The 72,089-nt window shown below is 41.7% G+C and overlaps 1 protein-coding gene across 1 annotated transcript; it reads left to right on the plus strand.

Annotated features, from left to right (window-relative positions):
• The first annotated feature begins 8,919 nt into the window (after positions 1 to 8,919).
• Positions 8,920 to 51,816, plus strand: Ndnf (neuron derived neurotrophic factor). Its single transcript, XM_021653054.2, has 4 exons — positions 8,920 to 9,484; positions 36,297 to 36,485; positions 41,965 to 42,089; positions 42,827 to 51,816. Exons 2-4 carry the CDS (start codon positions 36,298 to 36,300, stop codon positions 44,218 to 44,220), a joined length of 1,707 nt encoding a protein of 568 aa, XP_021508729.1. The 5' UTR covers positions 8,920 to 9,484; position 36,297; the 3' UTR covers positions 44,221 to 51,816.
• The last annotated feature ends 20,273 nt before the right edge of the window (positions 51,817 to 72,089 follow it).

Genomic DNA, 72,089 nt, shown 5'->3' on the forward strand with positions numbered 1-72,089 from the left:
TTACTTGTATTTGAAATTGGTTAATAAAAGGTATAAACATGAAATTGCAAGAAAAACTAGTTTGGTTTTCTGGCCTTTCTTTCTTTCTTTCTTTCTTTCTTTCTTTCTTTCTTTCTTTCTTTCTTTCTTTTGTTGTTTGCTTGTTTTACTTGTTTTGGCCCTCCTATCTAAACCATGTTTCATAGACAAGCTAGTTAAAGATGTTCAGGAATCACACTGGGACAATGACAGAATTTCAGTGATTTCGAATAAGAGAACCGAATCAAGTAGCTTAATGAATCAGTGTGGGATATTTTGAGTCGCTGTGACTTAATCTTTTAGACTTGTGGTCTGAGAGGTTGTGGCTAGCATAGATAAACAGCACATACTGGCAGAAACAGCACCTGTGGTTGATTCGTTCTTATCAGATGCCAACAGGGGTTCTTGACATATTTTGTGGTGAAGTCTTTTCTTTTCATGCCCATTAACATGAGAAGAGTGAGAAGGGAAAAATGAATCCAAAAATAGTTGATAGAGTGGCTCAGGCGCCTTCCCAGGACTGGGAATTGGTTGAGAACACCATATTTAGAGTCATGCTGACTGAGCCTGAGATCCTGCCTCAGCCATGAATGGCCTAAAGCCTCAGCCTCATCATTTGAGAAGTACAAATAAACATACTTTTCTCACAGTGTATCAGTGGGGGGCAGAGATGTGAGATCAAATTTGTAAAAGAAAGAACTCTCGGTGCATTTCGTCAAACCCAAAGTTATCATCTCGGTGCTCACTGTGCCAGATCCAAGCGGTTCTCTTCCTTTACAAATGGTTTCTAATCAAGAAGAGGCAGATGTTCTGTTTATGTTAGGAAAATTAAAGCCAGGGAATAAGAACTGGAAAGTTTTAAGTACTAATTATTTACCAGGTGTGTCACATTGTCAAAATAGTTTAATTCTGTTAATAATGCTGTGAGGGAAATGCTGTTGTCCCACTTTACAGATGGGTGAGGACGGTGTCCGGAAGATTCCATTTCCAAGTTCACACAGCTCCCACAGCTATCTGAATGGTGGTGTAGGAAATGGTACCCAAGACTTCTGGCTTTGAAGCCTGTGTTTTTTTCCACTCCATTTGAATCCATTCAGACATGCGACATTTTAAAATAAGCAGGCTTTGTGTCTGTGTGGCCTTAAGGCAGAATGACATAACTAACAAGTAACTCAGAGGGACGTGGCCCAAACTTCTCACGTGAAAGACATTTCTTCTTCGTTAGCTTCATCCAAACAAAATGGGTAAAATAAGGCCACTCTCATGTGAATTCAGTTATAGGAACAGTATTTGTCAAACAATCTGAGTCCTACTTGTCTGTAGGAGAGCACCTCCACCCACTTCTCTCAGATCTCTTTATTCTCTAGGCTGATATTGCATTTTTCCTCCCCCTTTTTTATTTGTGTGTAAATATCCTCACTGGCCTCACAGAATGCCTGCTAGCTTAGGCTCTAATGGTCTGCCTTTGTGTGAGTAATGCAGAGCTAGACCAGAGCAGAGTGCTGGGGCATCACAGGCTTAGATTCTGCCATCACGCACTCTAGAACAGAGAGGGCTCTTGGAAAATATGACTCACATTAACTAACACTTGGATGTTCCTACCACGTAATTGATAGAGCATAATACAGCAATTAATAAAAATGTCCGCAGGAAATGAGATGAATGGAAGAGTATATTCTTTGAAGTGAAACAAATAGGAATGTTATGTGTGATAAAAAATGAAAAAAAAAAGAAAGTCACCAGTGTCCTTCTGAAGTGTAGAAAATGGTATTTGTTTTTTTTTTTCCTCTTTATATTTAGGATTTATGCCTTGCCAAGAGGATGAAGTCCAACTTTCTAACATGGTGTTTCCAGTGTGCCCTGCCTTGATAACAATTTCTTCTTCTGTGAGTTCCATTGACAAAATCCATTGCAGTACAACGAGTGTGTTAACTGCCTCTCAAATGTGCCATAATACCTCCTCTCTCTGGATCTTTCCTGATTATCACTTCCATGATAATATCCGGTGTTCTTATTCCTATGTTGGACTTATCGTTCGCTCTTAGAGGCTGTGACCAGCAGGACTGTCTGCTATGCTGGGTGTTCTCTGAATACAGGGGCGACATATTGAATCCTATGTTCCAGACTCTGTACGAAATACATGCCTAATAAATATTTATTAAACGTCTGAAGGAATGAAATAATATATTTCTACGATCACTTTACAAATTTCTGGGCAAAACGCTGTTTTTAGATTTATTTCTACCAAGTACCTTGCTCAGTACCTAAAAAAAAAAAAATAAGAACTAACAATTCTGTATGGAATATCAAATTACCCCTGGAAATCAGTGAAGATTTTATTTGAAGCTTTAAATTTCTTTTTTAATCAAATGATTCTTTCTATAAGATAGGTCTGATTTAAATTAAATGATACTGAACATATCACAATGTTCAAAAAACATTCTAATCAAATTAAGACTCAATGGAATTTACTATTATCCACATATTTAATATTAAGTGTTTTCCATAGCATCAGTCATTTTTTCCAGAGTAGTAAGAGTTTCTGAATGTGTCAAAGTCTCTGCTGTATCGTGTTCTAATCCTTGTACCCATGACCACAGAGGCATCTCTTTGTTTCTATTTAAAACTTTTTGGTGAGACATTTGTTTAGTGGCACTGCAGATCAAGCCCTTGCCTCCAACACGCTCGGCAAGCGCTTCCTCGCTGAGCTTCTCTTGTATCCCACTCCGTCCAGGGTGCCATCTTCCCAGGCTTTCCCTAGGCTTGCACAGCATCTCACTATTCCCTAGACCGTGCGCAATTTGCATTTTCCCCACGAGACTACAGGCTCCTCAAGGAAAGGGACTCATTTATTCTTTCACTCCCAGCTCAGTATGTGTGTACATTAAGTGCTAGGTCTGTTTAGTTGACTGAACATCCTCAAAAAACATGAATGTTGGCTAGAATTTATTTCGTCTTTACTTGGTCATATGTGACAGATTAGTGAAACCATCATTAAGTCAGACAGAACTTTAGAGAAGGAGGTACAGCCCCTGTAATGGAGAGACAGTGAATGGTCAGGGAGACACAAAAATTGAATGCACAAAGGTGTGCCATCAGCCAGCAAGACCACGAGTAAGATTTATTTTATCCGAGCTTCAGGACTTGGAGGATGGTTTGAATCTTTTTCCCACTGCTCGCCAGAGGAGAATGTCAACTGTTACATTGTGAAGAGTTAAGCTTGCATAGTAAAGGACATTGATTTGGTGGATAGGTAACAAATGGTTTATATACTTATAATTGCGATGCTGATGCCCAAGCCTTAAAGATCTTTCAATCCATTTTTGTGACTGGGAACTTTTTCTTTTGATACCTTTTTTCACTTTAGAGGTGAAAAAGGTATGATAAAGGTATGAAAAAGGAATGCCAGAGGTCCCCAAGGAGCTTTAGTTTCATGAGTTATTTTTACCAATATTCTATATTTTGTGAATCAGGACAGAAATTTTAAAATATTTATTTCAAAAAAATTTATAATAAATTTAAAACACACAAATAAAAGCATTCCCTGAAAAACAATGAAAATAATTAAACCAAAACAGGTATTATTTTCTATCTTTAAAAATCTCTTTAATGTTAGATTAATAGAAGTAGTTGGCGTTTTACATCACTTGTGTACGTAATCTGTGTAATGTTTACTTTTATTTGAAATAAATGAGAAAATTCTAATTTTGCACACACATATAGTTAGAAAATAAAATGTATATTTTAATAACCTCTTCAATAATTCTGGGCCTACAACACAAGCTTGAACTAAGAGTCTTCCCAAATAAAATTACTGTCCTCTCTAAATTTTCCAATATTTTTCAGTTCATTGTATATGAATTTAAAGTTTTGTAGTAAATTTTGGCAAACATAAGCAAATACCTATGAAGCAGTTTAATATGTAATACTGTTCCATGAAACACATTATAGATTGTTTTATATTTATATTCTTGTTTGTTTGTCTGTTTGTGTGTTTTTGAGAGAAGGTTTCTCTGTGTAGTCTTGGCTGGACTCGCTCTGTAGACCAGGCTGTCCTCTAACTCACAGAGATCTGCCTGCCTCTGCCTCCCAGAGTACTGGTATTACAGGATGTGCCACTATGTCCAGCTCTATTTTTATATTCTAAAAACATTAACGTTCAGAGAATGTTTTGCTCTATAGCAAAAGTTGTCAAGACTAGAATTAAAGTGGTTGTCTGGCTAAATAAGGCATATTCCGTCTAATCCAGCCTATTGCCCAAGTCTCAAACAAAGAACACATAATTATGAAAATAAAATACAATGCCACTGGTTTCACTGATGACACTTTTTTATTTTGAGAAAACAAGAATATTGATAAATGTAAATCCTGGATTTCAGAAATGATGTTTGTATGAATTTCCATTAAAAACATCTTCACAGAGTACTTCAAGGAGTTTCTCACATGTCCCAGGCCTATGTTTAAGAGACAGAATCAATAAGTCACTTTAATGTCTTTTAGAGTTTCTTCCTACTGGCCATTTAGAATAATTACCAAGCTATGGGCTTATGTGAGCACTCTGTCCATCCTAGGAAAAGTAGTCAGGCAGAAATGTCTGTCTCCCTGGTACTGAAGAAGGAACAGACTCTCAGAATTATTAGACTGTTCTGTGTTACATCATCATGCATCCCCTGCCCACCTTTTCCTCAGTCTCATGTAATCCAGACCAGGTAATTCACATTAAAAAGTCAGGACTATAACAAAAGACCCAGAATAAACTCAGACAGTTAAAGCCACCTACGTCAATAGCACACATTGGAGAAAAGACAACTTTCAGTTATAGTGCTGGAAAACTATATTCCACATGGAAAACAATGAGACTAGATCCACATCTCTCACCCTGAACAAAATTCAATTCAAAATAGATCATGCTGTGGCATAGTTTTGTAAAAGCCATAAAAGGCTAGAAGGTGCTGAGGGTACAGCACCTGAAACTACCTGAAACTTTAAAACTAATTTGAAGAATTTCTGAAAAGAACTCAAATAGCAGAAAATAATAACCAAGAATTAACAAACAGGATTAAATGAAATCAAGAAAATCTTCAACACAATAAAAACTTCTGAGCAAAGGAAACAGCCTACAGAATGGAAAACAACTTTCTAAGTTTCACATCAGACAGAGGACTAATACGGAATATATATATATTTGAACGATGATCAACATCCTCAAACATCAGCAAAATGCAAATTACGACAGCTTTGTGTTTCCACCTCACCCTAGTCAGAATGTCTATGATCAAAACCAAAACCCAAACCCGAACCCAAACCAAAACCAAAACCAATGACAGTAAGTGATGTTAAGTTTAGGAAACAACTCGATTCTCTTGGTGAGAATGTAAACTTGCAGAGGCACTATGGAAGTCTGTATAGAGCTGAAAAACAAACCTGAAAATAGTTGGGGCTGGATAAATGGTTTAGTGGTTAAGAGCTATTCTGCAGGACCTGGGTTCAGTTCTCCGCACCCACACAGTGGCTAACAGTCACATATAACTACAGTTCCAGGAGATCTGATGCCTTCTCCTGGTCTCTGCTTATTGATACACTAATCACAAGAGCCAAGTACAAACGGCCTAGATGTCCATCAACCGATTTAAGAATAAAATGTGGTTTATATGCACAATGGAATTTTATGCAGCTATAAGAAAAATAAAATCATGACATTTACAGGAAAATGGAAACAACTGGATATCATTATGCTAAGCAAAATAAGCAGACCAGGAAATACTGTTTTCTCTCATATGTAGAACCCAGATTTGACATTATTCATATGTATTCAGTTATGTATGTGTTTATACACACATATATTATATATATAGTTTATAGGTCACAAAACTAAAAAAGAAACCATGAGATAGCAGGGAGAGCTCTTAGTGGGAAATAGAGAGGATGACTGATAAGTTGTAATAACTAAGAATGGGGGAGTAATGGGGAAAACAGAAGGAAGAAGGAAAGCAGTGAGAAGACCCAGGAGAGCAAAGTGGAATGCTAACACAAACCTAGGGGGCTCAAGAAGTGGTTCAGTTTAGCAGGGCTCACTGCTTTTGCAGAGGACTTGGTGTTCGAACCCAGCATCCACACCGGGTCTATCCTAACCACCAGTAACTCCAGCTCCAGAAGATTTCACACACTTTTTTCTGGCCTTCACAAGGACTATTCTTTTTTTTTTTAAATTTTATTTTTTTCTTATCAGTTACATTTTATTAACTCTGTATCCCAGCCGTGTCCTGATCCCTCATTCCCTCCCAGTCCCTCCCTCCCTCCCTCAGCTTTTCCCTGCCCCTTTCCAAGTCCACTGTTAGGGGGGGGACCTCCTCCCCTTTCATCTGATCCTGTTTTATCAGGTATCTTCAGGACTGGCTGCAAAGCCCTCCTCTGTGGCCTAACAGGACTGCTCCTCCCTTGGGGGGTGGGGAGGTCAAAGAGCCAGTCATAGAGTTCCTGTTAGAAATAGTCCCTGTTCCCCTCACTATGGGAAACCAATTGGTTACTGAGCTACCACAGGCTACGTCTGAGCAGAGGTTCTAGGTTATATCCATACATGGTCCTTGGTTGAGTGTCAGTCTCAGAAAAGACCCTGTGCCCAGATATATTTGGTCACAAGGACTATTCTTATGTGAATACTGACACATCATATACATATCTCTAAAAATTAAAAAGTTATGAACTTAAAAAGTTACTGTGCATGTTAAGCTATATTTTTTAAATGAAATCTACATTTTAGTGAGATTATACTAATCTGTCTATCACATCCTAGAACAGTCTCCAGCTGCTAACTTCTTTGGCTTTACTAGTTCTGTCCACACCTTGTTTGGCTTTCTTTCTGGTCTCCATCTTTGCCAGGCTCTCTTCTTCTGCCTATTTCTTTAACACTAGTTTTCTGGTGTGTCCAATCCCCTGTCTCATCAACCTTGATGCTTTCCTTTTCCTTCCTCTCAGACTTAAAGTACACCTGAATGCTGATGACCCCTGATTTCAGCCTGACTCTATCAGAAGCCTCCTCCTTTCTAGCTACCTACAAGGGCTGACTGTAGACATTACCGGCACTGTAAGTCCACAGACATTAAAGCCTGATAATTACTGTATGTATGTGTATATACACAAACATATATGCATAGATCTATAGATATCTATCCATATATATGTATGTATATATGTCCTTGTATTATTTCTCCTTGCAAATAGCAATATGGCATGTCTTGTGCCACCCAGAAAACTTAGAACCCCCTTTCTTCCACCTTCCTTTAAGGGTTTACTAACCCATCTGCAATTTCTAAATGTATCTGAAGTGATCCCAGACTCTAGGCTTCCTCGGTTGAGACCTACTTTGTTCCACCTTGTAGAAGAAAAGTTCTCTCACTGTCAAATCACTCCTATTTGTCTTGCAAAGAAGTATCAGAGTGACCTTTCTGAGGACACTTACAAACCTTATGATCTGCCCTGGCTTTAACACCTTTAATCATTTTCCAAACAATAGTCACCTTCAGAAGTTCTGTCTCCCTGGGCCTGGAGCCTGGGGTGGGAGGCCTTGCTCACAGCACCTACAGTGCAGCCACACCTAACTTCTCCACGTTCCCAGGGCACTCATGTACCCTGACACTTTCCTGACCTCTGCACTTACTTCTGTTTGTGGAATGCTCTTCTCCTTCCCCTCCCTCACCCTTATTTGCTTGGTGCCCTTCATCCTCCTGAGTTCTGCACTGAAATCTGTACCCTCAGCACCTTCTAAGCCTTTTATGGCTTTTACAAAACTATGTCACAGCTTGGAAGCATTTCACAAATCCAGCTATGGTAGTAGTCTTCCTAGCCGTAGAACTTTGGAAGATGGGCTGGACTGCCTTCTGAAACATGATTTCTTTTCAACGACATTTAACAGAAAGTGTATAGTTCTAAATATGATTTTAGTAAGGTTGTCTTTTACTTTGTCTTGCTTTGGTGGCAGTGGAAATAGACAAATATTTTTCAAGCTTTCAATACTGACACTATTAATAAATCCTGGATAGTTTATTCTTAGAGCTTGATACCCTAAAAGCCAGAATCTGAACATGAAAGAAAGAAAGAAAGAAAGAAAGAAAGAAAGAAAGGAAGGAAGGAAGGAAGGAAGGAAGGAAGAAAGGAAGGAAAGAGCCTTAGTAGACTAGGTTCTCAGCCACGAAAATGAGATTTCTAAGTATCACTCCATACTCCCACATACACCCAGACTCAGGCTGGGTTGCCAGTGAAGTAACTTCTTAAGGTAATTACCTAGTCAGCCTTGAAGGCTTTAACGGTTCTGCAGGGTCCTACTGGTCCTGTAGTGTCTTTTTTCAGTGGTTAAAACAACTGCTGAGTCTCAAGCCCTGGAGGCAGGGTTCCTGGAGGCAAAAATCTCCCCTTGTGAAGGCTAGGGCAGGCGGCGAAGAGTCGCGTTCTGCGCCTGCCTCCTCCAACCTCCAGCCTTCCGTTTGAAGCATCTCGCATCCCTAACCAAGTCCAGAGTTCTCTCCGTTGTGTTCCCTTGGCTTCTGGGCGGTGAGACCATCCCCGGTGGACGCCTGGCCAGGTCGTGCAGTATTGTGAGGGTCTCGGAGGAGCCCTCCAGCCCCAACTCCCGGTGGCCAGGACCTAAAGAAAAGCAGTGTGTCCTGTGATGTACCCTGACCCCAGCCCCACCGAGGGTCTTGTGTGAGTAGCTCTGGGTCGCTGGACGCGAATGGATGGGAGAGAGGCAGCGAGGGAACAAGTGTGTGTGTGTGTGTGTGTGTGTGTGTGTGTGTGTGTGTGTGTGTGTTGCACGCTGGCGCGCAGCGGGAGAGAGTGAGGGAGGCACTGAGGGGGAGCGGCGGGCAGAGGAAGGCGGGGCGGCGGGCAGCGGCGGCGGGCGGGCTGGGAGGGGCAGAGGCTCAGGCTTCTGCAGTGACACTCGGAGCCAGCGCGCACTCCTTAGCCGGAGCCGCGAGGGAGCAGAGCTTAGCGTGCCGGCCGCCTAGGAGTCAGCGCCTGTCGCCGCGCACCGGGCTCTGCCCCTGCAGCCCGCGCCGGCGCTCAGCGAGCCCGCAGGTCCAGCGGCGCCGCCTCCCCGGGCGCCTCCAGCATCCTTCCGCCGCCCGCCTCCGCCCGCGCTGCCCCGGGACCCCGGCCCGGCGCCTCTGCCTGCGCCACTTCGCTGCAAGTCCTGCGGCCGCGTGTCGCCGGCCTTCTGCACGCCTCGGAAGTTTGTAGCGCCCGCAGCAAAGTTGGGACAGTCGGGCAATCGAATTTTATTTCTTCCGTCTGCCTGTGCGCTAGCGCGCCGGTCCCCTCGGTTCGTGGATCCTGGTACTTGTCATCTTGGTGGGATCCGGGGACCTGGACTTTCCCCGCACACCACACCCTCCGGGAGGAAAAAAACACAACGAAACCCAACCAACCAAACTTTCCTCCTCCCGCTAGGAAAAACAAATTCTTGAAGGTAAGGAGCAAGAGCGAGGCAATCCCCGCCTCCCAGACGCCTTGCGGCACCGGCGCAGACCTGGCCGGACTGCGTTTGCAGCCACGGGCTGGCTTAGGGTCGGGGGTGAGGTGCTTCCTTGGGCTGGGGAGGGCTGGGGAGGGCGCGAGCCCCGGCGCCTAGGACACGGACGTGGGCAGCGCTCCCTGGGCTTGCCTGGCCGCTCTGTGGCTGGGCCGCCGTGAGCGGAGTTAGGTGGGCAGACACAGCGTCGGGGTCGGAGAGGTGGACACGCCGCCTCGGGCTCCAGAGGGTCCCCAGAACCGCCGCTTTTATCCCAGCCCTGCCCGGACACCCTCTTCGGCGTGGTGCTGCTGGGCTCTTGCTTGTCTCCCGGGGTTCGACGCCCTCCTCCCTTCCTTAGTTCGGCGGGACTGGGCGTTGGGGAGGTGGGGGGCACTGGCGTGGGTCTTTGGAGGTTGCGGGACCCGCGGCGGGAGAAGGTGGCGGCGCGGCGGCGGCAGGGGTCTCTGGGACGCGCTCGGCGACCCCGCGCGCTCTCCTCGTCTGTCCTCTGCCGGGCGGGCCAGCATCCTTAGCGGGACTTCCCTGCGCTGGGTGGTCTGGGCGCTCACACTCTCCGCGGCGGAGCCTGGCAGCCGCGGAGGTCGGGACGCCCTCGCGGCGAAGGGGCCGCCCTGCGCGGTGACCTCCCCAGTGTGTGTGCCGGCCGGAGCGCGATCGGGTCCGCGCTGCCGCTCCTGGTCGCGGCGGCGGCAGGGAGCCTCGGGAGCCCGAGCGCCAGCTCCGCGCCTCCGGGCGCTCCGCAAACTGCTTCGTGGGGTGCCCTCTCAACTTGTCGCTCTGCCTTCATTCTCACTCTTCTCTTCCCGTCGCAGGGCGAGATGTGAGTTCCCGAAGTCGCTCACTCCAGCTGCCCTAGGCCCTCTCTGGCCCGGGCACCTCCCGCTGGCTCACCCAGCCCTCCACAGGTCACCGCCCTCCTCCTTGGCCCACCAGAGCAGGCTGTCCATTATCTGCTCTGGAGTCTGGAGACCCTTAGGTCCCTGAAACCAAGACCTGGAGTGGGAGAATGGACCTTAGAAAAGTCTCTGGTTTTGACTTTTTTTTTTTTTTTAATGTAGCTCTTTTAAGTAACTTGGGGAGGCTATCTGTTTACTTTTGTCTTTCAGTCCCGCTAAATCACAGGGAATGCTTTATTTGTTTATTTGCCTTGAGCTTCGGGTCTCCAACCCTCTGCCTTCCCCTCCCACTACTTGCTTTGTGGCCCTTTTTTTTCTGTGTTCTTTTTTTTTTTTCGAGAAGAGGGTCTTCCCCCACCCCCCACCCCCCAAGTTTCCGAGTGCCTGTGATTACTAGTGGAATCATCAATGGTAATAAACAGGACCCCGACGCCATTCCTAACCCACCTCAAGGAGGTAAAACCCTCCCTGGGCTCACAGAAGTGGAGATAAAACATCCCTCCCTCCTCCGGAGGGGCGGCTGCCGAGGGTTGTATGCGTTTGAATTGTTTTCTTATCCTGAAAGGGTGATGGATGGATGCAAGAGGCAGTGCGCATGGAGCAGCTGTACTGGGGGGGGGGGGCGGTATTTAGTATTATTCATTATTACTTATTACGAGCGCTAATAAGGCCATCGCCCGAGCTGAAGTCCGCGTTTACACCCTCTTGGTTTCCGTCAGTCTCTCATTATGGTGGTTTCCGAAATCGCCAACACCACAGCTGTCTTCATGCCCCACACTCATTCCGCATATGGGATTAATCAACTGTCAGAAAAGATACTGTCGTTTTACCAGTTTTAACTCGTGAGCTTGTTCATCCTTTTGCCTTTTCAGAGTTTAAAAAACTTGGCAACATAATTAATTATGGTCCCAATTCCCATTTTCAATCTAAACCTATATTCAGGATTATATTAAAATATCCCATTCCTCAGTCTCTAAAAGTGACTCTTGTAAAATTACATTTCAGCTTGGGGGGTGGGGGAACAACTGGGAAAGTGGGCACCCGGAGTTAGAGAGATCAGTACTGTTTCAGACTTCCATCGGAGGCTCTTCTTCCTAGGGGCTGGAGAGATGGCTCAGAGGTTAAGAGCTTTCAACGCTCTTGCTCTTGCACTGGACATCAGTTCTGTTCCAGCGCCCACAGCGACCAACTCGAAACTCCCCACAAGTCCAGCTGTGGTTGGAACCTGCACTTACATGCACGCGCACACTCATGCACTCGCCAATTAATAAAACCTTAAAACTCCCCCTTTGAAGAGAACCATTACCCATTGCTTCTCTGCACAGCTTTTTACTGACCTTCATTAATCTTCCCCACCCACTTGAAACCTAACAGCTTGCAACACTGGCTGTATCTCTATTTTCGTTTTTTCTGTGAGGGCTTTTTAGTCATTAAAGATTCAGGCTCATGGCAGCAACACTTTTAATTAGTAACTATCATAAAAAAGAAGCCAGGATTCTGTAATGGACCTAAATTGCTATGTGGCTTAAATTTTTCAGCAGGGACAGAAACATGAGGGAAAGCTCACATAATAACTTTGTCATATAGTACAGGGGAATGCATTATCCCAAGCAGCCAAAACAGGTCTGTCTTCATGTAATTTAGGGATTTTCCACGATTTCATGAATTTGTCCTTTCTGTCTTTAGGTTTTCTCATGTGGATTTATCAACCAGACTCTGCCTGTGGTGGGGAAGAATATGTATGTTATAGAAAATGTTTGAAATGAAGGAAGTCTTTTGTGTTGATTCCTTAGCAGTTCTGTTCTGCCTAACTAGAGGGCAAAATGTCCTACCTATTTTAAAGCTGGCCGTATTACGTCTTCCCCCCAATCATTGTGGTGACAATGCAAGCTTTTCAGGTTAACAGTAGGGCAGATTTTGAGCGGTTATCAGGAAGCATATGAATAGTATGAGAATCCCACATAATTGCACGGATTCTATTATTTTAGTCCCTTGTCCTCAGTTTCCCTGTGATGAGGTGGCTGATACTTTCTCATAGGTATTCTCTTTTTCTTGTTTTCTTGTCATGTCTTATTTGAGGAACTGTTAAGGAATAGTCCTTGCCAATCACTAGGAAAACTGTATATGCATTGTCTGCTTGCTGTGCTGGTTCAAAGGCAGAGCACAGCCAACCCAGAGTCATTCCACCTATTCATTATTTTGGAAATAGTTTCTACGACCTCTGAGCATTTCCTTTGGAAGGACTATAGTGAAAAATACCATTTTCATCCCCCTTGCTAATAAACACCGCACAGCTGAGTTGTTTAAAAGATAACAACACAAAACATTTGCTTTAAAAAGTGACTTTAAAGCACAACTCTACTAGTTGCATTCTTTAAAAATACTCTCTATTAAGGCTAGAGAGATGGCTCAGTCACTAAGAGCACTTGTTGCTCTTGCAGAAGGTCAGGGTTTAATTTCCGGAACCCACCTAGCGGCTGAGAATTGTCTGTGATTCCAGGCCCGGGACTCCTGTGCCTGCCTTCTTCTGACCTCTGAGGGTACAAGGCACATTTGTGGTGCATTATGTATGCGTGGGCAGAACACTCAGACACATGAAAAAAATATACATCTTTTAAAAATACTCTGTTTTATGCCCTGTAGAACAGACAGTTTCTACTTCTTTTCAATATATTAACAATGATAGATAAATAAAATGAGAAGATATATAGAGTCAAACTTTTTGTGGATTCCCTCCTAGGAAGAAAAGTAAATTTAGGAAAGTAGATTATTGTATTACATAGTAGTGCATAGACCCTAATCTCGAAGTGTGGAACACAATATTTCAGTGTGTTTATGTAGATCCAGGTAACTCTTCAGATGTCTGAGATGTCACCTGGCGCTTGCGAAGAGGTCTCTTGTTAGCTGCTCACCTCTGAACACCAAATCCAGAGAGGCCAGACCCATCCCTTCCCTCTTACTTTGCGGCCTAATGAAAAACTCCAAACACCAACTCGACAATTCACTTTTCTGAAATACTTTTAAAACAGAAATTGTATGTGATAATATAAATGTCACAAAAAATTTTGCTTGTTTTGCCTTTTAAAAATTAAGAAGAGAGCCTTTGATGGGTACAGAGTAAGGGGAAGCAGAGCTCTGTGCACTCATCATGTTAGGATGAAGAAACAGCTCTGACCACAGAAAAGCTGAATATTGGGCCCTCCGCAATGTCATTGTTGCCAAGGAGCTCACTGAGTGAGATTCCTTCTAAGCTTTACTTTAAAGTCTATGGTCCTCGGTGCTAAAACAAAAGCATGGAGAGTTCAGGATTATATCTAGTTATTCTTTCAATCTTTCGGAAATAGATTTTAGTTGGTGAATAACTTGAGTTCTTCATTTGTCATTTTTTATTCCCACTGCAAATTTGAATGACATTTATTTACTATTTTATATATTTGTCTGAAGTGTATTAGACTCACTTGTAAAAACCCTGAAACAAGTATTCTCTTTTAACAAAAGATCATATAGCCCCAAAGTAGTAAAATGCATATAGTTAACTTACCAAAGGTCTGCTTAGGTCCTTCTCTTGAAATAATATTCTGCCTTTTTTTGTTGTTGTTGGTAATGGTAGAAGATTTTCAGAAATAACAGGTTAGTAAATTTTTGAAGGCCTTCGAAATATAATTATGCACGACTAGAAATCAACTCACTTAAGCGAAACTCTTACACACTGTCTGTGTACCGTGGGAACTTTTAAACATGGCCAAATTACAGAGCTGGAGTTAAGTGCTGAGCACACACATCGCTCTCTCACTGCAGCGATGTCAGCGAGGCATAGGCAGTGGTGATGGACTCAAGCGCAGCGGAGTCCGCACCATTCACTCTAAGAGGACGAGGGGAAGGCTCTCTTCCGGCTGCCATATCCGAGACCCAGACTACAGTTTAAAGGTACAGTAAAAATATAAACTATTTATAAACTATTTAACTTACATCTTATCCACAACTATCCCCGCCCCCCAAGCTGGTGGACTTATTCATAAAGATGGAGATAAAATAAAACAATAAAATTAATGTTTTTCTTTTCTATTCTTTTCTTTTTTCTTTCTCTTCTTCTTCCTCAACATTTTTGAGACAGAGTCTCACTATGTTGCCCTGAGTAGCCTACAACTTGCTGCTCTATTAACTGCTCTACAAACTCACAGCAATCCACCTGCCTCTGCCTCGGGAGTGCTAGGATTAAGGGCATGTACCACCATGCCATGCCTATTTTATTTTATAAAACAAGCAGTAAGCTCTGAGCTCACAATTAGAACAACCCATAGAGTGTTAGTGTATCTTGTTTTAGGAAGAACCATGCCCATTTTTAAGTTATAACATAGTGACTATGAGCAAAGTCATTATATGCAAAGAGTGACCTACAGATCACTGTCAAAGATATTAAGTGTTTTGCTATTTACTGGCAGCAGATATGTTTGAGAAGGAGTGCTAACTTGAAAAGGCCTATTTGTACAGGGTTGGTGGTCTCTCCAGCTTAGATGCTGAAAATGTCAAGAAACTGTTGGAAAGTGATGGTTACAGTTTAGAGAACCTTGTGGTAAAACACAACCAGCTTATACACCGTGGTGGTGTGGGGGAGCACATAGTAAGCACAGTTTCAATGCTACAGATTCAGCAGTACATGGCTGGATGTCCCGTAGCTCTAAATGCCGTGTGCTTGTCAGTGCCGTTCAGAATAAACACTCACCAGGATTCAGTATCAAAAGCTTCAGGTTTGGATAGGTTCTGACAATTGTGAACCAAGTAATTGAAGAGATATTTATTGCCACCGTAGTGACAAAGATCAGGGATAACAGTGTTGCTTCCCCAGCTGGACACCTGGTTTCATTTTTATCCCTTTGCTTCCTTCATTAAGATTTATTTGTGACTGTTCAAAGTCTGTGGAGATCTGCTATGAAAATTGAGTGTTCTTCATGGAGAAATGAAGCTGCTTCTTAAACGGAAGATAAAAACTAACGCTAACAGCGTTGGTAGCCAGATTCTACCCTAATGAATGAGCTAAGAGGTGGTGACAGGAGGGAAGTCTCCCTGCCTAGCAGTTACTAAGGTGGGGCTGACAGGAAAAAGACTTTGATGCTAATTTACAGTAATTTTATTTTTCAGGGTACTCTATAAAGACAAAAATGTGCCAGCGATAACAGTAAAATTATATCAGTTAGGATCTTAAAAAGATAGATAAAGGCAGAACAAAAGAGACCATCTAATACAGAAATTTAGGGGAAGATGGCTATATATACATTTATAAGTTTATAAGTTCATATAGATACATATATGTCATATACATATACATGCATATCCTAAAGCTCTTTCTTCCTTCCTTCTCTTCTTTTTTCTTTCTTTCTTCGAGCAACCTGTCTTTCCATTATTTTCCTCTTCTAATAATTCTGCCTTCTATATTTTAACAAAAGTTATAGCCAAGGCCAGCTTTTTGGGTCACACAAATACTAGCCTTACGCTTGGTTGATGCCCTCATTTAATTAATGATGGCGTTCACACAACATATTCTGATCATGGTTTCTCTTCCGTCATCTCCTCCCTGAACTTCCCTACCTCCTTGCATTCCAGAGTCTCTTTCCCCAGAGAGGCAAATTAAAAAACAAAACAAAACCAGAATGGACAAACAAATAAACACAGAAAAAAAGCATGAGAAATACAGAAATACATACATGCATGTACACACCACTAAAACACAAAATTGGAAGCCATAGTATATAAGCAAAAATATGTATTACCAGTAAGAAAAAAAAAAGGCCATCCAAAGCCTTATAAGACAGAGCATCTCCAAAAGTACCATTTATTTATTGCTGGGCGTGAGGCCAGTCCTTAGGCATGGTTTGGATACTCAGTGAGACTCCATTGGACGGAACTGGCTTTCCCTTTGTGCGCGCTGCGGACCCCAGATAGCTCAGGCTGGGAATGGGAGCTGTGCTCGCTCTCCGGGAGGCCATCTGGCTTGGACCTGTGCAGGTCCTGTGCATGCTGCCATAGTCTTGCACTTCACACGCATGTCAGTCCTGCTGTGTCCAGAACACAGTTTCCTTCGTGGCTTGCCTTCCAGCCGGCTCTTCTAACCTTTCTTCCTCCTTTCTACAGAGTTCCCCAAGCTCTGAGTGAGGAGCTTTGGGCGAGGAGCCACCATCCTCCATACATTTTCATTTTATATTGGCCTCACAAATTCGCCTTTGTGGGTTGCCTTGGTGTAAATGTGAGACAAAAAGTCCTAATGCCCAGAATTAGGAAGGCCAGATTATCTGCAAGATTACATCTAGTGAATATTTGCATTCGAAAACTTGAGTTTTAAGTACAGTTAAAGATATAAATGCTCTTTTAAACCAGTGGTGCAGAGGTGTCCAGAGTCTGTGAGACCTGCTGACTCTCCACCATGTGATAGTGTCAGCTTTATAAAGCAGGTCACTACAAAGGTGCGAGTGCCTCATCATGATGTGGAAATGACACGAGGACTTACGTAAATTTATTTTTACGTAAAAGGAAGAAATCTTGTGAATATTTATTAATATGCAAGTGAGTGAAAACGCTCAGCATGTCAGGTGGCCACTGAACAGCAGATCCTGGCACAGGTGTTGACCTTTCTAAATGGAAGCACGAGCCTATCCACAAACCTCCCTTGAAACAGATCGGGGAAGTCTGAGATGCACAATTTGTCTCCTGTAGTTACTGATGGCACTCAGTGCACCGGAGAGCGCTATGTCATAAAAACACCATATATAATACAGCTCATAGGGAACGCAGCATTCTAGATTTGCAATCCAGTGTGCAGACAGAAAACTACAAAACAAGAGTGTTGAAATAAGTGATGATGAAAATGCCCCCAAATAATATTGTCACTATAGTGAAGAGTACTTGTACCTATTTGCATAGGCATTTCATAATTCAATTTATCAATAAATAAATACTGTGCCTGTATGCTTTGAAAACATCAGTATTCTGAAAGTCTAAAATCGCTTTCTGCTTTTTCACGCATAATATATTACATTTTAAATTTTTACATGAAAATTTGGTTTTCCACGAAGTTGTCAGTTATTAACTGATATTAAAGTTGTTCTTTGTTTTAGATTTTAAGCATAGATAACTTTTTTAATCTACTAACATTGTTATTGTTCTCAATAAGCTTTAGTATTTACAGAGCATTTTCACATCCCTTGATTTCCATAATATCCTCCTGCTAATAAGAAATCTGAGGCATAAGTTGAATGAAGACACGTAAACTCACAGGAACTTTTAAAGCGTAGCACTAGTTCTTTGGTTCAAAAACAAAACTGATTTTAAAAATTCTACAAATTTTGAGTTGAAATTAATGACCAACCTAGATTGCAAAGATAAAATTTGCTTTTTTTTTCTCCCTATTTTTATTCTCTCTGGAATATTACCTTTAAAGCCCGAGGACCTGGGTCCTAGTCCTTGGGCCCCACTTGGTGAAAGGAGAGGATCAACTCCACAAGGTGTTCTCCAACCTGCACACGTCTTAGTGACCTGTATACAGCATAAATAAATAAAAGGAAATCATTTAAAAATATTCCTACAGCCTAGCTAGGCCACAGAGGAGGACCTGCAGCCAGTCCTAATGAGACCTGATAAGCTAGGGTCAGATGGAAGGGGAGGAGGTCCTCCCTTATCAGTGGATTTAGAGAGGGGCAGGGAGGAGATAAGGGAGGAAAGGTGGGATTGGAAGGGATTGAGGGAGGGAGCTACAGCTGGGACACAAAGTAAATAAATTGTAATTAATATAAAAAATAAAATATATATAAAAATAAATAAATAAAAGCAAGGTTATAAAAAAAAGAAAAAATATTCCTGACTTAGTCTACAAGCTCACATCTGTGTGCTGTCTACTAAATATTTTTGGTTGGTTTGGGGAATGGTTTATTAAGTATTTTTTAAGGAAAAATAACTTTTTATATTTAAGTTATTGTTTAGCTTGAAAGTAAAAAATAGCCACTGTGTTTCCAAATAGCACAGAATCTTTACAGGGCAAATAGATCATATTGGTTGGTCTGCAGGTCTGCATGTGTCTTTCTAGAAAGGTAGCCTTTTTTTTTGACGGGGGAATCACTGAAGGTAAAATGGAGCACCTACCTCCAAACACAAGCATTCCGACATACTGTCCAGCATCCCCTGCCCAGCCAGTCTTCACACACGCTGCTGCATCGAAGGCAAAGCGGGTTTCAGTTGCTTTCATGCACTTGTGACTGTGAAACTGCTTCCTGCAGGAATGGCCCTTTCCTTCCTTCTTCCCTCTCTAGTCTGAACTGGAAGTCTCTAGGCATTGAGTACTGCCAGGTGTGCTATTTTTAAAAGTCTGCTCTCTGTTTTCCTTGATGTAAATGTGTACATGTGTAGGTGCATTCATATGTATGTGCTTACGTATAACTGACAAAGATATTCAGATACCTTAGACTTCATCACGGGGAAAAGAAATAAAATGAAAGTTTTTAAGGAAGTAGAAACTAATACGAAAAGTTGGGATTAGAAAAATGAGTTAGGAATTCCTTGAAATATATAGTCTATAATGCTGAAATGTTTAAATTATGTGTAGTAACTATCACTGGAAAAAAAAAACTTCTTCCAAATTAATCCTATTTAATAGTTCAGTTATTTTATTCTGTTAACTGTGATGTTCTTGAGAGGTAAGGACTAAAGGGAGTTCAGTGCTATGATTGAACAAGAACAGAAATTACTTCTAAAACCGTGAATGTAATTGTACATTTCAGCAGAACAATGAAAGCTGTTGTAAACATTAAAAAATGACAAGTCCAGACATTCTAAAAGCTCAAGAAAACAAAAGTTCAGATCCTGCATGTCTGTACATACATTCATATCATATGAGGATCTCCAAACCCGTTCTATCATTAGAAAAATCTACATTTCAATTTTTCTCAAACTTACAGAGGAACAGTGACCACAAGTCAGTTTTTATGTTCTTTTCCTTTTTTGACGGGCTCCATCTTATGTTGTTACTACTGAGTATTCAAACTGCAAAGCTCAGTAGTCTTTCCTATACTGTTTTTCTTTAAAAAGCAACAAAGAAGAACGCATTCACCTAACTGTATATGTTGTTGCCTTGGGGAGAAGGAGGTGACATAGTTTTGAATCTGAATTCACATATTGAGTTGACATTTGTGTTTTGTCATCTCTATAGTTGTACTTTTTCAAAAAAACTTATATTGTCTCATCACTATTCGTTTTTAAACTCAACATTAAATGTGACTGTTGGGTCTGATTCCATAGTCTGCTCTTTGAAAGTGTTCTTCTTAATACAGAAATAGTAACAAAGATCATCCCAGAAACTGATCCTGATCCTAGATGCTGTAATCTCAACACGTGCACCTTAAGTCCTAGAGCTAGTGAGTGAAAAGTCTGAGCCACTATCTTCAGACCTAGTTATAAACCAGTGGTGTGCAATGAGTCCCAGAGACCATGGTGCATAGAGGCTGCGGAAAGAATGCTAAAGTTTGGTACTCTGTGGTTAATCTTGAAGGTCCCATGTCTTTATCTTTTCCTCAAGGGTTCTATCCTTTCTTTCTTGAAAGGAAGTCAACAGGCAAAGAAGGGGAGGTGGGGTAGAGGATGAGACAGAATAGTGGGGGCCATAACAAGGGGGTCAGACTACACTTGCAATGGACATGTGGAAATCTACTACTGTAGATCCTCCTAGGAACATATGTACATGCCTAGAAGAAGATTTTAAGTGGAGTGAAACTATTTGAGAAAATAATACCTCTCCTGGATGTCACATGCTGTCAAGCAAGAAGCTCAGTGCTATGTAGAAGTTCCCTCCCTTCAAATTGTCAGCCTGTCAGCAGACCTCCAACAGCAGTGCAGGTTGTTATGTTGCTTTTGGTTACCTTCCAGTACTTGATGGTGAGACCCTGTTGTTGAAGACACCATATACTTGAGTCATAGGACGCAGAAAAATCAAGCTGTCATTGACCTGGGAACTTTATATCTACTTGATAGCTTTTTCATAGTGCTGGAAGATGGTACCGGAGCAAAACATTATCAGTGGTCTTACTTAAATGTGACCCATGTGAACTATGATAACGAGTGGCCAGGCAAGATATTCCTGTTGGTACAATAGTGCCACAAATACGGGAGTAACCAACCACTTCCCAATTCTATTTAAGGCCTGCTTCAGAAAATGGAGTCCATGCAGGTACTGTTAAGTGGGCTAAGAACCTGTGCCTGGTTAGACCAGAGACCCTAGAAAAGAGCTTACTGCCATTATTGTGCTAAATGGTCATACTAATAAACTATTTCCTAAATATTTATCTTTATCTCTACAAACTAGTGCAGCTTTTACCCTTCATCACAGGTGGTTCTTTTTCATAGGATATGGCAGTTGATACAGAAACTTACAACTGCTCAAAATGCAGAGAATAAGAAACTGTGAGGAAAAAAAGAAAGAAAGAAACTGAAGTGCTTATCCTTAAGTGGGACATTATATCACTTGCCCCACCCTCAGGGGTATTAGAGGATCTTTATGAACAGTGTCTTCTGGTCAAGACAGGAATGTTGCATGACACAAAGTCTCATCAGTTGTGACCGAGTGCCCAAGACCTCCACAAGCTTAAGCCAGCCAAAATTCCAGCATCATTCAGGGAAGTGCTTGTACAGTCCCTCCCCAGTCTGCAGAGCTATTTGGCAACTGATAGTTGCTGGAGGAAGGAAAAATCAGTTTATTTCAGATGCGGACCCTTGAGAGGCAACCCATGTTTGAACAGATGGCCCTGTACCAATATGCATACTGATAACATGAATGGACTTAGTGGACTCATGAAATTGGGAGGGAAGAATTGGGAAGGAAAATGGGAAGTGAGAGATGGGGTGATGGATTTAATAATAATAAAACCCAATAGTTTCATCTATGAAATTCTCAAAAAGGAATTTTTCAAGTTAAATTTAAAAATACCTTTCAAATTCATAAAAGCCATTTAATCCAAGTTTCTAGTACACAGGGAAATTTACTTTTTCCTTTGGAAAAATGAGGAAATGTATCACTTTCATGTTGTGGGATGAGCCAGAGCATACACTGTAAACTTCACAACACAGATGTAGATGAAGGTACAATTTGACAGTGAGATGAGCTAAGTAATAGAATGCTTGCCTAGTATTAATAAGACCTTGAGTTTGCTCCCTAGTCCCCAAATGATGGAGAGCATCTTTCATTTAAAACATTCATATTCAATCTGAGGAGTCTTGGTCTCCACACTAGATGAGGAAACAGAGACTGAGCTTCAGGGATACACTCAAGTTCAAGAGCTGACAGAGGATTACCAGCTCTTCTGTACCTTGGATCTTTTACCATATGTTCAGTCACCTTTTCTTTTTTCTTTTTTCTTTTTCACCCTGCTTTGAGCTTTCTAAAGTTGAATAAAGAGGTAATTGAGAAATTGCACGGTAGAAAAGGATGGAAAAGAACACAAAACAGGCCAAGACTTAAATCAGGCATCTGTAGGACAATTTTGTCTTGAATTGATGGGAAAACAAGATGTGGAAGGAGTTCAAGTGAGATACGGAGACATGTGCTAGATGAGAGAGCTAAATAGAGAAAATAAAAGAAAGCCGTGTTTGCACTAGGTTCTCAAAATGACAAGGAGGCCAGGAACTTTTGTCCTTGGAGGACATTATCTCATGTTTCCAAAATCTGCCTTTGTTCAGGGAAAGGAGCTGGACTTTGGTAAAAGAAAAATATATTTAACAACTGTTACTTTTAAATTCCTTTTTTTTAACAAGACACATTTCTGTATCCCCTCTTTATTTTTTTAGAAACAAGAATAATTTAGAATTTCACCATTTTTATCTATTTAAGACCCCTCATTTATTCTCTCATCTATAGCTTTCATTATCTTTAATTTACTTACTTTAAGAATATGATGATGGATATTAATGTTTGAGAGTTTCAAAATTAAAAAATCGTGAAAATCGGAAGATCCAGAGGGCAAAAAGCCATCTACAATCTGAGTATTTATTTGAGTGCAGCCAAAGCTGAGAACATTCTTACACTATGGGGCCAACCCAAGGACACACCCCAGACCTGCTGGACCAGACTGCACTGCACTGGGCAAAGTGAGTGATCCATTCTGTTAGTTGAGAAGCCGACATACCTGCATACATTTCTATGTGCTCTAGGAGAGATCACACATATTTCCAGCACACATGTAGGTCATCTGCCTCATGTGCCCCTGGACACAGCAGCCTTGCCAGTGGTGCCTTTTTGACGTGTACCCCCAAATATTAGGGATGTTCTCAGCTACTTCAGTTTCACATAGTAACCTGTTATACATTTGGCAGTTATAAAATTGTCAAACCAAAGCACATGTTCATTTCTTTCTCTTCAGCTTGTGTTATTACTTGGTGAAATTCTTCGGTAATGAGGTAATTTCAACATCTTCATTTTCATTAATTTATACATTCCTCCAAAATGCTATGAGGACTGGCTTGATGCTTGGCTCTGTGGCTAGCATTATTAACTGTTGAGCACTCAAGGGTCTCATGTATACAAACAGAATTTAAGATGGTTGTCAGTGAAAATGGATGACTGGATTTCCCGTTATCAATGCTTGAGTCTTACAGAAGTAACAGAATCTCGCCTCCAGAGAAATGGCTAAACGTGTTTCAGCCTAGGAATGGCCTGTGCTGGGGCCTGTGCTGGGAGTACAAAGCTGAGTGGGAGGAGGCTGAAGAAATGAGTTTTTCAAAGTGAGTAGGAGCTAGAGGAACAGACTCTCATGCAACCAGGATTTTAGATTCAAGCTCATGGAAAACCATCTGACAAACCCATTTTTTTTTCCCAGAAATATATTGAAACAGATTTTTAATTGTTATCATGTGACTATTGTACAAACTATAAAAGCAGGCCAGAGTGACGCAATATGTAGATAATTTTTGGCACTGGCAGATTGGATAGGAGAGAGGACACATGCAGCAGGTGGATTGCAGGATTTGATGGTTAACAGGACACAGATGTTAGCAATGTTCCTCATTGATAACCTCAAGGACTGACATACTGTTACAAGTGAGGCACACTCTGCCCTTTAAATGGCATCTCAGTCCTCACCAGGACCTTTACCTGTGTGATCAAGCAGGGATTCTGAGGCTTATTGTAGGCCACAGTCTATTCTCAGTCATCACAGCACAGGAATGTTCTGCCAGAAGAAAATTCAAGTCTGACTCTGGAGCCTGGCTAAGAGAGGCCACCACTGTGCCATTTTCTACTGTTGGGCAATCAGAATGAATGTGGGTCTATAGCTCAGAATGAGCTGAGCGGCTGTAGCAAGCTGCTGTCTCTAAGTTCCTCTCACATGATGCAAACTTTCGGGATTTTTTCTGATAGAAGATCGTCTTGATTGTTTTGGTTCTTAATATTAGCATTTCAGAAGCAGACAGAGCAATTCTGCAAATATTTATTCCATGCCCAATTTGTGCAACTAAACTAAAAATAACACCGACGCCAAGATTAAAAGAAAAGAAATGTATCCTCAGAAACTGTGTCCTGTAAGTCTCAAGAGGAGCATTTCTATAGGGACAAAAATACACATAAAAATTCTTACAATCCAACTGAGATGAGGTAGGACCATGAAAACAAACTCTGGTTTCTGGAAAGGACTGTGATTCTGCCTTATCTGTTCTGTAGCGCCCCTGTTCTCTGGGGTGGGGGGACTCATAATGGGCACTTAATAAACACGAGTTGTGTTACTGGCATTGTACATAGATGGCTCAGAAAAGACACCATTTAAGCAAACAGCACCTTGCTGCCATCTTAAGAGGTTTTCCTGACGTCTATAGAGCTCCGTGTGCTGTCTGACTCCAGAAGGTTAGAAGGCATTCTTGCACGGTTGGAATAGCTCTTAGAGTTTAAACAATTCTTTTAAGTAGAATGGCCTTGATGTTACTGTGCTGTAGTTGCATCTCTATTCCTTTTGGTCGTTGGGATAAACTGGGAGGTCCCTCTGCCTCTAGGGTATCTGGTGATGGACCTTAGAGCAGAGCTGTGTCTACTCTCGCTGTAGCTTCAGCTCATTATTCTTCACCTGACATGAGCCAGGACTTGTTTTCCTGGCCCTGTGACCTACTGTAACAGTTGTGAAACCATTTCCTCCAAGACTGGAACATTCCATCATGCAAGAACGCTCCTTAGGCAGGAAGGTAAATACCTCAAAATAGACCCAGGAAGTCCCTGAAACCGGCCAGACTCACTAGGCTCCTCCCTGCCACAGGAAGGAATAAAAGCTGCGAAGAATATTCTCAGAAAAGCTAAACTACAAAGGAGACTCTGAGACCAGACCAGCTGCCTGGAAGAACCAAAAACCATCCAAGCTGCCTGGAATAGGTTGAGGCAACCAAGGTTCCTAGAAAGGATACTCTAACCTGTTGAGATGCCTGCATACTGTACAGTATGTTTCAGGTTCCCAGTTTTGCTGGCTGTCATTCACGCCAGGATGGGCTTTGATGATGAAGCTGTCTTTGAGTCATTTCTGATCCTATAAGGAACCCCAACAAAACTCATTGGTTCATCAAGTTGGATTTGGGTGGGGTCCGTACTGAGGTCTACCATGGCTTCTTCTGGGATAAGTAGGGTATGTGTGTGTGTGTGTGTGTGTGTGTGTGTGTGTCTTTATGGAAAGTTTTATCATACAAAACTTACAGAAAATTTCATTTGGCTAGTAGTTGCAATTAACACATAAATGGACAGATCCCCAGGCATGAGGCCTGAGGGACCATGGACTGTGCTGCCCTCTGTCTTCCTCAGGGTCTGCTCTGTTGAAAGTACCTTCCCATTCCAACATCCTCAGCTCTGTGTAGCTTCCTCTTTATTCTAGCCTTTATGAAGACCCCACCGAAATGTTCTCTCCTCACAGCTGCCCGGAGCCTGGAAGACACTGCCTATGCCTCCTTCCTTCCCTGTGTTCTCCAGCCTCTTAGGTGGTTCCATCTTCTGTATGGGACCAACTGCTCTCTGGGATGGGCATGTTAAGATGATGTCATTGCTTACTTGTTCTTCATCTCTCTTAGAATAGTGTGAGCCTGACAGGTGCAAGCACTTCACAAGTATTGTTCATTGTTGTTTCAGGGCCCCTCAGCCAGTCTTAGCGCAGCCTTTGTACCCAAGCAAAGCTTGGGCGGTTGCCCATTGAGTGCTGTGGTTCCACTATGCTTGCTGCTCTAAGGCAGCTTCTTCTTGTTGGTGGGGCTTGCTTTAATTACATCACTAGGAGCTGGATTATGGAAGCTTTCTTTGATCAAAGCGTTGTGGAAGATGCAGCCCATGTGTTTAGCAGACACAGTTGGAGCATCACCAAAGCAGTTCTCAAAACTGGGCTTGTCGTACAAACAGGGCTATCCTTGAACGTGAATAATTTAAGTACCTTGTTTGGTTGGTTGATGTGGAGAATAGAATGTCTACGGTTTTCTGAGAAACCACATAAATTATCTGAGGTTGGTAGAAAGTGCATGAAGATTTAAGGTTGTTAACTTATGGATGAGAAGAGAGAAGAGTCCATGAGTTTTCATAGAATTTTCTTTCCTGCTATAGTTCTAATACTCTAACTTTTATTGTTCTCAGTCACAAACAAGACCAGCGGATCTCAATGCAGAGGGTCCAGTGACTAGCTCAGGAGGCCACTCAGTGGAACAGAGCTTGTAAGCACCTGGCTCCACTACAAAGAATACAAAGTGACCCCTGATTTCCCCCTTGGACTGTCCATTCCCTCAGCATATTGCCACTCCATGACCCAGCCAGTTGCTCCTTGACTGTCTATGGCCCTGGTGGCATTTGATACCTTCCACTCTTTACTAGGCAGTCATCTGCTTCCTCAGTGAAAACCTGGGCCTAGAAAATCCTGTGGGTTCCTGTTTCATCACACAGCCTGTATTATATGATCCCTCTTGCTGGGACTGTAAAAAATACTCACAAGTACAATTCATGTGACATTGGGAAAATGCTGGCTTGTAGGAGGGCTACTAAACAGAGATGGCTTAGTGGGTAAAGGCGATCACTGCCAAAGCTGACCACCTGCCCACTAAGTTGATCTCTGGAAGGATAACAGAAGAAGCCTGACCCCTGCAAATTTTCCTCTGACCCCCCACATTCACACTGTGGCATGCACAAAATAAAAATAAATAGATGTAGAAAATTAAGAAAATAATTAGTTCTAAAAGTTGCATCTACACTAGGGAGTAACTCATATATTATGTCAATTCTGCCTAATTGAAATTCGCTCCGATTTCTTGTTTCTTCCTAATATAGTATCCTTGATTCTTCACCCTAATTCTGTCCTCATCTCCTCTCTATATTCTGTAATCTAGTCTGTAAAACATACCCCAAAGCTTCCTTCTAAGTCACCTTCACTGTGCCACTGGCATGTGCAAGAGCCTTCCTCTGAGTTTTTAAGAGACTAGATTGACTTTGTTTCTATAATCACTCTTTCTCTAAAATTGAGTCCCTATTCAGTACAGAGTTCTTGCTTAGATGGATAGACAAGTAGGCAGGTAGATAGATAAATAGAAGATAGAGACAGAGATAGATGATACATAGATAGATAGATAGATAGATAGATAGATAGATAGATAGATAGATGATAGATAGACAGATGAATGTATAGATAGACAGATAGACAGACAGACAGGCAGACAGAAAACATGGATTAGCCTGGGGTCTTTTCCTGCTTACAGAGCTTCGCATCACATTTAGAATAGAATCCTCAGTCTTTGATGTGATTGTAAAGTTCATATTATGCACATTTTGCCGCCTGCTCTCCCTCTATGTCCCACCGACAGCCTTTTCTTTTGTCAATACCCCGAGCTTAGTGCCACCTCAGGACCTTTGCACCAGACATTTCTCTGCTCAGGATGCTCTTTCCCTTGACCTTTGCTTCTCTGGCCTTCTCTTTCTGTTTAAATCTCAATGTAAATGTCATTTTCTCCACACAACACTCTCTAAACACAGCTTGACGTTGCTGTCACCATGTGTTCTTCCATCCAAGCCTATTCTAATTATCTGCATGGCAATGAATAACAGCCAATGTGGTTTTCCTGTTTATATTTGTGTGCTATCTCTCACTCTGACTATAATATGCACTTTAGGATTTGTCCCCACATGAGCACCTGATGCAGAGCAAGCACTCATTACAAAGTCTTAGAATTAAGAAGAGTGAGTGAAAGTATAAATGCTAATTGTATTTGTAAGTAGCTTTGGCATCTGTAGGATATTTTTATTGTTGTTGAGTCCCTACATTACCCCACTCACTTTGGAGTGCTGTCACTTATCAGCAACTTGGCTTTTTTTATATTAACTTTTGACCATATAATGTTTTTGTGAAGTTCACTTCTCAGCTAAGGTAACTATAGTGTCAGTTTGAGGTTTTGTGTTGCTGTCTCCCTTTCTCTGCTGACTTGCCAGGGCTAACTGCCTCTGCTCCGTCTCCACTTTGTCTCTGCAGAGAATGAGCTGTGAAGGGAATGGGCTGCTTTGGGAACATTTCACAGGAAGTAATTTTCAAGTCATTTTCATTCTGCTGTAGATCAACAGAAAAAACGCACACACACACACACACACACACACACACACCAGCCTAGCTGTCAAACAAAAGCAACTGAGCATTTTTCTCCCTTCCCACAGGCTCTCTTCATTCTAGGAATCATTAGCTGCTCTCAAGACAGCAGGAATTCTCCCAGTTATCTCACACCCACAGGACATTCTGATAGGGGAAAATACTCACTCTTTTGTTTTAGCTTTACTTTTCATTCTCCTAAACATTGCTCTTGAACTTTGTCATATCTTGTAGTCACCCATCCAGTGCATTTTAAATTTCTTTCATTTGCTAAACTAAGACTGTTTTCCCAGATCAAAGTCTATGTCTGTTTATGGTGCATTTACTTTGACCATTATGTTGTTAGTGTGCTTTTCTTGGCCTTAATAGCAGTAAGAAGACACAGTTACTTCTTTAAAATGTGCTCTTCTTTCAAGTAGTTCTGACTTTGTACACTTGGACATTTAAAATTAGAATGTCCTTGACTTCAGCCCTTCCTGAACTGTACACCAGGAGGATTACAGCAGGTGGATTACAGAATGGAAACTTTATTTGAATCTTTGGCAGGTTTTAATTGTACATTGCTTTTCTATATTAATTCAATTTCCCTTCAGAATGAAAGTTGGCAGTCATTGAGGGAAGTGCTCAGGGAGGTTGGAATCACTGGTGTAATGAACTCTAAAGCCCTTCATAATTATGGCACTATGGAGTGACAGCAGATTCTGTCAACAGGGCTGTCTCCACAAGGGACATGTATTTGCAAGGGAGCACCATTCTCACCTGCTGAGACCGTACCACAGGACACACCAGGAGACTGACTGTAGACCTTTTTTTCTTCTTTACTATTCAACCAAAACAGGGGTTAGTTTTGGAATTTTACAAATAACCAACTAACTTCAGCCAACATTTTTCTTCTTTGAAAAGTCACCAAAATCAAACCTCTTCTAGGAATTTAACTCTTATTTGTGCATTTCTGCCTTGAAGGGACTTTTGCATCCAAGAGGCAAACTCTGCACAATAGGATACAAGCACAGCTCACCGTGCTGGCTGCCAGCAGGTTGATGCAGACACAAGGACCCTCCCTTAGACCGACACCATATTTTCCTTTATACTAAGTCAGTCACTTAAACATATTATCACACGTGCTTGCATGTAGCAAACACCCTCAAGTTTAATAATAGAAATTAAAAAGACTAAGTATTTGCATAAAAATAAAATAACAGAAATCTTTGTGGCATACCATTCCTTGAAATTTTCCTCACTCAAGTATAATCATACATTTTTTACTCTCTATAATTAAACATTAAATTTATTTAGTCCAGATGCATTTACTTCAAGTCATTTGGAATATTCATCCGTTTGTGGGGCTTGGAGGTTGTTTCAAATTTATTTAAAGTAATATAAAATGAATCTTGATGTGGGTATTCTAAAATTGTATTCTTTGTGAAGCATATTTATACCCATGAATTTGATCTTGTGTTTTTAAGCATGGAATAGTTATAATCACCTGATGCTATTTTTCACAAATATGTGCATATGTTTCTGCAAAGACATTGCAGACCTTGATTACTGGTGAAGGGAGGTTGGATGAGTTCGCTTTTTTTCTAGCAACACCACTAAAGAGAGCTTAGAGGCAGTTCTGAGGAGTCTGCATGGCTGAGGAAGGTCAGTGTCTTCATTTACATTCTGCTGCACTTTAGTCAGAAACTCTTGGTCGGATATATCAGAAACCACATAGTTTTTATTTGCCAGATTTGTAAATTATCCCCAGTGATAAGATACTGCAGGTTAGATTGTAGTCAGTTTGACACAAGCTGGACTCATGTTGGAAGAGGGACGCTCAATGGAGAACGCCTCCACCTGGTCTACCTGTAGGCAGGTCTATGGGGGCATTTTCTTAATTACTGATGGACATGGGATGGCCCAGCCCACTGTGGAGAGTGCCATCCCAGGTAGGATATCCTGGGTTAAATAAGAAAGCAGGCTGGGTGAGCCATGACAGGCTAGCCACTCCGAAGCATTCCTCTATGGCCTCTGCATGTTCCTAATTAGGTTCCTACCCTGAATTCCTGTTCAGACTTCTCTTCATGATGGAGTGTGAAATAGAGTTGTCAGCCAAATAAGCCCTTTCTTTCACAGGTTGTTCTTGGTCACGGTGCTAACTGCAACAGTAGAAAGCAAACTAGAGCAGCAGTCTATATACACCATAAGTCAGCAGTCTATAAACGCTAACGGCAAGATTTCTGGTAGTTTGAAATTGTTTTTGCTTGAGATTTCCATTAGAATTTGTAGTTAAAACTGATTGAATTTTGTGCAGCAAAAACTCATCTAGGTTTATTTGCTTGTTATCACTATGTAAACCATTTAATTAATAAATGGTGTTCACCAAGCAAGCCAGTGGTTTGCTAAGGACCGGCAGGTGGACAAACTGCTCTTAAGTAATTGCCAGCACATTACATGGATTGGCTGTATGGAGATGCTCCAGGTGTCTTGCTGCAGGTTTCACTTGTTTGGGGGTGGGGCCAGTTGTAGGTTTCTGTGATACTGTCGCTCAGACTGGGCACCTGGCTTATACAGGTAAATAATCCAGGTGTACTTTAAGTTTTACTTTGCTTATTATCTGGCCATTTTACCTTTCATGAGCATCTCTTCAAGTTTGTGAGAAAGGAGGAAGCCTGGTCAATTTGAATGTATTCTAACTATGCTAAAGGCTCCATAGATTAAGAATCTGAAGGTCAGAAAGATGGCTATGTTGTAAAAGCTCTTGCTACCAAGCTGAGCAGTCTGAGTAGGATCCCTGGGATCCACAAGTTATAAAGAAAACTATCCCCGCAAAATTGTCCTCTGGCCTCCACATACTCACACCACAGCACACATGCACCAAGCCATAGCCATCCCCCCAGCCCCCCACATACACAAATAAATTATTGAATAAATAAATATTAACAAATGAAAATTCTAAAACAAGAATTTATTTGTTCATTTTAATTTCCCGTTATATGCTCTACTCCTTATAGAAGAAGGAAAAAATGGTTTTTATTTTTTTATGTTTGGGACTGGAGAGATGTCTCAGCAGTTAAGAGTGTGTGCTATTCTTACAGAGGATCTGGACTTGATTTCCATAACTGACATTAGCTGACCTACAGCTAGCTGCCTATAACTGTAATACCAGCAGATATGAGGCCACTGGCTTCTGAGGATGACTGTTACTCATAACCACACACAGACAAACATGTACACACACTTAAAAATAAAGTATCTATTTATTCATTGGCTTATTCTCTAAAACTGGTATTCAGTTCATCCCTTGCAATTTGTACTCTTCAGAGTCTAGCAAAGGTGAAAGTAAATGAGGTAGATGTAAGTCAATCCTGAGGTTCTAAAACACTGAGAATCAAATGTCGGCACATCTGCTTCACTGTAATGTTTACCTTCTTATCACACAGCAGCAGCAGATGCCACATTTTAGGTTCTTCCTTTAAGACTACCCCTCAGTGATTTTCACTTCTACGTCAACTAACTACATCCATATATTTCCACATAATTTGACCTGAAGAATATATACATGTACATATAGCACACAACTAAATATAAAGCTATTACTGTCCACTATTCCTGGACTCGCCTCATCTCTGTCAGTATAGAATGCATCATAATCTTGAGATATTTTAGAAAAAAATGATCTGCATTCCTCAGTTTCTAAGTATGAGATAGAGATGGAGGTAGTGGAGATGATAGAGATGAAGATGGAAAAGATGGAGATGCAGACAGAGAGATGTGATAGAGGCAGAGGTGGAGACATAAAGAAGGAGAAAGAAATAGAGTTGTAGACAGAGCTGGAGATGGAGACAGACTAAAAACAGATAAGAGATGGGATGGGGAGAGGAAAGGAAAAGAGAAAAAAGAAATGTTTTGGGGGTAAGTTTTAATCTGACACACACTGTCCTTCCAAAGAGTGAAACTATCTCATGTGTTAGTAAATGGGAATTCCAAAGACCCTTCTCTCCTCAGTGTCCACAGGATTTAAAAGAAAGCCTTTTGACAACATGAACACTGGCAGATATTTGTTAATATCTGAATGTTTCAGGCACCAGAAACTTCCAGTCCAAACCACGATACTGACCCTACTTGGTGTTTAGGATAGCAGCATGCAGTTTTTCTGGATTGTGGATACAGCCATGCTGACTAACTTTCCTAGAGCAATGCATATGCGTTTGTATTTGCATGTGCATATGGTACCCTGACAATTTTTTACAACTGATTGAGTTATACTCCCTGTGGTAGAAGGATAACAGGATTCCTTGCTGCACACTGGCACATTCCCCGCGTTATCCACCAGATGGCCATGTAAGAAGTCATTCTGAAATTGCAATTCTGACTAATGAGTTTTTAAATACCGTTGCTTTGGGGCTAGCATTGTTTTATTTGGGGTGGGGAGCAATGTTCTTTTCTTTCTGTGAGATGAAAGGTCTCACTGTAGCTTGGGCTAGCCATAAACTGGTTATGTAGCTGAGGATGACGCTGCCCTCCTGATCCTCCTACCTCCATCTCACCAGTGCTCTGAACTCAATTTATTTTTCTGATATAAATCCCCTCTGTGGCTCTGTGGGAGCCACAGCTGGAGCCTGTATCCTCTGAACAGAATACAGAGTTTTCACATGATGGTCAGTTAATTCCTGACAAGGAGACATGGTGAACACAGTCTCTTTCCAGAGACTGGGGATCAGGTTTATGCCACCATGCCTGGCCTGATCAACATTACTGAATTCAAACTTTAAATCTAGATAAGCTGTAGATGTGGAGAGGAAGCAAGGAGAAACAAGAAAAGTCACACCATTAGAGGGCACTTCTGTAATTTCAGAAGTCTGTTCTCAGAGACTGACTTAGCAAGGCTTACTCTGAAGAGGAATGTATTTCCAGTTGTTTATTTAAAGTGACTAATTCCTCATACATGACAAGAAAGCAGGAGGACTATTTGAAGGAAGGGGACTGGAGGATGGGAGAAGGGAGTGGGAGGCCTTGAATAATCAATAAGTATAATGATACTTATGAGTGAAAGCCTGGCAAGAAAGTCTATTACTTTGTAGGCTAATTAAAAAAAAAATTATAGTGACTAATTCTTAGAATGAAAGTTTTAGAGAGAATACATGGGTTAAAGAAACTATGCAACTTTAAGACCTCCATTGAAACAATCTCTAAATGAATCAATTTTTGATCAGTGAGTATAAATTATGAGTTGAAATCTACATGTTGTGTTTACAAAGTAGTGTTTGATTATCTTTGGTTCCTTCTCAAAACACATTTTTAAAAAATTAAATCCTGTCTATAATCTGATAAAATTGCAAAAATGGCTAATGTTCATCATGGTAACTTTCCCTCCTCAATCATTTCATGTTGAAATGTTGAGTGTTCAGTGAGGCCTAGAAGCCGAGTTCCGTCTTTAGAACACGAATGGGAGAGAGAGAGAAACTACTCCCCCAAATTATCCTTTGACCTCGGCCATCTTAGCACGCACAATGACACTTGTCCTCTCCCACACGAAATAAATAAATAAATGTATGCTTAAAATATTGAATGCTGAACCAGTGTGATATAATACAGAGTCCTGTGTCTTCAAGTTATGTTAATTTTAAACACTTCTGAAAAATCATTCCACCCTGTTCATCATAATTAGCATGACAATTCTGGTGGTTGTCAGAAAGCAAAGATGTACCTGATGTATATTTTAATAAATAAAGAGGAGGCTAATTCAGTACATGCATCCTAAGAGGTAGAGGAAAATGTCTAAAAGTTCCCAACAGAAAGAAGGAATAAATGTTTAAGATAATAAGAATGCTAATTATTCTGACTTGATCAGTGTATGTTAAATACATGTATCAAATTGTCATACTTGACACCCTAAATATATACCATTGTTGTATGCTGATTTAGTTTTTAATTTTAATAAGCTAACTCTATTCTTTCTTGGTGGAGTCTAACATGCCTGTTTACTTCATGTACAAAATTATTAATCTACCATATAAATTCACCATCGGGCCACTTCTGGTAGTCATGGAATGCTAGTTCTCAATCTAAATACCCAAGGGCATCAGCAGCCCACTGGGGCCGAGTCACCTAGTGGAACTGTGCAGTGGGCAGCCTTACAGGCAGACAGGGAACCTACTGCGGTATACCGCCCCGGAGTAGCCAAATCCTCACCCTTCTGAAGAGACTTAAGCAATTGTCTAGTAGCTCCTCTCAGAAGGCAAAGAGGCCTCACCCCGAGAGGAATGACCAAGGATGTTTTATTTGGTTAAAATAGCAAATCTTCCTAGGCACATTTTATTGCATGCTTAGCAAATACCAAATGCTATTCAGACTTTCTACTCCTTTCACCTCAGAAAGTAATGGGGAAGAGAGTAATTGCACTTTCAATTACAGTGCAGCTAAGAAAGGATGGAATATGGAAAAATTTTCTTGAGAGATATTGCAAAGTTTAAGCTCTGCCGTCGATTCTACCTGCAACGGGAGCCCTTCTCTGGCAGTGTAACTGAGGTTTGAGTGATAGCAGCACCTACTTTATACTGCATAATAGTTCTGACCAGCGTTATAACCCAGTGTAAGCATAACTTTCACCACATTTGCTAACTGTAGTAAGACAATCAGGAAAAGAGGCTTTGCACACACTAACTCTATTACTGCAGATATTTTCGGTGGAAAAATAGATTCAAAGCAGACGAAAAATATGCAGAAGAAGTTGAAAGTACTTTTTTGAGCAAGATGACTCTGAAAAATTATTCACACCCTCATTATAAAGTTTATAAACCATTTTTTGTTATCTAAATTTTTTTAGTTTTTTATGTGCATGTGTGTGTGCGCGTGCGTGCATGTGTGCACCTATGCACATGCCTGTGCGTTCAAGTGAATGCCACATACATGTGGGTGTCCCAGAAGGCCAGAGCCACCAGATCCCCCGGAGCTGGAGTTACGAACTGTTATAAGTTACCCTATGTGAATGGTGGGAACAAAACCTGACTCTTCTAGAAGAACAGGAAGTACTGTTAACCACTGAGCCATCTCGTTTTTTTGATGACAAAATTAAAGTCAAATGATGTCAAACTTATAGTAACCGCTCTGTCAATTTTTATTAGCTTCCACTTCATTTCAAATTATTACAAACATTTGTAATTACCTTTTTTCCTGTGGGAAGTACTTTAGTGTGAAACCATCATATTTTTCTAATCCTTGAATTCCTGGGAAATAACTCATTACAAAATTATATAAGAAAAAATTGAATGGTTAATCAGAAGACCAAAACCTCAGTTAACATGTCAATCCTTGTTCCTATCTAGGCCATCCTACAGAAAACTGAGTCAGGAGGACATCAGTTGCCTTGGTAGCATCTTGAGTGCATAGGCCTAAAGAATGAGCTTTAGTTACTGATAGGGAGCCTTGATAAATATCACAATATAACTCATTAGAAAGATCCTTTAAGAAGTTATGACCAATGATTTAAAGGTTTGAGTGGCTTGTTCTACAGAAGTTAAGACGAATGATTTAAATATCTGAGGCCTGGTTTCCGTCATGTAAATGTGTATGCAAATGTGCTTCTGTTAGTTGTAACAATCAGATTGATATCTGATTTATATCATAAAATAACTTTATGACTTTGGATCAACTTTTACAAATGATGGGGCTGAGCATCTCAATCTTTAAAAAATTTACCTAATTTGTGAAACTCTAGAGTTAAGTAAAACATACAAAATTCTGCCAAATTGTAAGCAAGAATTTAAAAATAAATGTGTAAAATCTTTCTGCTCCCTGTGGCTCTCTGTGACATAATTTGGAAGTATCGTTCAATAATGGCGTCAGTGAGGTCACTGAGCAGTGGCTCTGGCCAACTCTTGTGCATAAATTTTGTAAAACATGGAGGGACTGACCCTTGGTGATCCTCTAAGCTCTCAGACACTGACAGGACTTTTTCAGTAAGGATCACATTGGCTTCTCCACAATGAAGTGCTGACTTTCTTTCTTAGGACTCAGGGAAGTTAATGCATCAAAAGTGATTTCATTTCAAAATATTCTTTTGAAATATCTGAGATTCTAGCAAATCCATCCTTAACATTATGAAATGGGTTTAAATGAAACACAGAAGAACTGTTCCAAAATTGTGTGTATGTGTATCACTGATTCTGGGTAAATGTAGGGTGCTGACCCTTCGGGAAGCTTCCTCAGCTGACTCAGGGTCTGCCTGCAGGACTAATTGAAGGGCTTGTTTCTGTTGCCCAGGATGGACCTGCTCCATTGGTGTCTGCTGTGGCTCCTGTTACCGCTCATCTCGAGGACCCAGAAGCTGCCCACCCGAGATGAGGAGCTTTTTCAGATGCAGATCCGTGATAAGGCATTTTTCCATGATTCATCTGTGATTCCAGATGGAGCTGAAGTCAGCAGTTACCTCTTCAGACATACGCCGAGAAGGTATGTCCTTGCCGGGCTTGATGCTCAGTTCCCGTATGAGAGGCTCCACAGCAGACAGTAAGCCCCCACGTGGACTTCTGAAAGCAGCATGTCAACAGCATTGCGTGTTTTCTCTACGGGAGAAAGACATAGTGGCCACGCAATAGCTGCTCGTTGGGTGAGGCTGTCTGGGTCTTCTTAGTTGTGCTCTCCTGTCAGATACAAGAGGCACCTCCGTAGTCTCGATTTTTGAATGAGTGACATCTAACATCTAGGAGAGTAAGGGGTTCCTAAGACAGCTCTGTAAATTGAAATTACTTCAACATATGGCTCTTCAAACGTTTGCATTTATGGAAGGATAGTACAAGGAGACAGGGTGAAATTCTGAGAGATTCAAATATTGAAAAACTGACAACGATCATTTCTTTTGCTCCACCATCAACAGGCTTCTGTAGTGTTTCTAAACATGCCTGTCATTAAAAGTTACACATATATATCATAGGAATGATATCTTTCAAACTATTACATATGAAGTTATCAATCTGTCAAGCTTTAACTCTTTTTGTCTTTCATTGTTAATGTTTTGAAATATTTTTTTTCAACTTGTCTATTTAACCTGAGATGAACTGGTATTCCAGGATATAGAATTTTCCATTGTAACTTACCCATTTTTCCAAAGTCTCAGATAAGGGGTCTTTATGTCATATTTTCGATTTAATGGAGGGAGAATGGTACAATAAACCTCTTCTGTTTAGTGGCCCCACTATTTCATCAGTTGGAAGGAGCACAGAGGACCAGTTTTCAGAGGTGAAGTGAGAACTGTTTCAACCCTGGAGTAAAGTAACTTGTGTGACAGAATGCAATAGACTAAGAACTGACTGGAAATGTCCATACTTATGCACCTCTAAATGCTATTCGTGAGACTGAAGATATAGGGTGAAAAGCTTAGTACATGGAGGAGCTTGTTGCCCTTGTCCTCACAGAGACTTAGTCTGTGAGAAAAAGAAAAGATATATGATGCCATGTACGACTTTAGAGAAATCCTTAATATTAACTGAATTGTCATTGAGAACAGTTTACATTTTTGTCCTTAAAATATTTGAGTGAAAAACACTAAAATTTTTCTTTAGACATGTCTTTCATTTCCAAAATATGCTTGGGTTCTGTTCCCTTTGTAGTGTTCTTTAAAAACAGCTTTTTAATTATATAATCATGTCGCTGAATCAAATAAATGGCTCACCTTCTGATCTTCTAAAAATTAAGTAGTCTTTAGTTGTAGTTTTAAGGGTGGTATTAAAATGGCACTTTTCTTTAAATTATGTTTTTGTTATGCAACACCACACAACTGCCAGTACATTTATAATCTATTATTCTTGTCTCTTTTTTTCCAAAACACACTTTAAGGCCCCTTCTATCTACAGCTGAGTGCAGTGTTTGCTTGCACTAGTTAGGTAGGATCGTAGCCCCAGGAGGACACATACTTTTGGAGTTGGAGGTATGTACAGTGGTAGTACACACAGCTACTGTCCACGTTCTACCCTGAATGGTTGTCCGGAGGAGTAGAAAAAGACATCGAGTCTACAGGTTGTTCTCATATTACACATAAACTGCAAAGCTAGGTGGTGACGTGTTGGGCATCCCTCATTCATGTTTTCTCCTTCATTTCATTTTTGCCAGCCTCACGTGGCAGTACGTATCTGAACACACAGATCATAGCCTTTCACTTCTTATTGTCACTCTCTTCTACGCGTGTTTCCTGTGTATGCTTAATAACAAAGGCATGCCATGCCACATTGTTGGCTTAGGTTCTGGCTTGTCCCTAATTTGCAAGCTTTCAGATGAAAGTGTTACCGTAGGGATGTCCTGCTGCTATATGTGCATGGTAATCACCTCGAGCAATGCAAACATCCTCCTGTGTGTTAACTGGTACACAGTCTGTCTTCAGGTTACTAATACATCATTTTTTAGCTAAGGAAAGAAAGTGCTGTCAGAAAGGGAGAAAGCAGCAAACAGATCAGTTCATCCACTGTTTTGGCTCTGATGTGGCTACCCTGTGCTGCCCAAATAAAACCCAAGAAGCAAACCATAAAATTCCACACACTATTTGATATTGTGCCTCTTTTATGTGATATGGAAAGGCTTGGCTTAATATCATCTCTGCTAAAGGATAAAAAATAATCTTGAGAAAGTAGGCAGATTAAATAGCAAATATCCTAATACATGTGTGGGTGGCCGTGGTACCAGACTTGGCACAGTAAACAATTGAATCAGCTAGTTGTCATCTTAGATCATTGTCTAGTATTATTTTAAAGATGTTGCATGTGCTTAATATGCTTCTCAGTCTGTCTTCTCTTGCCCTATATCACCTGCCATCTCCAAATTCATCCCTGAAGAGTGAAGAGAAAACTTCTATTTTTATTCAGATTTTATGTATTCAAATAGAAATAGATTCTAGATATAATATCCTCAGGCCAAAGTAACAAGATTGCTGTTAAGATTCTGGAGTTCAGCTCATTGCCTTAGTAATGCATTCATTCAAAAATATTCAGCAAGTGCTTGCTTTATTCAGAAATTTGTGCTAGCATGCTGTGCATAGGGCATACAGTGACATGGAAAATGAGCCCTAACTGGGCTTTGGGGTAATGTGAGATCAAATAACCACACAAATGCATATAGACACAAATTGCAGTAAATGTGACAAGTGAAGAACATAGACCCTGACAGAGAATATGCAAATCTCTCTGGAATGATTGAGGAAGGACATTTCTGAAGAAGCAGGATGTAAATGTAAGTAGGGCACATCTCAGAGACCCAGGAGAGGGAAGAGTTTGGGAGAAGTTCTATGTGGTTACAGCACAAAAGCTGAAGAGGTAGAGACAAGAATAAAGCCTGATAGGGAAGGCATGACCTCACTCAGAAAGCTTGACCATGGATGAGATCAGTTAGAGACATTCTCAAAGCTATAAAGAGGCTCGAAGCTGAAGAAGAAGTGGTGTGTGTGTGTGTGTGTGTGTGTGTGTGTGTGTGTATAATATTCCCTTAGTTTTATTTCAGCTTCCCAGCAGGGTACACTTAGTTTATTCAGGGCTATGGAAACCATCTTGACCTTCCATTTGTTACACATGCCACACAGCTTCCTTGCCTAGTATAAGGAAGGCACCAGCATCCATACTTATAAATATACAAAAATCTAAAAAAAAAACCCCAAAAAACCAAAACATTGAGACTGAACAATCTCAGTCTAATATGAGATTTTAAAATTATCTCAGCATAGTAGAGTTTGAAATAGTAGATTTGAAATAATCATTTATAGCGTGTTATACAAGTAAAACGCAAGGTCTGTACAGGGCCATGACGATGCTCAGGCTCCGGGCCACCTTACTTCATACATAAGGGCCTGGCAACTGCTCTTGTGCAAACAATGCTTGTGAATTACGGTGCTTGGGAAATGGTACGGGAGCCTGTGAGAAACGATGAGGCTGAGATATAAGAAAGGAACTCTGACATCAATGGTGATGTATTGATGTTGATTTCCCTCTCAGTTTGGGAACAAGAAATTCTGCATACTTCATTTTCAACTTGGAAAAGTTAGAAAAGGGTTGTTTTTATTCTGGTCACCCAGTGTTTCACCAGGTTCTAGAAACTTTGAATCAAGCTTTTTATAGAGATTGATCCTGTTTCAACGGAAAGAATAGTTGAAAGTAGGAAAATGATTTAACAGTGGAAATCACAACCGGTCAGTTGATTCAACAAATATTTTGAATTATTTCGGTGTCTGAGTATATATATCAACGAAACAAACAGCTGCCCTCTTGTTGTCAGTCTAGTTGAGGAAGACAGAAAATTGAAAAAGGAATAAAAGAAGCACAATATGTTAGGTTCCAATAAATGTTTTGAAAATAAAATGAAAGAGACACTCATTCGCAAGAAAGAAATATTTTACATATGGCGTCCAAATGGATCCACAGCGCTGGAGTGGAGAGCTGAAGGAAGCCCCAGGGTCTCAAGGACAAGTGCTTTGTCAGGCAGAGGAGCAGACCTGCAGAGGCCCCAGGCTGGTGCCACACAGCCGGGCTCTGAGGGACATTCAGCAGAGGTTGAGCGTGAAGGGAGTGTGAGGCGCTGTCAGCTGTGTGGCTGGCACTCTGCAGCACACAGGGGCCAGCGGATCTTAAGCCAGGGCACGTGTTGTGTTTGAGGGTTACAACATCAAGGGGCTCCAGTGTGAAAACAGGGAGCAGGTCAGGAGGCTTCAGCAAGGCTTCAGCAAGAGGGAATGAAGACAGACCAGCCAGGAGAGAGCAGTAGTTTCTACATGTATTTCAAAGGCAAAGTAAAAAAAAAAAAAAAATGTCTGCTAATACATTGTGTACGAGGGAGCTAAAAGCCACCAACAGAAACTCCAAAAGGCTCATCTGGAGTGGCCTGACCTTGGTCTACTGAAAGGGGGTCGGCTGCAGGAATTCAGATTAGATGCCTCAGGTTTGTAATGCCACCGTCTTCTTGATGATGGAAAAAGTTCAGGCTAGGGATTTAAACCTGAGAGAGTTAACACGTAAGAGGCAACGCCAGGCATCTGAAGTGATCCGGCGGCAAGAAGTGATAGAGAAGCCATGTGAATGCTCGCTAGAGAGATTGGATGTGGGAGACACGCTCAGAGTCAGCAGAGTAGGGAACTGTGGTCAATCTGGCATGTGTGCTGGTGGTGAGCATATGGAGAAGAAAGATTTGAGGGATGCTGAGCTGGTACAGTACACAGGAAGCGAAGCCCACCCACCTTTTTTGCCATAGAGTCTGTGAGCACTGTGTGTGGGCTGGCCAGCAGTGATTCCAGTTTCCCTCATTTGCAAGGTTACAGGCTTTGAAAGACAATTAAGTAAAATTATGAAGGCAATTTGGAGTTAGAATCTGCATCTTTTTATCGGTTAATGATGTTTTTATTTTCCATAAAATATCTCCTGAGGTACCATAAAAAATGTCTGAGGTAAAAGCACAGAGAAGACTGTTTTGATTTTTTTTAAATTCTTTTTAAAAATTGTTAACACACTTAATTCAACAGGATGTTTTGGTAATAAATAAACAATAAACACATGCACTCTGTTATCTTGCCAGAGATAAAGGGTACATTTTACAACTATGATATTGATGTCAGAAATGGATATTTTGACATAGGAGGTGTACCATCAGAGTACCATCAAGGTAACACAAACATTTGTCAAAGTACAGTGCTATAGGCCACACAAGGAATATTATATGGTGGAGGCCCCTACAGATGGGCAAGAGTTCATCTTGAACTCAGAACACTTGGTTGACTATCCTTTGTTTTTGTTGGTATTAAGTTTGGCTGCCGATTTGCATTTGGACTTCTAACTCTTGGACTTTCATAGTTTTATGTTTTCTCTGAGGTATGTTAAATGAATAAAATGAAAACCAAGTGGCTTTTCTGGTAAGTCTTGATTGTTGTTGTCAGAGTCATCACAGGGTCTGAACTTTCCCACAGGTATTTCTTCATGGTTGAGGAAGACAACACCCCTCTGTCAGTCACAGTGACACCTTGTGATGCACCTCTGGAGTGGAAGCTTAGCCTGCAGGAGCTGCCTGAGGAGGCGAGTGCGGATGGATCAGGTAAACAGCAGGATACAGATAGTCTCAGCTCTCTGAAAGACAGCTGGAAGCCTTCTGAGACACACAGGCTTCTGTAAGAGAAACAGCCCAGTTGTACATGTGAGGCTGGAGACCAAAATGGAGAAATGTCATGGGGTGACCCCGAACATGGCAAAGTAAAAGAAACAAATGGGGGTGTGGAGCTGAACAGTTTGCACAGCCTCTGTGTCTGCTCTGGGCAAGCCTGCGTGGTCCTCGATTTCAGCCTCAGACATTCTGGCTTAACTGTTGTGGGGCACAAAAGGCTCTCAATAGGTGGGTTTGAGGCTCAGCCGAGGTTAAGGATAAAGGGCAAGTAAACAGAGAAGCATTTAGCACTGTTTAAAGCCAGAGTGAGAAGCAAGTCGGTATGAGAAAAGGGTTAGTCACCTAAAGAAGATGGAGAGGGTGGAAAGCAAACAGAAGATAAGGAGTGAAACCCAGCTGTGGCTCCTCTAGGAGAGTCTTAAAGACAAAGCCCTGTCAGCTGCTCCTATGAGAAGGATGCTTGTGAGCTATAATACCTGGGCCATCTTGGAAAAGCCTATGGGAAGCAGTAAGACTTACAATGCAGGTTCTGCTCTTCCCATGATTGTGGAGCCATTGCCTCTGTTAGGAATATGTCATGTCTTTGACATGAAGATAAGATGTTTGAAAACACAATGGAAGGCTGGCAAGCCACAGTAACATGCAGCTTATGTTTCTCCCTTGCTCTCCAGGTGACCCTGAGCCACTTGACCAGCAGAGGCAGCAGATGACTGATGTGGAGGGCACAGAACTGTTCTCTTACAAGGGCAATGACGTAGAGTATTTTCTGTCTTCAAGTTCCCCAGCTGGTTTGTATCAGGTGGAGCTTCTTTCAACAGAGAAAGACACACATTTCAAAGTGTATGCCACCACCACTCCAGAATCTGATCAGCCGTACCCTGACTTGCCATATGACCCCAGAGTTGATGTGACCTCTGTCGGACGTACCACAGTCACTTTAGCCTGGAAACCGAGCCCCACAGCCTCTTTGTTGAAACAACCCATAGAGTACTGTGTGGTAATCAACAAGGAACACAATTTCAAAAGTCTCTGTGCAGTGGAAACAAAGATGAATTCGGATGATGCCTTCATGGTGGCACCCAAACCTGGCCTGGACTTCAACCCCTTTGACTTTGCCCATTTTGGATTTCCAACAGATAATTTGGGTAAAGATCGAAGCTTCCTGGCAAATCCTTCTCCCAAAGTGGGGCGCCATGTCTCCTGGAGGCCCAAGGTTGACATTCAGAAAATCTGCATAGGAAACAAAAATATTTTCACAGTCTCTGACCTGAAGCCTGACACTCAGTACTACTTTGATGTCTTCATGGTCAATACCAACAGCAACATGAGCACAGCTTACGTGGGTGCCTTTGCCAGAACCAAAAAGGAAGCAAAACAGAAGACAGTGGTGCTCAAAGATGGGAGGGTCACCGACGTGTTTGTTAAAAGGAAGGGGACAAAGTTTCTACGGCTTGCTCCAGCTTCCTCTCACCAAAAGGTCACCTTATTTATTCACTCTTGTCTGGACACTGTTCAAGTACAAGTGAGAAGGGATGGAAAGCTGCTCCTGTCTCAGAATGTGGAAGGCATTCGGCAGTTTCAGCTCAGAGGAAAACCCAGAGCAAAATACCTCATTCGGCTGAAAGGCAACAAGAAAGGAGCATCCACGTTGAAAATACTGGCTACCACCAGGCCCAGTAAGCAGGAATTCCCTTCTCTTCCCCAAGACACAAGAATCAAAGCCTTTGACAACCTACGCACCTGCTCTTCCGTCACCGTGGCTTGGCTGGGCACCCAAGAAAGGAGAAAGTTTTGTATCTACAGAAAAGAAGTGGATGGAAACTACAGGGTAGACCAGAGAAGAAGAGACCAAAACCAGTGCCTCGGACCAGACACTAGGGAGAAGTCAGAGAAGGTCCTTTGCAAATACTTCCATGGCCAAAACCTGAAGAAAGCAGTGACCACAGAGACAATCCGAGATCTACAGCCTGGCAAGTCTTACCTGCTGGATGTCTATGTCGTAGGACACGGGGGACACTCTGTGAAGTATCAGAGTAAAGTCGTGAAAACAAGGAAGGTCTGTTAGTTACCTTGAGTGGAGATGTGTAGACCTACAGGAGAGACGTGAAATCACTTTGCCTGTAAACTGACTACTCCCACACGGCAAACGGAAGTTGTGACCTGTGCTTGAAAGAAGATGCCAACCTGTGTACATTAATGTCTGTCTAACATAACCTGTAGACTTGTATTCACACACAGCTGTGGAACTTACGGTCCATCTGTCTGATGTTGGTTGATGTCAAACAAAGAGGGTATCTTGATGGATACCACTCTTTGCTTTGACCATTGCATGAACTGCTTCTAAATTATTTTATTACCTAAAAATTTAAAATATGCCGTTCGTTGCACACATCACAAATGCATATCATTCCTCTCTATAGATGTTAGGGGAAATATATAAATATAAATATAAATATAAATTATTTTATAAAGTCTGTTTTAAATGTTGATGTTCCTATTATTGTAAGCTATTAAATTCTTTCTCTGTTAAAGCATAGATCTAATCAAAGATCACATCACCCTCTCAGCAGTAATATTGTTGTTGTAAATTCTTATTTGTTCAGTAAAATGTTTAAATTCTGTATGTATCTCATGTAAAAAGTTGATATACATTATATTCATGTACATAAAATTAAGGATATTAGATTATTACACTGTTTGTTTTCCCAAGCAGTACCGTGGTGCTTTCAGTTTCTCATCTGTCCTTAAAACTGTGCTTCTCTGTAACTTGGCATAAAAAATTTAGTCTTCTTTAGTAGCTGGATGAAATGTTGCCTCTCTTGACATTTACTGGCATCAAGAGCCAGTTATTCCATCTGGATTTGCACATCAAGTGGGAGCCGTCCTTTGTGGGAGCCCAAGAACCATTATAGGCTTGTTTGAGACTAGGACCAGCCAAACACTATCAACCTGATGAACAATCATTTTAAGTATTTATTTTAAGTGGCCAAATTGAGACAGGATAAGTATTTTCCATTTGCTTAAATTGTGGCAAACCTTTTTAACCACTACCTGAAGCAAGTGAAAACACATTGATTAGGACTTTTATCAGTCATAACACAGCCATTACATCTGCTATTTATGACACTCACAAAACACTGCCGAAGTTAACTTTGCGTTTTCATCTGTTTTTAAAGGTAATTCAAGTGTAAGATATAAGACTGGCAGATAACAGGGCATGCCTCTACCAGGGCAGCATGAGGCCAGTTTTATCCTCGACAGATTTTACTCAAGAAATCCTAAAACATCACGATACCACAGGAGCATGATTCAGAAATACCTATAAGTTTTAATCATCTAAAACAACGTGACTTTAGGACAGCCCGTCACTGCCCAGCATTCCCCTTTCCCATTCATCAAGTTGGGGTAGTGTAGATGAGGATGCAATGACACTGTTAGATACTCTCTGCCATAAGAAGCTGCCATTTGCAAAACTCCAGCTCTAACACATATGTTTTATGGCTTCCGAGGGGACAGGCACAGTTGCTTTCTTTGCTGCACACCAGCACAGCCTTTGCCAGTGAGAGTTCAGCAGCAGCGTTGCTATGGAATATAGGAACACTGTGACTGAGAGGGACCTACTCACAGTCCCTGAGACATGTGCTCTGCTGACCTTAGGAGGAAATGCATCCGTTACGACACACCTTCTGACTCCTCAGCAGTAACTTTCCAGCACAACCGATCCGTCCTTGCAATGCAGGAATGCCACCTGAAATACCTTTTTGAAAGCTGAAGACTATCTACCCAATGCTCTATTTAAGCAACTGCAATACATGGAGAGGCTGACAACGTCCAGGTAAACTATGTTCAGCTATGAACATGGGAGAAAAAGCTTCCTAATATTTGCTGAGCAACTTGTGAGCGAGAATATAGTAAGCCAGCTTTATTGCTACTTTCAAGGTCTGGGCTCTTGGGTACTGCCTAATACGTGCAGGCTGGGAGCCAGGCTGAGGTGATCTAACTAAGCTTTTAGTTCTCTGTTGGGTGTGAAGGTGATTTCTTCATATTATGGACAAATACAAGAATCTTCTCATGGCTTTAGAAAACATTTGCCTTTTAAAACTAAGGAATATGGAAGAAACCGGGAAACTTCTATTCATAACAAAGGAGAAACCTGTGCAAATCATGTCCTGCTACTCACTGATGTGCTAAGATTCCAAGAGCATCTAGGTAGATTAGGAACAAGAAGGAAGGATTCCTTCACATTTTGAAAAGAACCACAAGCTTGCTTACCTAAAAACAAAACCTGGCCTATGCTAATTTCTGAGTGAACAATAGATACCGAGGAGAATGATGCATGCCAGATGTCATGTGTAGACAGGTATTGAGAAGAGAAGGTTTTGAGATATTTAGCTCATAATCTTTACTTTTCAAGTGCAATGACAGAGAAAGTACAGAATACATTTAAAACAAAAGAAACGAAAATAGAAAATTTTTTGCCCAAGTGTGATAGTACGCTCTGATCCAGCACCCATGAGACAGAGGGAAACAGAGCTCTGTGAGTCTGAACTCAGCCTGATATGTTTGGTGAGTTCCAGGCCCTCTAAGGGCTAAAAGGTGAAAAACAAAACAAAACAAACAAACGAATGGTTTTATAATTGAAATAGTTAAGTAGGCTACTATGTACACTCCAAAATCCTTTCCAAATACAAGTCATGATTTTTGATTGAAAAAAAAAGTCATTTGTAGGTTAGTTTTTTTAAAGTAATCTTTTAATGCTCGTTATTTCTGATTTTCTCAAGAATGTGTGTTGTCTATAACTGATCACTTCAGAGTTGTAAGAAAAAATTTTAGAGACAAAGTATTTCTACTGTATGTTTGCATACACATAGTTAAGACCTAGACTGTGGAGTCTAAATTATTAAGAAACTACAAAAACATAGCAGATTTTTAAAATTAATTTTTAATCAGTATCTCGATTTTTTTTATGGGTGTTTTGCTTGCATGTATATCTGTGCACCAAGTCTGTCTCTGGTGTCTGTGGAGGCCAGAATTTTGTGTGACTCCCCTAGAACTGTGGGTGCAGATTGTTGGAGCCACTTTTTGCTCCTAAAAACCTCAATCCTCTGGAAGAGCACCAGTGTTCTTAATACCGGAACATCTCTTTAGCCCCTACATCAGTTTTAAAACATGCACTCAAAGATTAGAGCTGAAAATTGCACAAGCATCCTTGGATTTTGTTGCCCAGAACTCATCTGAAGTAAGTACAATTTCCATGTCCCAAATAGTCAAGTGGATTACAAGAGCCCAGTTTAATCTGATGCATTTTAGAATTTGAGCAGCACTTAGGGCTTCTTTAAAATTGTTTGAATTGTTTCACTGTGTGCACGGGCGTTCTCTGTGCATGGGGGCCCTTTGCCTGCAGAAGACAAAGGAGACCACTGGAGCTCTTGGGACTGGAGGAACACATGGTTGTGAACTGACAGGAGGATTATGGGGAGTTGAACCTGGGTCCTCTGGAAGAGCAGCAAGTGCTCTTCTCCACTCAGCCATCTCACTGACCTCATCAATTAATCCTTGTTGATTACCTTGGGGGCGGTGTTAGGTGTGGGCATGCTCATTGAAATCACACGTATACACATTTTTTGTCTTGCAATTTGGTGATTAAGGTGGTGTTTAATCCAAGACCCCTTCCAGCACTTTACCAACTCCTCCTGTGGACCAACTAGCAGCCGCTCCCGAGATCTACTCCAGACACCAGCCCAGGCTTCTTCTTCTTTTTCTTTAAATTTTATATAATTTTTTAAATTTTTTATTTAACTTTTATTAATTACACTTTATTCATTTTGTATCCCCCCATAAGCCCCTCCCTCCTCCCCTTCCGGTCCCACCCTCCACCCCCTTTCTGCATGCATGGCCCTCCCCAAGTCCACTGATAGGAGAGGTTCTCCTCTGCTTCTTTCTGATCTTAGTCTATCATTTCTCATCAGAAGTCAGCCCAGGCTTCTTAACTCCTTCCCAATACTTTGCCAGCGCTTTCCTGGATCATCTGTCACTGCTGTCCGACCTTACAATGAGAAATCTGAGGTCTCCTAGCTTCCTTCACTCCCGGCTTACTGCTTACTCGGGACTTGGTTTTAAGCATGGGTTCACGTTAAGGAAGCATACAACAGCTTACCCAACTGATTCCTACAGACCAGCTGGCTGAACAGCAAAACGAAACAATGCCTGCTGGCCAACTTGAGCAAGCTCATTTGCAGCTTCACCATGCTGGCTTCCTTTCCTACTTTGATAAGGTGTCCTCCACTGGGAACCTGCCTTTAGCTTTCCTTCCTCCCACTCCCCCACCCCCCACACCCCCGGACCAAGCCAATGTGACTTCATGAAGCCCAGCCATCAGCTGTCATCTAGTTGTAGGTTTCTGGGTGCCCTGGAAGGCATCGTAGCACATTCACCATTGGTTTTCTCCCAGGGAGCTTTGGCCAGAAAAATAACACCGTAGTTGTGATATCTGGGCTTTTGTTGTTGGTTTGAAAATGGGAAGTACAAGAGAGAAGAGCAGACCAAAAAAGTAGAGTACCAAAAGAAGAGCAGTTAAAGAAGAGCAGTTTTGTCTAGTTTCCTTTTCTGGGAGGCCCAAGAGATGAGACGTGGATGTTGTAATACAATCTGGTTTTATTAAGACCTTTCATACTGTCCTACATGCAACTCACCCTGGAAATTCTGACCCAAATCAGCATCGCTATTAAAATTGTACCGCGACAGACACTTTTCATTTCTTAGGAGTGCCCAAACATGTGTATAAACAGGGTAGGCTTAACTTCTCTTTATACCTTTTCCTTCCAACCATGAGAAGTAGTTTAGTAAACAAAATTTAGCCTATATTTCTTTCACAGGTAGTTTTACAATCTCCTTCTTACTTGCAAAGGAAAAAGAAAGGTTGATGATAAACCACCTAGATAGACAATTGGCCTAAGATTGAAGAATTGGGTCCTAGGTGTACTGATGATGCTTTGTTGTCCCTAAGAAGGTCTCAGTAGAGACAGAAAGGGACCAGCTTTGGAGGTGAGGGAGGACCCAGGGTCCTAGTCAAACCCAAGGATGCTTATCTTATTCTGCAGTACCATGTTTTCACAGCTGGAGAGATCACATCGAAAGGCAGTTACAGACAAGGATGCTACTGGAATGTAGTCTCTACTCACTAAGCCTCTTAGAACTTTCCGGAAAGTGGTGTTCCAGAAACTTGTTAGAAATGTAGTTTGAGACTAAGCCAGGGGCAGACATATAAGTTAACCTCCTAGAACAGAACCTTTCCTCAAGAGATCAGATATGGAAATACTTTTTGAGTGAAGACAGAGGTGTAAATTACTGGAGTTAGCAGAGATCAGTTCTGATTGAGGGTGACGGGATGCAGATGGTGCAATCTAGAAAACAAAACCAAATTGTAAATGAGATGTGGAATGAACCTGCTGTTTCAGCTTGGCCCTGGCATAAATCTGGGCTATGTAAGCAGCAGTTTCAAACCATAGTCTCCCTCCGCTCCTCTCCCTCCTCCCCCCTCGACTCCATTCCTTCCCCTCAGTCATCCCCCTCCCTTCAATCTTTTTCTCCCTCTCCCTTTCTCTCCCCACCTTCTTACAAATACTTCCTGAGATCAGTATCCATATAAATTGTCATAATTTGGAAATAAGCAAATATGCAGTTCTTGTATGCATTTGCCTCTTAGTATAATCTCTCCAACTGTGCAAACATGGTAGCACAGGGTACTATAAGCAGTTGTTTCAGGTCGAACCTTACAAAGCCCCAAGGTATTCATATCTGATTATTAGTCTAACAGATTTTTGCTTCTGAGAAAAAGATATATACTAAGGAGAACAAAGCAGTTAACACTTGGGGCACAGAAGGCTGATTGAGCCATTTTAGAAGATGTTTCCTGAACTGTCAAGGAGGACTTAGCATAGGAGTACCTTCATCGCACTGGCTGGAATAGTCACACAGTGCTAGACAGACACCCCAACAACCAGGGAAAAGGTCTGTTCTAAAGATGCTCTCTATCTGGGGCTGGGAAGTGGCTCAGAGGTTAAGAGCACTGGCTGCTCTTCCAGAGGATGAGAGTTCAATATTCAGCATATACACAGCCACTCAGAACCATCTGGAACTCCACTCTCATAACCAACATCCCTTTCTGGCCTCTGCAGCCACCAAGCATGAATGTGGTGCACAGACATTATACAGACAAAACATCCATACAGCAGATGGCTACAAGCCATTAACAGCACTGCTGTGGTCCAATGTTTGGTTTCCATGCAGATCAGCAGTGGCTAAACCTTAGAACAGTTAATGCTTTCTGCATTTTCTAGATATAATAAGAACTTTAGGTGAGACAAATAAGCACACATACAATTGCTTAAATAAAGAAATAACATTCCAGTAGTTTTATCGTGACAAGTGTATTATAAGCCATTTAAGTTAGTGGCACTAACTATCTCCTCACGGAGGTAAGGTTTGTAACTACTGCTCCCCAGCTGTAAGTTACAGGTTGTTGAATTCTGTGGCTTTTCATCAACACAAGACTCAGCGCTCAGGTATGGGGAAATGGCAGAAATCTGAAAGAAGGATACAGAGTCACAACATGAACAATTCATTCTGTGCATGGCTGACTGACGCAGTAGAGACTGGTCCTTCAAACACGGCTGTGTGCTGAGCAAACTTAGAGGCTCTCAATATCAAACACTCGCCCGTTTGCCATGGGCAGGCATTCCAGGGGCCCAACTTGAAGAGGGCAGATGTGTACTGAGTTCTTGAGATTTTGGTTGACAAACATACAGAATATTCATATTCTGCTGTAGGAATCTTGAAAGAACAGAACTACTGTTTTCTAATGTCTCGGAGGACTTAAACAAGGTCTTAGATTGCTTATTGCCCCTCACAAAGCCACCTCCTACTTTCAAAGTCTTAGTGACTTACCCTTATTCAAAGGAGGAAAATACATTGTTTTCTTCAGGGGTTTGTGTTTCTCTGCTGAAGTTATTCTTCTTAATCAGAGAAAGAAGAGTGGTAGAAATGAAACTTTGGGTGTTTTTTTTTTTTTTAACTTCTGGAACTTACACATCCTTATTTGTAAAATGAGGATGCTGATGGTTGCCATGTACTTCACAATGAGCGCCGGACCTCTGAAACACAGTACTTCAACCCTCATAGCCACAGTCAGATGAAGGCAGGATTGCATTCTCGCTTAACAAAAGGAAAGAACAAAGAAAGCATACACAGTGCCCAAGGCCACAGGTTAAGATGGAGTAGAACCAGGATGTATGAGCTCTAGACATATGCATCTTTCTGTATGCCCATTCAGTTAGGGTATCACTAGGATAGGGTATGGCCAGGATTGGGTACTGCAAAGCCAGTTGAAACAAGGGGAAATTAACATGCTTGCACATTGACAGATTGCCTGTGAGATGAATAAATGTGGACAGCTAGAAACAGAAGAGAAACAATTGATTAATTGCTGAGTTCTTAACATTATGTGGTGTTTTCCCATCTTACACTGTGTCTTATGCTACCACAATAAAAATGTTTGGTATTTGATTCTGATTGTTATTCTATAGAATTCGCTGTAATTCTTATATATGGTGTGACTGTTTGTAACATGTAGTAATAAAGGTATCTTTAATGCTCCTGTTCAGTCCAGAAGCAGCTGTCTGTGGTTACCTGTTTTTTGTCTTGCCTGTGTGCATATTATTGTTTTTTTCTCTTTCTCTTTTAATAGAAGATATTTGGGGGCTTTTCACTATGTAGCTGCCAAACTTTGAATTGGGGGTCTTTATCTTAAACTGAAGCATTTTATCCTTGATCTGCATGACCAACTTCTGAAGTAGATTCTGTTGTTTTCTATATTTTACTGCTAAAGAAACTGAGATCAGAGTAGTTGAGTAACTTCAACTGCCTGCTGCTAGTAAGAGGGTCAGCCAGAGTCAAATCCTGTAACCAGTTACAAAGCCAACACTGATGGACTGGTTCTGCTTCGCTTCCTTGGGAAAGGTCACTCAACTGACTTCCATAGATCTCACTAGCTCTAGGTTTGCTTAGGACACTCACTTTTCTACGGGGCTTCTTGGATGACACATCTTGTGCTTGCTGGTGATAATCTTTCTTTGCTTTATTTTACTCTCCCTCGCTTTCTTGCACCTTTGTTCCCACGTACATTCCTACTTGCTTGATTTAAGGAGCCCACACACAGCCACTGCCTTTGATCCAGGCTGAACTGTTTTTGGCTTGAATGTAAAAGGAGAAAGCCAGAGACGGGACTTGGGCACTGGCTTTCTGGCTTTGAGTCAGTCACTGTGGTTTAATGAGCTACTTTTTCTGAGCTGTAATAGAGAGTAGATGACGATGCCCACCACCGCCTCTCCCGACCTCCCCAGTATGAAACCATTTTTAATTGCTGAAGGATGAAGTAGATGCACCACTGCCATGGGCACCATAAAAAGTGCTGCTTCACTCTGATTTTCTCCACAAAGGAAAGTATTTTAACAATTAGGCTTGAATTCTAATACTTCTCCCTTCTATGCACACACACACACACACACACACACACACACATACACATCATTTCAGTCTTAGCATATACAAACTGATTTTAAGTAAACAGTTACTGCACTGGGTTCTCCATGTTTACATGATGTTTTGACCTCATTTTAAAGCAGTCCTGTTTTCCCTGCCCGCTGTCCTCACGTGTGAAGGTGTATGTTGTGTACACACATGGTGGATGGCTGAATCCTTCACACTTCTAACCAACCTCTCCTATGTTTACTTTGGCACAGAACCTTCCTCTGCAGAGAACTAAACTACTTCCAGAGACTGCACTTGTTTTGAGTCTGTTAGCACCTTGGTGGGAATGCTTCCCTGACAGTTAGATTCAATCAGACTCCTATGCTCAGATGTCAGCTCTGAGAAGATTACTTGAAAGCGCCAGTTCAGCAATTCTTTTTTTAAATTATTTTTATTAATTACAGTTTATTCACTTCTGAATTCCACATGTACCTCCTTCCTCCCCTTCCAATCCCACCCTCCCTCTTCCCCACCCATGTCCCTCTCCCAGTCCATGGGAAAGAGAGGTCCCCCTCCCTTTCCCTCTCTTTAACATTGACATGCCATTACTGCCTGGGGTGATCCCCATCTCTGGTTTATGCTCATCAAGCTGGCATTTGGAATGCAAAGCTGACACCCTTGGTGCCAATATCTCCTGTATGCATGTGGTATAGAAGCTGAGTTAAGGGCAGCATCCCCTGGCTTCCCATTTCCCATCCACAAAGCCTCTAACTTACTCCCAAACACATTCCAGTAAGGGCAAACCCACGTATTTAAAATTTTCATTTTATTTTGTTGTGGTAAAACATTCAACTTGAGATCTAAACTATTAATGAATTTTTAAGCTGCCAGTGTATTATTGTTAACTATTTGTAGAGTTTTGGCAGCAGACCTCTAGAATTGAATCCATCTTGCTCAAATGAAACTTGGCTACTGATTATTATCCCCCAATGCTCCATCTCTACAGCCCCTGGTGTCCCTTGTTATGCTCTTCGTTTTGTGGATACCCCTATTTTAGATCCCTTACAAGTTGGACCAATCATCACATGGCTCTCTTCTTTTTTGGCTTTTTTTTAAACTTAGCATAATCCTCATAAAGTTCATTCATGTTGCTGTACATTAAAGAAGTTACTTGAATTTTTCAATTCTGCATCATGCTCCATCATTTACTCTTGTTCACCTAGTCATCTGTTTGTTGACACTCAGGTTGTCTCACTGGGTCACCTGTCATAGCACCCTAATAAGCATGAAATTATTAGCATCTTTTCTTTCTTTTTGTAAATTAAATATCACATTGACTAATTGGGGACACAAGTTTGCCATGTGATGCAGTGGAAGCCAAAAGACATCTTGCAACAGTTAGTCTTTCCTTCTCCCATGTGGGTCCTGGGGATCAAACTTGGGTCACCAAGCTTGATAGGAATCTCCTTCCTTCTAACATCCTTTCAAGCCCTGATTTCAATTAATTGGATATAAATGTCAAAGTAGACTTGCCGGGTTACATAGTACTTTAAAGTATTTTAATAACTTGCATAGTTTTCTACACTAGCTAAATTGTTTTGCATTTTTACCAAATATGCTAGGGTTCCAGTTTCTTCAACTACTCACAAAAATTTTTTCAGTTTTAATTTTTACAGTAGCCCTCTGAGCTGGGGCAGACTTGCATCTCCCTGATGATTAGTGATCTAAACATGTTTTCAGATTCTTTGACTATTTACATGTGTTCTAGGGAGAAAGGTCTATTCAAGTCCTCAGCCCCTGGTTACATGCCTTCTTAGTGTTTGCCTGCTGTGCTGGTGGAGTTCTGGGCATGTTTTAGAGGCTGCATCCTCCTCAGTGCATGGCCAGCACCGGAACTCTGTAGGTTTGACTTCTGATAGCATCCTGGGCTGGAGAAGCACTGCTTCCCTTTCCTGTGAACTGTGTTCGTGTCCTTCTGTGCTTTCTGTATTTGTGGTGTTTCACCGTGACTCTTCCAAGGCAACTCTGTAAGCATTTGATCCACAGTAAAACAGTCAAGGGTTTGAACATCAGAACCCTCCCTCCTTCTCTCCTCTTTCCTCCCTCCCCTTCTCTTTAGGAAAACAGACCCCCCCATATCAAGAGCAGCCCAGCTGGAAGAAAGTGATCTAACAGTAGGCGACAGTTTACGTCAGAGACAACCTCTGCTCTACTTGCTAGGAGACCTACATGAAGACCACCCTGCCCATCAGTTACATATGTGTAGGGGGCTTAGGTCCAGTCCATGCATGCTCTTTGGTTGGTGCTTCAGTCTTTGCAAGCCCCCCCTGGACCTCGGTTACTTTACTCTCTTAGCCTTCTTGTGGAGTTGTTGTCCCCTTTGGGTCCTTTTATTTTTCTCCCCACTCTTCCACAATACTCTTTGAGCTCTGCCTAATGTTTGGCTTTGGTTAGCAGCATCTGTTTCCATCAGCTGCTGGGTGGATCCTCTCAGAGGACAATTATGCTAGGCTCCCATCTGCAAGCATAGCAGAGTATCATTGGTAGTGTCTGGGGTTGGCCCTCTCCCATGAGGTGGGTCTCACGTTGGGCCGATCACTGTTTGGCCACTTTCCCAATTTCTTCTCCATCTTTATCCCCGCACATCTTGTAGGCAGGGTAAAGCTTTGGGTCCAAGGTTTTGTGGACAGATTGGTGTTCCCCACCTTCTGCTAGAAGTCTTGCCTGGCTAGGAGGTGGACACTTCAGTCCTCATGTCCCCTGACACTAGGAGTTTAAGCTAGTCATCCCTATATCCTCCCAGGAGGCTAGCCTGTCTCAGGTCTCCAGCTTGTCCCATAGATGCCCCCATTTCTCTTCTCTCTCCTGGCCCTCTCACCTCCCACCTTTGCTCTTCCCACACTTGATCCTAAGTCCCTAGGCCCCTTCCCCACACCCTCCCCCTCCCAGTTCCCTCTCTTCATTCACTTCTGATGTCTAGTCTATTTCCTCTTGTGAGTGAGATTGAAGCATCTTCTCTTGAACCCTCCATATTAATTCCTTTAAGAAAAATAAAGTTTTTCTAGCCCTGAGTTCTGTCTGAGTAGAACCAGATGTGAGAGTGGCTGGCAGCGACTTTGTACAGATTTATGTGCCAGAGTTCATTCATATGACCTGGTATGAGATGCATTCAGTTCTCCCCTTCCTGTTTTACTAACTGAGCCACGCTGTAGTGTAGCTACTGTAGAGTAGGTAACAGCTTTCCTAAAAAGATAGTTCCCCTTAGAAGGGTGATACCTTCTTCCTTCCTGAATTTCTAGAAAGGCTCATAATTGCCATCTAAACTTCCTTTCTTTGTGGGAAAGGCTAGAGTGGAGAGACAAGTTGTGGAAAATATCTTCATCCTTTTCTTAACATGAATGCAATAAGGAATATAACTCATGATTATTCCAATCACCTAGAAAAAAACAGAGGCATGGCCTTTAAACACAGGGTCCATGTAACCCATCTGCCAGGAGCAGAGGTAGAATGCTACCAGTGTGTACTTGACAACCTAGTCTTGTGGAAGTAAGTCTGGAAAACTTAACAAGGGAGTCAGTGTTCCACAAAATGTGACCTTCATTTCATCTGACCATGAATATTGTCATTAAACTGGTGCTCTCGTGGAAAATTATAATGGAAGTTTGGGGTTCTTTGTATGTTATGTAAATATGCTTTTGCTTTAATCCCACGTGTGGGATTTAGTTGGCTATAGTTTGTCCACACCTGTGAATTGTCTTGTGTGGAGCATGGCTTTTGCCAGCTGGTAATGGCCTTCCATGTGCATCACAGAGAGGGGCATGGTCTAGGCCTCTGAGAATATAAATACGAGGCAGAGAAAGAGAAGGTGCAAATTCGGTGTGGCACTCTGTGTGGTGTGGCGCAGATTGGAGAGACCAGAGACCAGAGACGGTGAGGCGGTTTGGAGCAGACAGAGAGAAACACTTTGGGCACAGCAGCGTAGTGGAGACTGGTAGCTACATCTGCAGTCAATGGACATTGTTATAGAGCTCCAAAAGAACCACTTGACCCTGAATAGCCAGGAGAAGTAAAGGGGTCTGGGCCCTCTCTCCTCACTAAACTTTTCTGTCTCCTCAGTCCTTGAATGATGCCTCCCAAATTTGGTTAGGTATTCTCACAGCAGTTAAACCTCTTTTTAAATGATCTCACAGACAGGAGGTTAGTCTCCCAAAACACTAATCTAAAACAAGGAGAATTGGAAAGAGTATCATAAACAGTGGAGCATAAGAGCTGGAACATCAGAGACTGTCATGTTGGATTCCCCAAAGTGATCCTGCAACAGAATAGACATGACAATAACTAAGAAAGACTTAGCAACAACCATGTTCATAACAGCTTTATTTGTAATAGCCAGAAGCTGGAAACAATCCAGATGTCCCTCAGTCGAGGAATGGATACAGAAATTGTGGTACATTTACACAATGGAATATTACTCAGCAATTAAAAACAAAGAAATCATGAAATTTTCAGGCAAATGGTAGGGTCTAGAAATGAGGTATCCCCAAAACAGAAATACACACATGGTACATACTCACTTATAAGTGGATATTAGACATATAATATAGGATAATAATACTAAAATCTGTACATCTAAGGAAACTAATAAAAAAGGAGGATCCTGGTAAGATGCTCAATCGTCATTCAGAAAGGCAAACGAGATGGACATCGGAAGAAAGAGAAAACAGGGAACAGGACAGAAGCCTATCACAGTGGGCCTCTGAAAGACTCTACCCAGCAGGGTATCAAAACATATGCTGAGATACATAGCCAAACTTTTTGCAGAGTGAAAGAAATATTGTAAAAGAAGATGGAGATAAAAATGCCTGGAGGGAACAGGAGCTCCACAAGGAGAGCAACAGAACCAAAAAAATCTGGGCACAGGGATCTTTTCTGGGACTAATACTCCAAACAAAGACCATGCATGGAGATAACTTAGAACCTCCGTACAGTGTCCAAGAGGGTTCCCCAATAATAGGAACAAGGACCGTTTCTGAAATGAACTCATGGGCTGGCTCTTTGATCACCTCTACATGAGGGAAGAGCAACCTTACCAGGGCACAGAGGAAGACAAAGAAGCCAGTCCTGATGAGACCTGATAGACTAGGGTCAGATGGAAGGGGAGGAGGACCTACCTTATCATTTGACTGAGGAAGGGGCATAGGAGAAAAAAAAAGGGAGGAAGGGTGAGATTGGGAGGGGAGGGGGCTACAGCTGGGATACAGAGTAAATAAACTGTAACTAATAAAAATAAAAAAGAAAGGCTTAGCAAAGTGGGAGCTTTGGCCAATGATATTGTGAATACGGACTCAGTATTGCCACAAATGCATGCTATTAGTATATTCACTAGTAAAAGCAAATCGAGTGTTTTGGGTGTGGAAACCCTCTATTCTATCTTTAAAGGGACAACCCCTAAATTGCAGGTGATCTGAGACACTCTACCTATGAAAGTGGGAGCCTGATAACATCTTCTATGGGAAATTTGGATCCACGGTAGAAGTATAGCTCTGCAAGTGAATCTTTACCCCCCAAAATCACTTTTCTGTCCTGTAAACCCTCAAACTGCCTGTGCCTGGGTGTGCCCTCTCCAGCCCATAGGAATACTGCTGCCTTCATGTGATAATTGAAAGACATTCTGCTTCAGTAGAGCTCAGTCTCCTTGTTCTCTTATTTCCACATTGCTTCCATCAGTCCCAATATAATATCTTTATAGTCTTGTGGTTTTGGTTTTTGGTTTTTTTTCTGTGAGCTTCTCTAAAACAATAAAATTAAATGTAAACTGTAGAAAATACATGTGTCTTTAGAAAAACCTCACAAACCTCACATAACATGTCTAAGATTAAAAATATACATTTCCTAGTGAATTCTTCAGAAAGTTTTACATATAAATATACTAGCCACCTAAAAAATTTTGTGTATTACATGAAGTTACTGAGTTTAAAATGGATAATGAAGACTTTCATCGATACTTATGCTTTTGGTTTTAGAATGACTTGTCACATAATTAGCTTTAGTTGTCAATTTGACACACCTGGGGAGAAGGCTGTTCAACTGAACCTTAATTGCATCCCTCAGATTTTCCTATGGGCAAGTCAGCTCAGCATCTTTTTTCTGGCTAATTGTTGTAGAAGAGCGAAGCCCACTATGGGCAGGACCATTCTTAGGCAGGTGGGCCTGGGCTATACAAGGAAGGTAGCTGAGCAAGTCAGAGAAGAAAGCCAGCCAGTGAGCAGATTTCCTCTGAGGACTCTGCCTCAGTTCTTGCCCCCAGGTTCCTAATGTAGGCACCTGCCTTTGCTTTTTCTCAGTGATGGACTATAACCAGTAATCAGAAACAACCCCTCTCCTCTCAAATTGTTTATAGCAGCAATCGAAGGTAAGCTGGAAGACTTAATTACTCACCCAGCAAGTATTAGCTGAGTGCCCTCCAAGAACTGAGGCATGCCAACTACAGGGAATGGGCAAAGCTACCCCCTGTACAAACGGTCAACATGAGTGAATAAAAAACTACTCCTTCTGATGAAAATCAAGTGGAGGCAATTGTCTGATGACATGACCTAGCAATAGCAATCCGTAGCAGAGAATGTTCTCATGGTGAGGAAAGGAGGAGGCACTGGAGTCTTTAGAAACAGTTTCAATCCTAGGTAAATAAATAAATAAATAATAAATAAATAAATAAGCTAAAGTTAGAAGAGAACAGAAGTGCTCAGGGCCCAGTCCTGTGTTTCAAAGACCCGCCATCTCTGAGGTGCGCATACCTCAGATACAGGAGACTCCCCCATGCCCCTCGAATTCTTGCATCAGCAAGCATACAGCATGGCCTGTGTCACAGGAATAGATTAAAAATACAGACAGGACACAGCCACAGGTATCAGAGGTCAGAACCATTGACTACAGGTATAATTGTCTCAGTAAGACATAAGAAGCAGACAGCCTTCTGGGAAGCACTTCAGAAAGAAGCAGAGCCTCCTTCTAGTGAAATTGTGTCTATCCCAGACAATTTCTTTACATGTGAGACACACATTTTCACCAGTAAAACAAAAGTTAAATTAATACAGGCTTGAAGTCAGATAGCCCAAAGTTTCTCAATGGATGCTGCTACCTTAGAGCAATGCCACCTCAGGTAAGTTGCTTTATTATTAAAAAAAAAAAATTAAGGCTCGGAAAGGTTAAGACATACTGCAGAACTCACACCCCAAAGCTGAACTTTGAAGCCCAGTGGAACTCCAATTCCAGGCTCTATAAGTTTCAAACTTCCTTCCCAAGCAGAGCGTCAAGGGTCTGAGCCTTGTCATTCCTCACAATCAGAGAAAGAAGGCAGAGTGGGCAGAAAAGATGGACATGGTCATTTTACAGTGAGAGCTACTCTCATGTCACAAGTGCCTCACACTACTTAAGTAAAAAACAAAAGAAAAACAAGAGTCAGATCCGAAGGTTACTTTCTCGTCATCACACTCTCCCCTGCTTTGGATTTTCTATTATATTGCCGTCTCAAGCCCATTAGAAACTTGCTCTTGAATGACTTTATTGGACAGCACAACAGTATTTCAGATAACTAAATGTATACTCAAACCTACTATTGAGCTAATTAATAATTAAAGATCAGAAGTGTCTATGCACACAGTCCAACTCACACATGCATGTATATGCAAAGGCACAGAAACACACAATCACACATTGAGACACTCTCTCACACACATGTATCCCTCAACAAGCACGCACACACACATACATGCATGCACTATGCGTGTCCACATAACATATGCCCACTGGGTTCAGATGCTATAGAGAAGTTTAGGATCAGCACACTTACCCAAATGAAGGGCCCTGTGTTTTCTCTTGTGTGTTGTTGATTGCTTGGAAAGCCAATATTTCCAGTCCATTTACTCCAAATTCATTCCACTCTAAGGTGTTATTTTGCATGGCCAGCACTCTTGTGTTACTCCTGGCATATCTGTTGATTTTTCTGTAATTAAAAGCTTTCCGGAAAGGCAGAAATCTGGCCTTTACATCATTTTCTCATTAGCTCATTTTTTTTTTTTTTTAATTCCCATTGGTTCATTGTTCAGGCTTGTCACAGCAAAACTTTCATTATAGTTCTTTGGCTGCAGTGTTATTTTAACAGAGTGAAGGGAATTTGGAAACCCAAACAAATACCTTTTTATCATTTTCCATGGATCAAAGATGTGACTACCAATACAGGTTTAACCTCTGATATGTGATCTTCATGTTTAGGAGTTTAGGAGGACCATCATTTAAGACATTTCCATGAGTGTTAAATCAAACTTTAGCAGAGTTAGCTGAGTTTAAGCACTAGGTTTAGATTCTAAGACATCAGAAGCTCAGGATGACAGAGGCCCTTGCAGTGTTAATGACTTCCATCCGTTAGTTATGAGTGTCAGCCTTGACAGTGGGACTAAAGCTACAAGCACATTTGCCGTCTGGAAGAACCCCGCCATCCTATGTCTTTACTTTTTTATTTCAGCTACCTCCTTGCGGTGCTCCTCAGACACCATCATAGGTTTCTATGTGCCTGACTAGGAAAGCCAAACATCCACATCCAACAGCTCCTCTTTTCTGGAGACCGGATGGCTGCTAAGTCAGACTGGGGCAGGAGGCTGGTGAAATCTCACAGTTCTGCTCTGGGCTGCCCCTTAGCAGGAATGTGGTAAGGGAAGCCTTGTACCAGGCTTTAGCACATAGCCACATCATAAGCACAGGCCATAGATAAACTGCAGGTTGCAAACACCATCGCAGACAGCATGACCAAAAGAAGAAATTCCAATAAAATGAAACCTGATTTCAGATAAAAGACTCTTCAGCTTCCAGGTTTGTTCCTTTGTGTTATGCTGTTCCTCAGATTCCTCTTGCAATGGCTTTGCTTACTTATAAACCAGATGGCAGTCTGGGAAACAGAGCTGTAGCTGTGGGTGTGGGGAAGTACAAGCATCTTAAAAGTGTACGAGTTCAACAACTTCCCTTGACTGCATCACAAAATAATTGTGGAGAATGTTATCACTTTGATAAAACAAGAGAAAGTGTGTGCTAACAAAACTGCCTGTGCATCAAGAAGCAGCAAATCCTTCCCTTTCAATTGTTATCCAAGCATTACATCTGCCAATGAGAATGCCTCTTTTCAACAAAGTGTAAATACCACTCTTTTGGTTCTGCTTTAAATAACTCGAACTTCTGTGATCAGTGTCTTTAGCACGTTCTGAGATGCTTATGTAATACCACATTGTTTCAGTCCTGGTGCATTAAGAATATTCTATGACCATCCACAATTGCAACACAGATAACATCAGTGCTTTTGAACTGGCTATAAATGTGTATTGCTATGAAACAGATGGGCTCCAATGAGGACATGAACAAGATGACTCCTTAATTCAGGAGCAGAATGGAAATAATATCACGCTGCCACACCTAGTAATTGCTTGAAAGTCATAAAACCGTAGGTCCTGAAGGCTCTACACAGGTAACCATGGCCCGGCCCTTGCATCTAGTCCAGTCTAGCCCCTTCATCCCGACTAAGGCTGGAAGCACTGGCAGGCATGTTTCTACACACATCCCTGCCCCAAAGCCTCATTCTAGCATGCTTCCTTTGTCTGGCTCTTCCTTCTACTGACCCAACAGCAAAATTAGTCAATAGACTGTGACCAAATGGTCATAATCACTTTTCAAAGGTGAAAAATCACTCTTCAATTACAAAAACTCCATGCACATCAAAACTTTATTTATTAAATGACTTCTTTATTAAAGACAATAAAAGTGAATCCCTCCATTTCTTTGTATTGTTCAAGCTTGCAGAAACATTCATCATTATAAATGCACACATGAAGTGTTATTTTAGAAATCCCATTTGGTAGGACTGCGTAAATGGTGTGGTTGGCAAAATGCTTGCTGCACAAGAATGAGAACTTGAGCTTGTATCACCAGCACCCTGGTAGAGAGCTGCGTATGGCACCCTACACCTGTAATACCACTGCTGGGGAACCGCTAAAGCTTACTGGTCAAACCCTATCTTAAAAAATCAGGTGGAGTCATTGACAAAGACGTACAATGTTGATCTCTGGCCTCCATATGCATGGACCCCCTCCCCCAAATAACATGTCAATAAAAAGCAGTAACGTGAAAAGTTATATAAAAAAAAGTCTATAAGTCAGTTCTTTAATGGCGCTTATCACATCCCAGACCTGACCAAAGGGACTGCTCCAGTACCATACCGTAAGGTACTGTCAGTGCTTTCTCAAGAAGCCCCGCAATTGCAGAGTGTAATCTGGGTCTCCTGTATAGTGCAAACAGAGAGATGGCCAGAGCTGGAAAAGAGCTGGAAGAAGAGCTGAAGAAAGCTGAGCCAGAGGTGTTTTGCTGCTCTGTTCTTGAACTGAGAAGCCTAACTGCTCAAAAGGAACCATTAAAGGAACAGTTACTGCACAGGAAGTAAGAGCGACCTAAAGGAGAGACTCAGCTGAGAAACACCCGTCATTCCAAACAGCCAATAAGGCAGGTGCCACCTGACAAACTCTGACTCCTTCAGATACTTCCTGTGAGAGAGAGCTACTATCCCACCCCGGAGCTCTGATTGTGCGAAGACTTGGGCTGGAGAATTGTCAAAGTTCCTTGGAAAAGTAAAACTGGTTCATAGAGTGACAGCAGGTCCTCTTTATGTGGGTGAGAAAGCCAACAAATAATATTTGGTGAATGGTTTATGTATTTAATGAAATTTAAGCCAAGATTTCAAGATACCACACACCTCACAGACTTTCATTTTTTTAGAGTATCTGTCAGAATTTAAGAAACCCACTTTTAGTGGTTAGAATCTAATACCTTCATGAGAAAATAGCCATTTGAGAGTTATAAGAAATCCCTTTAATGTTCTCCTTTACAGACCACAAGAACACTATTAGGCAGCACAATTTAATAAAATGAGAAGGAGGCATGTCTGCCTTCACATCACTCTGCACACTTAAGTGATTCTGACAGCAGGGGGTTGAATGCAACAGTTTCTGATTCTTCTGTAAACACAGTTAATAAACAAAATAGTTTGACAATATTACTCTTTAACGTGAAGAGACTCCCATCACCTCACTTGTGAATTTTAACAGTGAATTACATCTCAGAGCACTCACACACTCAACGCTTTTTAAATTCTTCACTTCCCCTGTTATTGTTGTGTAATATCATCACTTCAGGGAGGATACAAGAGATCAAAGGTATAAAGTGACATCCTAAATCTTCCCTGGCTGCAGTGACCAGATCTGCAACTGTGCCCCCTTTCCTTTCCTTTCCTTTCCTTTCCTTTCCTTTCCTTTCCTTTCCTTTCCTTTCCTTTCCTTTCCTTTCCTTTCCTTTCCTTTCCTTTCCTTTCCTTTCCTTTTTTTTCTTTTAAAAAATCAGTTCCTCGAAAATTCTGCTAATGTGGTTTGACCATATTAACTCCAACTCCAGCTTACCAGTCACAACACTTAAAGAAAACTGACTTTCCCTTTCCAAATAGCTATCAATTGCCAATTGCTCATTGGCTAGAATAAACCCAGTTTTCTATTGTCAAATCCATTCTGGCCTACCTTCCCTTTTGAACTTGCAGTGTTGTTCCTTAGGATCTACTCACAATGTTTTTTGAGGCAGGATCTTTCACTGGGGCCTGTGACCTGGAGCCAATGGATTGGCCTAGGCTGGTTAGTCAGAAACCCGACAGATCTTCCTGTCTCTGCTTCCCCAGAAGTGAGGTTACAAGTGTGTGCCACCATGCTCAGCTTATTTACATAGGTGATAGGGATCAAGTTCATGCCATCATACTTACATGTAAGCAGTTAGCAGCTAAGCCACGTCTCCAGTTCCTCTACCAGAATTCTTTGACCTCAGGTCCAACCATTCCTAAAGACTTTTCTAATTCTAGATTGATTCCCATGTACGTGACATATTTGAGACTATTGACTTCATTGTTTTAATGGCAGATCAGAAACCACCCAAATGTCTCCCATGAAAAGTCTAATAAAACTAATAGAATAAAGCATTTACACAATGGATAGACACCATAGCTGAATAGACTGTGAGAAGGGTCCAGTTAAGTAAATATGTATTACCTTTAGACATTACTACTTGTGAAATGCATTTTTGTTGCTGTGACCAAGTTTATGACCAAGGCAATTTATGGAATAAAGAGTTTATTTTAGCTTATGGTTCCAGAGAGATAAGAGCCTATCATGGCAGGGAAGCATAGCTGCAAGTGACACGCAGCAGGATCCGGTAGCTGAACTGTCACTTAAAGCAAAGGGAGCAAATCGGAAGTGAGGTGACACTATAAGCACTCGGAGTTCACCCCAGTGGCACACTCCTTCCAACAAGGCTCTACTTCCCAAAGTCCCACACAACCTTTAAGTGGTGCTACCAATTGGGAACCAAGTGTACAAATTCTGAGCCTCTGAGAGACATTTCTCATTAGCCTACCACAACATGTCTCTGAGTGGATGGTGTTCAAAGGTATTTCTTGTTCCTGGGCGTTTCTTCTGTCTCTGTTTCCCAGCCTCCAGGAGCTGAGCACTGTGCCTCCACCACAGGCCCCTTACAACAGCATCCTGCCATGTCTTAGGCACCCCAGTGCCAGAGCTTACAGAGATAGGCTAAACCTCTGAAATCACGAGTCAAACTATTTTTCCTTTAAGTTCCTCTTTTTCCAGGTATTCAATCACAGTAATGGAAAACTAAGAGAATTACATAACAGATCTATTCAGCTCAGACATACCCAGTTATTACAAACCTTTTTCGTGCTTTAGCTACAAACCTTCGAGGCAGGCATTACGATACTGATTCAACTACAAACAGATGATCAGAAACCTGCTGCTGGTTCGCATCCACCCTCTGTGAAAGCTGCAGTGACAGACCTTGGAAAGTCTCAGTGGTACACTGTATCATGTCCACTTGTGATTTCCCGTCACAGGCAGACTGTGAGCTGGAGTGGGCTAATGCCCCCTTCCTGTTGAACATTAATAATTTCAAGTATCCTTTCCCCCCAATGCTAATATCCCAGGGTCGGGGACATGCCTCAGAGGACCAGAAGCATGATGGCCCGAGTCCAGCTCTCAGCACTTACATAAAAGCTCCATGTGGAAGTGCATACTACAACCTCATCTGGGGGCGAAGGCAGAGATAGGCAGATCCCGGGGGTCTTGGTGGCCAGCCAGACTAGACGAAATGCAAGCTTCGGTGAGAGATTCTGTCTCCAAGGGAAAAATGGTAGAAAAGCAACTGAGGGAGACTCCAGATGCTAACCTCTGGCTTCCTCATACGCTTGATTAGCAAGTGCATCTAGACACATGCGCGTCCTGCACATACCTGAACCCCACATGCGGTGGGGGCACCCAAATATTAAGCAAGCTGTATTGATCTAAATTTCCCATGAGAATGTGAGCTTCAACCAAAACTAGAACTGACTTGATGACTGCTGAAACTGTGAGGTAGGCAGAGCTAAGCGTGAGCAGCCTGCGCAGACAGCAAGGGCGCTGGTTAGCTGGCCCCTGCTGCGCTAACGCTTTACAACCAAACACACGTCCTGATCGCTGCAGAAGCTTGCTTGAGAGATGGAGCCTCATTTAAAGTCTAATGATCCAGAATCTCAGCATAATGATCTCACTTGCTGCCATGCTAGTTAAGCGGCATCTCCTGAAATGATTACACTCACAGCCACTTCAAGGGAAAGATCCTTGGAGAGATTTTTTTTTAAATGACATCATTAGTAGCCAGAAATAGGCCTTGATACATAGGCAACACAAACAAAAAACAGGAGGAAGTGGAGAGGTGACTCAGAGAGAGAAGACCTTAAGTGTGAGGTTCAAGGACCCACATAAAAATACTTAAGGGCAGTGGGGTATGCCAGTCATACCAGCACAGGGCACGTGGGATGCGAGGGAGGGCAGACACACAGATGGATCCTGTTGCTAGCTGGTTGTACAGTATGGCTCAAACAGTGAGTTCCAGGTTGAGAGATGCTGTTTAAAAATAATAAGGTGGACAGTGGTGGAGGAAGACTCCCCTTGTGGGAAGTCTTCCACACTCTCACACCCAGTCTCACCCCCCCAAAAAAAAACACCAAACCACACATCCATACATTAAAGTCAATCCAACAAAAATCCATGGGAGCATTGAGAAAAAGACGTTGCTTGAGAATAATCCTTGTGAACTGGTACATGGACATAACAACTGATCTTGATGTTTGCAAAATGCTTCAATGTGTTATCCACAGGCATATTCTTAAGTGGAACATGCTGTTAAAACATCACTGGCTATGTATCTTGAAGGGGACAGCTAAGGCCATGTCTAGAATACACTTGCCAACAGCACAATCCTGGCAAAGCTGTAAAGAAGGGAATGGAAACCATCAAATTTCAAAGTCCCTTTAGACGCTTCCAACCCTAGTTGCCCTACAGTTGGACAATAAACATATTTTGCCATTGCTTACTCAGGATTAAATGAGACTTTTTCTTGCTAAGGAATAAGGCTCTTGTGGTAGTGGAAAAAAATATTTCGTTGTTGTCATCTTGTTTGCTTTTTGTCTCTGGTGACAGGAAATCAAACACATCCATCACCATAGCAGGACTCACATTTCACAGGAACTCTTATTAGTGAATTGTCAAAGCCACTTTCAAAGGCTATTGGTAACAAAAATTTTATCAGCCATCTTCATGAGAAGTGGAGCAAGTCAACGAAACTTAGAATAAGTAATGTTTCCAGTCCCTTAGCTTCCCTTGCACTAAGTTATGTCATGATTTCAACAAAGTAATCACCCGGGGTTCATCAGCTTCCACTTGATAAACAGTGGGTAGCTCCACGTACTTAAGAATTTCACCTTCCATCCCTGCAAGTTGATAGGACTGAGCATTGCAATAAACTCAAGCACAGCCTCCTTCCTAGCATGGATGAGCCTCCCTGTCATGACATCCTACCGATTATGCTCTACTGTTTTTGCAGATGGGGGCCCAGTATGGCTGTCCTTTGAGAGGCAAACAGCCCAGTCCAGAGATCACAGCTACTGGAAGAACATTGCTCTCGAGCCTTGATAGGGTACCAAGCACTGTTGACATTAACACCAAGGTAAGCCCCTGTCCACTGATGCTTAGACCTGTGTTCACACTTTGTCCGAAGACCTTAAGCAAACAAGATTTTTTGATTGTTTTATTTAATTAGTAATTCACTTTACATCTCAATCATAGACCACTCCTGATCCTTCCCCTTTGCCCCTCCCTCATCCCTATCTCTCCCTCCCTGCCCTGCAGAAAAGGGGAGGCCCCCCACAAACCCACCTCAGCACATCCAGTATCATCAAGACTGTGTACTTCCTCTTTCACAGTGTCCTGGCAAGAGAGCCCTGTCAGGGAAGCATGCAACAGAGGCCATGTCAGAGACAGTCCCTGATTCCCTTTCTGAAGATTCCATATGGAGGCTAAGCTGCCCATTGGGTATATCTGTGCAGAGTCTAGGACTAGTCCATGCATGGACCTTGGCTGGTGCTTCAGTCTCTGCAAGCCCCTCTGGGCCCAGGTTAGTTGGGACTGTTAGTCTTTTTGAGGAGCTCCCGTCCTCTCCAGGTCTTTCTATCCTTCCCCACACTCTTCTTCAAGGCTCACTATGCTCCCCACAATGTTTGGTTGTGAGTCTCAGTTTCTGTTTCAATCTGTTACTGGGCAGAGCCTCTCAGAGGATGGCCATGCTAGGTCCCCATCTGCAAAAGCAGTAGAGCCTCAGCAATAGAGTCAAGGGTTGGCTCTCTCCCATGGACTAGGTCTCAGGTTGGGCCAGGCATTGGTTGGATATTGCCTTGATCTCTGCTCTTTCTTTATGCCTGCACATCCTGTAGACAGGGTAAATTTAGGGTGGAAGTTTTTGTAGGTGGGTTGGTGTTCCCATCTCTCAACCAGGAGTTCTATCTGGCTAGAGGGTAGTCTTTCTAGACTCCGTGAGCCCTGCCACCAGGGGTCTCAGCTAGAGTAACCTCCATATCCTCCCAGTAGTTCACCCTGTTGCAGGTCTCCAGCTTGGTTAAGAGATCCCCTGATCATGCTTTCTCCTCTCTTCAAGCCCTCTGTCCTCCTGTTCCCTCTTACCTGACATCTGCTCCCCACCTCATTTCCCTCAGTGTTCCCTCTCCTATCCTGTTCCTTCTCTTCAACCACTTCTGCTGACTACTATTTCCCCTTCTGAGTGAGATTCAAGCATCATTCCTTGGCCCCTCCTTGTTACTTAGTTTCTTTGGGTCTATGAATTATAGTACAGCTATCCTGGACTATAATGGCCAATATCTGCTTATAAGTGAATAATACTGTTTGTCTTTCTGGTTCTGGATCACCTCATTCAGGATGATCTTTTCCAGTTCCATCCATTTGCCTGCAAATTTCATGATTTCCTTGTTTTTAACAGGTGAGTAATAGTCTATTGTATAAATGCATCTCTGTTTCTTTATCCATTCTGCAGTTGAAGGACATCTATGTTGTTTCCAGTTTCTGGTTATTATGAATAAAGCTGCTATGAATATAATTGAGCAAATATTATGGTACATTTCTTGGGTGTATGCCCAGGAGTGGTAAAGCTGGGTCTTGAGGTAGAGATACTCCCAATTTTTTGAGAAAGCACAAGATTGATTTCCAGATAGATGGTAAAGTTTGCACTATTACCAGCAATAGAGGAGAGTTCCCCTTTCTTCACATCCTTGCCAGCATGTATTATCACTTGAGTTTTTGATCTTAACCATTCTGATGTATGTAAGAGGGAATCTCAGAGTCATTTTGATTTGCATTTCCCTGATGACTAAGGACATTGAGCATTTCTTTAAGTGCTTCTTGGCTGTTTGAAATTCCTCTGTTGAGAATTTTGTTTAGCTCTGTATCACATTTTTTAATTGGATTATTTGATTTATTTATTTTTTTGGTGTTTAATTTATTGAGTTCTTTTTATATTTTGGATAGTAGCCCTTTGTTAGATGTAATGTCGGTGAATATCTTTTCCCAATCCATGGACTGCAGTTCTGTTCTGTTGACAGTGTCCTTTGCCTTACAGAAGCTTTTCAGTTTCAGGAGGTCCCATTTATTAATTGTTGATCTTAGACCTGTACTATTGGTGTTCTGTTCAGGAAGTTGTTTGTCTGCCAATGAGTTCTAGATTTCTCCCACTTTCTCTTTTAATAAATTTAGTGTTTCTGGTTTTATGTTGAGGTCTTTGATGCACTTGGACTTGAGTTTTGTGCAGGGTGATAAATATGGATCTATTCGCATTTTCCTATATGCAGAAATCCAGTTAGACCAGTTCCATTTGTTGAAGAAGCTTTCTTTTTTGGTTTTGCATCTTTTACCAAAAATCAAGTGAGTATAGGTGTGTGGGTTTATGTCTGGGTGTTTGACTAAATTCCATTGATCAACCAATCTGTTTCTATGCCAGTACCATGCAGTTTTATTAGTATTGCTTTTGTAGTACAGCTTGAAGTCAGGGATGGAGATACCTCCAGAAGTTCTTTTATTGTATAGGATTATTTTAGCTATGGGGTTTTTCGTGTTTCCAAATGAAGATAAGAATTGTTCTTTCAAGGTCTGTAAAGAATTGTGTTGGTATTTTGATGGGAACTGCATTGAATCTAGAGATTGCTTTTGGTATGATGGCCATTTTTACTGTTAGTCCTACTGATTAATGAGCATGAGAGATCTTTTCATCTTCTGATATCTTTGTCAATTTCTTTCTTCAGAGACTTGAAGTTCTTGTCATGCATGTCTTTCACTTGCTTGGTTAGAGTTACACCAAGATACTTTATATTATTTGTGGCTATGGTGAAGGGTATAGTTTCCCTAATTTCTTTCTCAGCCTATTTGTCATTTGTATACAGAAGGGCTACTGATTTTTTTGAGTCAATCTTGTATCCAGGCTCTTTGCTGAAGGTGTTTATCAGCTATAGGAGTTCTCTGGTGGAATTCTGGGGGTCGCTTATGCATACTAAACATCTGCAAATAGGGATACTTTGACTTCTTGCTTTCCAATTTGTATCCCTTTGATATTCTTTAGTTCTCCTATTACTCTAGCTAGGACTTAAGGTTCTATAATGAAGTGATATGGAGAGAATGGATAGCCTTGTCTTGTCCCTGAATTTAGTGGAATATCTTTAAGATTCTCTCTTATTTAATTTGATAATGGCTATTGGCTTGCTGTATATTGCTTTTACTATGTTTAGGTATGAGCCTTGTATCCCTGGTATCTCCAAAACTTTCACCATGAATGGGTGTTAGGTTTTGTCAAAGGCTTTTTCTCAATCTAATGAGATAATCATGTGTTTTTTTTTTCTTTCAGTTTGCTTATATGGTGCACTGGTTTGATGGGTTTTTGTACATTGAGCCTGTATCCTTGAGATGAAGCCTACTTGATCATGGTGGATAATGTATTTGATGTGTTCTTGAATTCAGTTTGCAATTATTTTATTGACTATTTTTGGCATCAATGTTCATGAATGATATTGGTCTGGAATTCTTTTTCTGTGTTGAGTCTTTGTGTGATTTAGGTATGAGGGTGACTACATTTTCATAGAGTAAGTTTGACAATGTTCCTTCTGTTTCTATTTTGTGGAATAGTTTGAGGAATATTGGTATCAGCTCTTCTTTGAAAGTCTGGTAGAATTCTTCACTGAAACCATCTGGCCCTGGGCTTTTTTTGGTTGGGAAATTTTTGATGACTGTGTTTATTTCTTTAGTGGTTATAGGGCTGTTTAAACTGATTTCTTGATCTTTAATTAAGTTTGGTAAGTGAAATCGATCAAGGAAATCATTCATTTCCTTTTTTTATTTTTATTTTTTTTTATTTTATTTTTTTTTTTCAATGCAGTTTATTCAGGAACCTTGAACAATCTTCTGACCCTGGGGAAAACCAGCCCACAGCTTAAATAGCCTCTGGGCAGCCAACCCCAGCGTGCTACATGGGCAATGCAGATAGGTCCCCATACACAGAAGCAAGCCAGATCCTCAGCCTTAGCCAAATGTGGAGTTTTTTGTGACAGAGAGCACTCACCATCGGTAAGGTGGAAGGCGGAAACCAGATCCATCTTTAAGGCACGGCATTACGCAGCTCTCTACACTTCCCCCTTTTTGTTTTAGACACATCAGGCAAGATTAGAGGTCTGATCTCTGATATTAGAAATAAATTGGGACTTTGTACTGATGTTCATTTAGGTGTCATCCACCCAAAGAGCATCATACCCGTCCAAAAAAAAGGGGGGGAAAAGATAATTTAAGAACCTTAAATGACTTTCAAAAGTGGAGGAAAACATGGAGTTAGTCAATTTACATGGAACACATCTCGCCCCTGGGGGCAATGGTCTCCTGAACCTACTCAGACCTCAGACAC

This window comes from Meriones unguiculatus, chromosome 21, assembly GCF_030254825.1.
Source record: "Meriones unguiculatus strain TT.TT164.6M chromosome 21, Bangor_MerUng_6.1, whole genome shotgun sequence".
Taxonomy (NCBI): Eukaryota; Metazoa; Chordata; class Mammalia; order Rodentia; family Muridae; genus Meriones; species Meriones unguiculatus.

Bases quoted from the DNA above. Each gene is read 5' to 3' on its own strand.
- Ndnf (XM_021653054.2), top strand. From the start codon at position 36,298: ATGGACCTGCTCCATTGGTGTCTGCTGTGGCTCCTGTTACCGCTCATC. The intron at 36,486-41,964 runs GTATGTCCTTGC...ACTTTCCCACAG, and splicing joins TTCAGACATACGCCGAGAAG to GTATTTCTTCATGGTTGAGG. The intron at 42,090-42,826 runs GTAAACAGCAGG...CTTGCTCTCCAG, and splicing joins GGCGAGTGCGGATGGATCAG to GTGACCCTGAGCCACTTGAC.